This window comes from Dendrobates tinctorius, unplaced genomic scaffold (assembly GCF_039654945.1).
Source record: "Dendrobates tinctorius isolate UK_male_01 unplaced genomic scaffold, ASM3965494v1 ptg000115l, whole genome shotgun sequence".
Taxonomy (NCBI): Eukaryota; Metazoa; Chordata; class Amphibia; order Anura; family Dendrobatidae; genus Dendrobates; species Dendrobates tinctorius.
The window spans coordinates 16,140,001-16,212,089 of record NW_027361783.1 but is presented as its reverse complement, the minus strand read 5'-3'; the positions used below and the strand labels follow the sequence as shown (position 1 = coordinate 16,212,089).

The following is a 72,089-nucleotide window of genomic DNA, read 5'->3' as shown; positions in this document are numbered from 1 at the left end:
TTGGAGCTAATTTTCCATTCAAAAAGTCAAATGGTGCTCCTTCCCTCCTGGACCCTGCCGTGCACCAAAACAGTGGTTTATGACCACATATGAGGTATCGGTGTACTCAGGAGAAATTGTCCAACAAATTTTAGGATCCATTTTATCCTGTTGCCCATGTGAAAATGAATAAACTGAGGCTAAAAAAATTTTTTGTGAAAAAAAAGTACTTTTTTTTACGGATCAATTTGTGAAGCACCTGGGGGTTCAAAGTTATCATTATGCATCTAGATAAGTTCCTTGGGGGGTCTAGTTTCCAGAATGGCATCACTTGTGGGGGAGCTCCAATGTTTAGGCACACAGGGGCTCTCCAAACGCGACATGGCAACCGCTAAATATTCCAGCATATTTTCCATTCAAAAAGTCAAATGGTGCTCCTTCCCTTCTGAGCCCTGCCGTGCACCCAAACAGTGGTTTATGACCACATATGAGGTATCGGTGTACTCAGGAGAAATTGCCCAACAAGGATCCATTTTATTCTGCTGCCCATGTGAAAATGAAAAAATTGATGCTAAAAAAAATTTTTGTTGGTAAAATTAAAATGTCCATTTTTGCTTTCTATGTTGCTTTAGTTCCTGTGAAACACCTGAGGGGTTAATAATCTTCTTGAATATAGTTTTGAGTAGCTTGAGGGGTGCAGTTTTTAGAATGGTGCCACTTTTGGGTATTTTCTGCCATATAGACCCCTCAAAATGACTCCAAATGTGAGGTGGTCCCTAAAAGAAAAGGTTTTGTAAATTTTGTTGTAAAAATGAGAAATCACTGGTCAACTTTTAACCCTTGTAACTTCCTAACAAAAAAATTTTGTTTCCAAAATTGTGTTGATGTAAAGTAGACATGTGGGAAATGTTATTTAGTAACTATTTTGTGTCACATAACTCTCTGGTTTAACAGAATAAAAATTCAAAATTTGAAAATTGCAAAATTTTCTAAATTTTTGCCAAATTTCTGATTTTTTCACAAATAAACGAAAAAATTATCAACCTAAATTTACCACTAACAAGAAGCCCAATATGTCATGAAAAAACAATCTCAGAATTGCTAGGATCCGTTGAAGCGTTCCTGAGTTATTACCTCATAAAGGGACACTGGTCAGAATTGTAAAAAATGTTAAGGTCAAAATAGGCTTGGTCATGAAGGGGTTAAACCTCAGTATTTTTGTACATCAGATGTGTTGGAATTTTTAGGGTTTTTGCGTGATTGCAGACAGTGCCTTTTCTGTCCTGTCCTATCTAGTCAGTGTGGGCCCCATCATTTGCTCAGTCTATTTTCCGTCTGTGTCTGTGCTTCATCTTGTCTCACCGACAATATATGTTTGGGGGCTGTCTATTCCTTTGGGGATCTGCTCCGGGGCAGTTTAGATTTGACCTGTCTTTAGGCTTAGTTAGTCCTCCGGCTGTGATGAAGCATGTAGGGCATCATAGGAACGCTCCATGGCTAGTGCTAATTATGTTGCTAAGATTAGGGGTCTGCAATCCGCGCTTTCCTCCTCGGTGAATCATCCATAACAGGGCAGAATGGAGACACACATGAGCAGATTGGAGACGCATAGGGGCAGATTGGAGACATGGGGCAGAATGGGAGAAAAGGGGCAGAATGGGAGACAAGGGGCAGATTGGAGAAACACAGGTCTAGAATGGAGACACGGGGGCAGGATTGGAGACATGGGGCAGATTGGAGACATGGGGCAGAATGGAGACATGGGGGCAGATTGGAGATACACAGATCCAGAATGGAGACACGGGGGCAGGATTGGAGACATGGGGGAGATTGTAGACATGGGGCAGAATGGAAACATGGGGGCAGAATTGAGAAACGAGGGCAGGATTGGACACAGGTGCAGAATGGTGACATGAGGGCAAAATGGAGACATGAGGGCAGAATGGAGACAAAGGGCAGGATTGGAGACAAAGGGCAGGATTGGAGACAAGGGGATAGAATGGAGGAGACACGGGGGCAGAATGGAGACATGGGGCAGAATGGAGACATGGGGCAGAATGGAGACGCATAGGGGCAGATTGGAGACATGGGAGCAGAATGGAGACATGGGGGCAGAATGGAGACTTGGGGCAGAATGGAGACATGGGAGCAGAATGGAGACATGGGAGCAGAATGGAGACACGGGGGCAGGATTGGAGACAAGGGGCAGAATGGGAGACAAGGGGCAGAATGGGAGACAAGGGACAGTATGGGAGACAAGGGGTAGGATGGAGACAAGGGGCAGGATGGGAGACACGTGGACAGGATGGGAGACACACGGTGCAGGATCATGGTGCAGGTTGGATACAATGGAGACAAATGGGGCAGAATCATGGGACAGATGGGACAGGATGGGGAGATCATATGGGGCAGGATGGGACATCACATGGGGCACAATCGATAATCATGAGGGCAGGATGAGAGAACATATGGCTGGAGTCAGGAATCGGACACACGGGGGCCAGGATGGAGGATATTATTACCATAGGGGCTAATTAAGGGATATTATTACTGCAGTGATGTATTTAATTTTTTGAGGATACTGTTTTAAATGGGGGAAGCAGCCCTGTTACTGTGCAGAGCGACAGTATGTCGCCTTTTTTCTTCATCTGGTGTAGTTTAGAATTTTGAAAAAAATTTAGTAATGTGCTCTGCAAGCTATGCTCTAAATAACTGTGTTATTCCTGCAGAGACGAGCCCTGGCTGGAAGACGTGACGGTGGTCTGTGCTGGATGACAGATGACAAGCGAAGATGAAGGATTTCACCTAGAGATGTCACTGGTAAGTTAGTGCATTATCTGTACACTGACACTATACACTGTATACTATATACAGCGGTCCTGTGTACAATGTCACCAGTGATCACTGTATTACAATGTACACTGACACTATATATACAGAGCTCCTGTGTATAATGTCACCAGTAATCACTGTATTACCTGCACACAGACACTGCATACTAAGTACAGATCTCCTGTGTATAATGGCACTTATGGTGATATTAGCATTGCTTTTTTTTTATTAATGATCAGTGTTGTAGTATTCAGTCTCTATGTGGTAGTAATATGTTATCCGGCGGCAATGGTGTGGCGGTATTTGTTCCTTGCATGTGCTATTATTCGGTCACTATGTGGTGGCAATATGTGGTCTGGTCATGGTATGGTGGTATTTGTGCCTTGTATGTGCTATTATTTGGTCACCATGTGGTGGTAATATGTGGTCTGGTCATGGTGCGGTAGTTTTTGTCCCTTGTATGTGATATTATTCAGTCACTGTGGTGGTAATATGTGGTCTGGTCATGGTGTGGCAGTATTTGTCTATTGTATGTGGTATTATAGGTCACTATGTGGTGGTAATATGGTGTCTGGTCATGGTGCAATGGTATTTGTTCCATGTATGTGATATTATTGGTCATTTTAAAAATTGAAAAATAAATAAAAATATACCTAAATTGTATTGGATATTTTAACAAATGATTAATAAGATAGAGTTGAGTAGAGCTCGGCCAAAAGAGTCTACCTTGTCGTGGTGGCATCCTAAAAAATCTTTTGGCCAAAACAAAAGCTGCTGACTATATGTGTGATCTGGTGATTGGAACTGTTAATGTGTGATTGGTGAAAAGTGGAGTTTTCCAAGAGAGAGCGGTGGGACTGTGGACAGTTCAAGGGGTGGAGGCGGGGCTGGGATGGAGCCTGGCCAGAGTCTCAAGGGGGCCGTGAAAATTTTGACAGTATGGGGCTCCAAAATTCCTAGTGGCAGCCCTGGTTTCAGTCCATATGTCTCTCTGCCTTTTAGCAGCTCTTACATTGAGCTGCATAGATTGTAACTTTTTCTGATCATTTGGTTACTTTTTCAACTGTCTTTTTTGGGGACACACATTTCATAGTCTCTGATAGTGTACAGGTATCTGCACAGAGCAGTAGATATGGGCTGCATTTGTGTTTTGAGTGTGCTGTCACTACTATGCATCATTTAGTTGCAGGATGTAGTGTTCTTTGTCCTTTTGTACCATCACCACTAATCGTTCACCATTACTGAATTTTTAGTATCATGTCTTTTCATGTTTTTTGTATTTGTTCAATAAAATTGTTGATCTTGTACTAATCTTGGTATATTGTCTTAGTTGACTTTGGGGCTTCATACTCCATTTATTCTTATAGAATATATATATTATGAGAGTTGTCCCGTTTTCCTGTTGTATTCCAGCACTCATCCCATGTTAGGGGGTAAATAATTGTGCATTGGAAATGTCGGTTTTTGTTAAATTAAAAAAAATAGAGTGGGTTCCCCTGTATTTTTGCTAACCAGCAAGGCAAAACTCACAGCTGGGGGCTGCAACCCTCAGTTGTTAGTGTGACACTAGTCACTTCTCACACCCAATGGGTGAGACAGAGTGGTCAAGGAGTCCAAGGTCAGAAGCCTGGAGGGTACATCATAAACAGAAGGAAGAGACAAAAGCGTAGTCAGGTAACGTACCGAGGCCAGAGTACCGGGAGGTTAACAGATCAGAACTGAAGGGGTTAAAAAGGCAGATGGTCAGAACATAGTCCAAAGTCAGGCAACAGATCAAGCCAAGAGAACACAAGGCACAGGAGAGCACAGAGCACAAACCTCACAAGATGAATGTACATCTGGCAGTGTTCTGAGAGAAGCTGCTCAGTTAAGTAGGCATGGCCAGTACCAGGGATAGTGAACACCTGAGACAGCCGACGCCTCCCAGTCACAGATTAGCTAGTCGAATTATCAATCAACACACTGACAGCTCAGCATGCCCCTGTACCAGATTGGATGGCCATGCTCTCTATCAAAGTACTGACAGCTTCAGCACACCCCTGTACTGGATTGGGTGGCCGAGCTGTCAGTAACTGCATCTAAGACACACTGAGGGATGGAACCGTGACAGTCAGCTTCAGCAAGGCTAGTTATCAAGAATAGAGGAGTCCCCAAGCTGTTTTTTTTTTTTTAATTAATTAAATAATTAAAAAAATGGCTTGGGGTCCTCCCCCCTTTATGACACCAACCTTGCTAAAGAAGACAACTTGGGTCTGGTATTCTCAGGCTGGTAAGAAGCCATGGATATTGCCCCCCCAGCCTAAAAATAGCAGACTGCAGCTGCCCAGAAAAGGCACATCTATTAGATGTGACAATTCTTGCGCTTTGCCTGGGTCTTCCCACTTGACCTGTAGCGGTGGCAAGTGGGGTTAATATTTGTGTGGTTGATTTCATCTTTGTATTGTCAGGTGACATCAAGCCCACGGCTTAGTAATGGCGAGGCATATGTAAGACACCTATCCATTATTAATCCTATAGTTACATGGTAAATAAAGACACAGCTAGAATGAAGTCCTTTAATTGAAAAAATGACACAGACTCCTTTAATAATCTTAAATAAACCATACTTACGACCTTGCCTAATTCCACCGAAGCCCTCGATCTCCTGTAATAAAACTAAAATAAAAAAAAAACAATATACCATACCTGTCTGTCGTTCTGTCCCACGCAGTAATCCATGCCTGGGGGATTAACAGTTTTCAACATGGACAGTGCCAAGATGCGTTCATACAGGCTGAAAACCAATGGTGACTGAACTGCTTCAAGTGCAGCCTCAGTGACCAGTGGTGACGTCATTAAGGTCACGTCAGATCACTGAGGCTCCATTCCCAGCAAGGCTGAACTGTCATGACCTCAGTGACATCTCTGCTAGCGCTGAGTTTTTCTCACATTGCTAGCAGGGATCTCACTAAGGTCACCGCAGTTCAGCCCACCTGGGAACGGAGCCTCTGTGATGTCACCCACTAATCGTTCAGGCTGCGCTCACAGACGCTCAGTCACCAAAGGTTTTCAGCCTGGATGGCCGCATCTGGGCTCCATCCAGGTTGAAAACTCTTTATCCTCCAAACATGGATTACAGCATGGAAAAGAAAGATGGACAGGGATGGCATATTGTGTTTTTTTTATTTTACTTTTATTACAGGAGAACGAGGGCTTCACTGGAATTAGGCGTTTAAATAAAAATGGAAAACTGTGTTAAGTTTAATTTAAAAAAAAGGACTTTATTCTGGCTGTGCCATTATTTACCATACAATTATAGGATTAGTAATGGATCGGTGTCTTTTATATGCCTCTCCATTACTAAGCTGTGGGCTTGATGTCACCTGACAATACAAAGGTGACATAATCCCCACAAATATGAACCCCACTTGCCACCGCTACAGAGCAAGTGGGAAGGCTGCTATTTTTAGGCTGGGGGGCCAAAATCCATGGCCCTTTACGAGTCTGAGAATACCAGCCCCCAGCTGTCTGCTTTAGCCAGGTTTGTTGTGAAAAATGGGGGGACCCCATGCCATTTTTTAGATATTTAAATAATTTAAAAAACAGCATGGGGACCCCTCTATTCTTGATAATTAGCCTTGCTGAGGCTGACAGCTGAGTTGCAGCCCCCAGATGTGAGTTTTGTCTGGCTTGGCTGGTTAGCAAAATTACAGGGGAACCCACACCATTTTTTTAATATTATTTTTTTACAGCACAGCAGCGGCTGATGAATTATCCCATCCGCCACTCCTGCTTTCACTATAATTAGCGGCAGCAGCAGTCGGATGATGGGATCAGTAGTCCCATCAGCCGACACCAGTGACCAGAGGTAAGCTTTAGACCTCCGATCACACCTGAGCGCTCATACTGTCTTTTGACAGCGTGGGAACAGTGGCTCTCTGACCGGTGGGGATTATTTCACCGCCGATCAGAAGTGGTGTTTGCCACTCTGCCATGCATATGACAGCGCGACAAACACCAGGTGTTCAGGCAGCCGAACCCAAACAGTAACACGGACTTCCTCATGAAGTTCGTGTTCGGTGTCTGTGTCTGAACATTAGGTGTTCGGTACAGACGCCGAACTTTACTGTTAGGGTTCGCCCACCTCTAATAGTGAAACCAGAAGTTGTGAATAAGTAGGTTTCATTATAGTGGGCAATAATTTACAAAATAATTAACTACTGATTACAGTCTTCTACAGCCCAATTGGCTCAGAGACAAAAATAGTTGAACTTAACTAATTTTGTGGTGGTGAAAATGAATATGATGCTTAAATTTTCTGCTTGGCTCTAATTTCCAAGATCCAGAGGAGGTTGTAATTACTTTGACACCTTTCATGAAGGCTTAGAGAAAAACTGCCTATTTATTATTTCATCATCATTATTGCAATGTTAGTAGCTAGTCTATTACATCATCTATTTAGTCTATTGAACCTTCAGTATTCTATCATCTTAGGGTGACCAATCAAAAAAGGCAAACTCAGCTCCAATTATGTAATCCTAATTACAGTTTCATCACCTACTTTTAGAAATGCTATTAGTGTAAGGTAAATGAATACATCTACAAGTGGGAAAGAGAGCACAATGGGGGTATACCCTATGGAGAAAGAGTGGATAAGTGGTTACGCACACCTCGTAGAGTTGTAACAGGTACAACTCCTATGTAGGCATGAAGAAAAAACACTGCTGCTGCCTCACGGCTGGTGGATAAATCCTCTAGGAAATATTGGATCCAGTTGGATGAACACATAGGAGGCCTGTGCTGCCAGAGTAATTCAATTCTTCAGAAAAGATGATGAGAATATGTTTTTTATTCACAACCATTTCAATGACATACCGGCATGTTAATCAAGTATAAAAGTAGTCAATGAGATGTCAGCAGAAGTGAATGAATCTTTATGGAGCCACAGATTACTCTGTGCAGACAGAGACTGACACTATGCACAACAGGCAAGTTATTAACAACTACCTGTCTGTTAATTCTTAAGCTTGTAGTAAAAAAAAAATAATTAAATAGTCCTGGATAACCCCTTTAAATTTGGTAATTATTATTTTTATCATTTTTTATATACTGTATATACTCGAGTATAAGCCGACCCGAGTATAAGCCGACCCCCTAATTTTGCCACAAAAAACTGGGAAAACTTATTGATTCAAGTATAAGCCTAGGATGGAAAATGCAGCAGCTACTGGTAAATTTAAAAAAAAAAAAAAAATAGATACCAGTAAAAGTAAAATTAATTGAGACATCAGTAGGTTTTTTTTTTTTAATATCCATATTGAATCAGGAGCCCCATATAATGCTCCATACAGTTCATGATGGGCCCCATAAGATGTGTCATGCAAAATATGCCCTATATAATGCTGCACAAAGGTTAATAATGGCCCCATAAGATGCTCCATAGAATAATATGCCCCATATGCTGCTCCATAAAGGTTATGGCCCCATAAAATGCTCCATAGATCATGCCCCATAAGGTGCTCCATAGATTATGCCCCCATAAGATGCTCCATAAAATGCTCCATATATTATGCCCCATATGCTGCCTCCATAAGATGCTCCTTATATTATGCCCCCATATGCTGTCCCCATAAGATGCTCCTTATATTATTCCCCTATATGCTGCCTCCATAAGGTGCTCCATATATTATGCCCCCATATGCTGACCCCATAAGATGCTCCATATATTATTCCCCCATATTCTGCCCCCTTAAAATGCTCCATACCTAATTCCCCCATAAGCTGCCCCATAAGATGCTCCATATATTATGCCCCCATACGCTACCCCCATAAGATGCTTTATATATTATGCCCCCATATGCTGCTGATGCTGCAAATAAAAAAAAATGACATACTCACCTCTCCGTCGCTGGGGGCCAGGTGCCGGTGTCACTTCTGGCTCAGAACCCGGCACCTGAGCTATTCACCTGTCCCCGGTCCATTGCTGCTCGCCTCTGTCTGCCACGTCCTCTGTCAGTGACTAACCACATCACCGCGCCATCTGCTGCCTGAACATCACTGACCGAGGACGCGACAGACAGCGGCGAGCAGCGATGGACCGGGGACAGATAAATATCGGTGAATATCACATATACTTACCCCCTCCTGGTGCGGTCTCTGCAGCCCATCCTGGCATGGTCTCTGCAGCCCCTCCGCTTCTCCCACAGTCTCCCGTCCTTCCTTCAGCGGTCATGTGGTACTGAGCGTTAAAGACATAAATAGCGCATATTCATGACTTTAAAGAGCATTACCACGTGACCGCTGGAGGAAGGAAGGGACACCATGGGACAAGCAGGGGGGCTGCAGAGACACGCCAGGGGGGCCAGTATGATCTGACACCACCGCTCCCCCTCCCCTGCCAACAACCTGGCATATATGACTCGTGTATAAGCCAAGAGGGAAACTTTCAGCCCAAAAAATGGGCTGAAAATCTTGGCTTATACATGAGTATATACGGTAAATATTGCCCTGGAAATGTATGTATTTTTACAGTAATAAACATCTGAAAATATTTCCGAAGATTAAATGTACAGTATGTTAAGTGTTATGCAGAAAAAATTCTCATGTAAAGCAAGCATATTTTGCTGCAAATTTGCCATTAATATACACTGGAAAAATCCACTTTGGGAAATTATCGCTATTTGTGACCTTAACCTATTACTCTCATGTGTCAGATTAGAAACATTGGAAAACAATATGGTTCTTTGGGTGGATAGTGGCCCCTTGACTAGGTCACTCCACCTTTAATAGTCCTCTCATAAATAAATAAGGGAAAGCTGATATATTCAAACTGTGATTTTACTCATGCTGCTCACGGTAGTGAAAGAAATAAGAAAATCCATAAGGTAGCAGGTCAACTTTAAGATTTTCCTTTACTCTTCTCTTGTGTATAAAACACCTGCTACTGTTAGCTGCTGACATTTCAGTATCCTGAAGAGCAGCCATGTGGCATTTGATATGACATTTTATATAAAGCTATAAAAAAGGTGAAAAAGAGGTATGCAAACATAAAAAATGAAATGTCATAATTATTATTTAATGGAATTCTAAATGAACATTTTAATCCTTATATATGAATAACAGCTTCAGACCTCTAGCCAATAGAAATTGGGACTGAATTTACACAACAATTACTTTAAAGAGGTGGTTCAAAATACAAAATAATTTAACTTTTAATGCCATTTAATAGATAGCCCAATCTATTTTCTAATATATGTTAATTAAAAATTCCCTTGTTTTCCCTTACTACACTATCTAACTGATTTTTTTACGTCACTTGTGGGGTGGTGCTGGCATTGCAACATGTGTGCACTGACAGTGTGCTCTATTGCGGGCTCGTTATTACTAATCTGAGTCATCAAGAGAGCACTGTCATTGTGTACATCACACAGTGACAGAGCAGAGACTAGCCCAGCCCCTGAAACAAAGGCCACTAATGACATTTCATGTCAGCGAGGGGGCAGAGTCTGCAGCAGTGACCACAGCCTTACCACCTGATGGTGCCTCATTTGAATATCTCAACATGCACTGGGATTCTCAAACGAAGCGTCAAAAACAAAGTTGTAACAAATAAGAAAAACATTAAATAGACAGGCATCTAGGATAGAAATTTGTGTTTCGGACCACCCCATAACTTTGTAAGATACAGCAAATCTGCCCGTTAAGATTTTAATTGGTTATTGCATGCCCTTTATAACTTTATCTTTATTTGCAAAGTATATTAATTCTTGCTTTTTTAACATCAAGTAGTATAATTTAACAGCATAATTTTTATGTAGGTATAGTCATGAAGTCTAAATGGAGTATAAAATTGTATTCCTTAAATGGGTTGCTCAGGCTAAGAAGCAAAGCTTGCAGTCACTTTATGTTGAATCATTAATTTGTGTGATGCACACACTATCTTCATTCCCCTGTATTCTCAATGTGAATGGGCAGTCACATGACCATATACAGTCATATGTAAAAGTTTGGGCACCCCTATTAATATTAACCTTTTTTCTTTATAACAATTTTGGTTTTTGCAACAGGTATTTCAGTTTCATATATCTAATAACTGATGGACTCATTTATATTTCTGGATTCAAATGAGGTTTATTGTACTAACAGAAAATGTGCAATCTGCATTTAAACAAAATTTGACCGGTGCAAAAGTATGGGGACCCTTATCATTTTCTTGATTTGAACACTCCTAACTACTTTTTACTGACTTCCTGAAGCACTAAATTGGTTTTGTAACCTCATTGAGCTTTGAACTTCATAGCCAGGTGTATCAAATCATGAGAAAAGGTATTTAAGGTGGCCACTTGCAAGTAGTTCTCCTATTTGATTCTCCTATGAAGAGTGGCATCATTGGCTCCTCAAAGCAACTCTCAAATGATCTGAAAACAAAGATTATTCAACATAGCTTTTCAGGGGAAGGATACAAAAAGTTGTCTCAGAGATTTAACCAGTCAGTTTCCACTGTGAGGAACATAGTAAGGAAATGGAAGAACACAGGTACAGTTCTTGTTAAGCCCAGAAGTGGCAGGCCAGGAAAAATATCAGAAAGGCAGAGAAGAAGAATGGTGAGAACAGTCAAGGACAATCCACAGACCACCTCCAAAGACCTGCAGCATCATCTTGCTGCAGATGGTGTCACTGTGCATCGGTCAACAATACAGCGCATGCATAACGCCTTTTTGTATGACCAAACAACTCAATCTTTGTTTAATCAGTTCACAGGACCTTCTTCCAAAATGTAACTGGCTTGTCCAAATGTGCTTTTGCATACCTCAGACGACTCTGTTTGTGGCGTGCTTGCAGAAATGGCTTCTTTCGCATCACTCTCCCATACAGCTTCTCCTTGTGCAAAGTGCGCTGTATTGTTGACCGATGCACAGTGACACCATCTGCAGCAAGATGATGCTGCAGGTCTTTGGAGGTGGTCTGTGGATTGTCCTTGACTGTTCTCACCATTCTTCTTCTCTGCCTTTCTGATATTTTTCTTGGCCTGCCACTTCTGGGCTTAACAAGAACTGTACCTGTGTTCTTCCATTTCCTTACTATGTTCCTCACAGTGGAAACTGACAGGTTAAATCTCAGAGACAACTTTTTGTATCCTTCCCCTGAAAAGCTATGTTGAATAATCTTTGTTTTCAGATCATTTGAGAGTTGTTTTGAGGAGCCCATGATGCCACTCTTCATAGGAGAATCAAATAGGAGAACTACTTGCAATTGGCCACTTTAAATACCTTTTCTCATGATTTGATACACCTGGCTATGAAGTTCAAAGCTCAATGAGGTTACAAAACCAATTTAGTGCTTCAGGAAGTCAGTAAAAAGTAGTTAGGAGTGTTCAAATCAAGAAAATGATAAGGGTGCCCATACTTTTGCACCGGTCAAATTTTGTTTAAATGCAGATTGCACATTTTCTGTTAGTACAATAAACCTCATTTGAATCCAGAAATATAACTGAGTCCATCAGTTATTAGATATATGAAACTGAAATACCTGTTGCAAAAACCAAAATTGTTATAAAGAAAAAAGGTTAATATTAATAGGGGTGCCCAAATTTTTACATATGACTGTATATGCGACCAGCATCTTGTGCTTTTTTTTTAATGCTCCTCTAATGAGAGATGCTGGATGAGACTAGTCGGCATGCCACCGTAAGAATGCAAACTGAATACATATGAGTATGTGACCACCACTTGCACGGGGAATAGAGGACAATCATTACAGTGTGCATATCACAAAACAGTTTGCAGTCATATAAAGTTTAGTGGCAGCAGAGATGTCTTCTTAGGGTATAAGCACACGGCATAATTTAGATGTCAGCGTAGCCACTGAGTTTTTCCAGGTGAAGCCGCCTCAGGAAACCCTTAAGCTGGACAATCACTTTTATAGGACTCAGGACACCTATGTTAGTGACTGGTGTGGGCAGGCACTCATATATTTGGTTCTTACAAATTTACTAGTGTAAAAAGACCAATCAAAATTGAACCATAGAAGCCACATCAACTTTTATACTTTTATCAGGTCATAGTAACTTTTTACAGATATTACTGTAAGGATAACCAGTCAGCAGCTCTCTTAGACTGACATTTCTGCAAAATGTATATTTCTTACAATTTTGATACCAGACTTCTGTTATGATACTCAGAAGGAACCTAAATGAAAAGGAACTTTTAGATGAAGATAAATTACATTAACAATTCCACAGTACGGGATTTTAGTCTTTGGCTAAAAATAAAAGAATATTTAGAATTGAGAGTCCTAGTGGTTGATACCTTTTGAGGACTCTCAATTCTAAATATTCTTCTATCTACTGGCTAACACGGTACAAAAACATATATCTTTCCTGGCTAAAAATATATTTTTTTTCTCACATTGAAACAAGTTAAACATATACAAATACACAGAAAAGAACGTATGTACATACAAAAGTATCTCTGTCGGCTTACCCATACTTACTTGTCTACTCCTCCTGTACCTTATATCTAGTTCAATCCTATTGCACTTTTCCCCATCTCCTATAGGGTGTGAATCAAGAGTATGCAAAAAAGGGATATATATGGGTGATAGCCCCGCTATGAATACTGGGATGGAAGTGGTCTTAGTCCACTGAGAAAGAGAAGATATCTGATGGGTCCCGTGAAAATAAGCCCTTGCCTTCAGCAATCAGATTTTTGTGCCTGCTGAGAAAAAGTGGGACTACACTGTGATACCTACTAACTGTATACCTGAGTATTGAGGAGTGAAGAGACATGTGATGGTTTCTAACTGTTGGACCTTGGAGTTATACATGTCTGAATTGATAGACCAAATTTATACCATAGGTATTCCCTGTTTGGTTCATAAATGTAAAACTAGAACTAAATGAATTCCAAAACGTTCAATTAAATATATTTTTTTTGTTATATCATTTCACCGCAGCATGATGTAGGGGCTGAGACTTTGCTGTTGCTGTTTTACTAAAATCAGTGGTTTATAAGCAGGAAGTTATCACTAGAGGTGTCTCATACCAACTTGAGCAATTATTAAGTTGAGCTTTAATGTCTAGACTTTGTTTGCTACATGCATCAGTATGCTTTTGGCGCCCACATCACTGTCTTGGGTCCTCACTTGTCCAATTGGGAACATCCCACAAAATTTGCAATTTTGGAGATTCTCTGGCGTTATAAACACATTAAAACCTAGAAAATTACAAATTATTAAAAAAAAAATCAATGTTTAGGAAGTGATAGTTTATAACACTTTGACTATGCAAATAATTTCATCTGAGCTTATAAAGACAATATACAATAGAATAAACAATATATTTCTTTATTTTGATTGACGGTCATATGGAATATTAAGATACAGTATTTAGTGCAAATGATTGCTGACCTGCAGCACATAGGGGCTATTATTATCATAATCATTACTGATAATAATGATATTATTTGGCTTAGACTTAGTCTCTAAATCTTGCATACCCAAGTTTATCCATTTGTGCCCAGCATATGTCCTCAATCATTGCAATATCTTCTCTAGCCATTTTTAACTTCCACATGTTAATATTTGTAGGTGAAATTTCCCCTTCATGAGGGAGATAAAATAAGTTTGTTAAGCTTGCAAACATTATTTGATTTAAGTTTGCAGGAGAAAGAGGAATACCAAAAAAACTATATATTTTCTGAGTAGTTTCTTCAGGGAAATTTACAATGTCCTCAAATTTAATCAAAAGATAGCTTTTTGATTGTAAATCATTATTTATTCTAATCGCTGCGGCAGTATTGGCAAACCATACATGGGAAAGTTTTGTCAGAGCAAGTGATTTAGGATTAGTGAGCTCTTCTTTTAAGGAGTCAAATTCAGGAGCATAGCCAGCAACCGACGTACATTTTTCCTTTTCTTCATCTTTGTACATGGATGTCAAACGCTGCTCAACATTCTTCAAAGAGAACAGACTTGGACTGCTTTTATACAGCATTGAATAAACCCAAGCACGAGGGTCTCGTATGATAAATAATGCCCTTAGTTGAGGTCCGATAAGTTTTTCAATGAATGGAAGCTTTAAAGTCCAGCTACCACTGCTTAAACCAAGCACTGGTTGAGCTTTGGGAAACAATGTTAGGTGTTTGCGTAGTTGTCTAACATAGTCAGCATCTCTGTCATAATATCCTTTGTATCTAGTTCTTTGCTCAGAGAATGAGTCTTTTCTCTTATATCGTCTTTTTCTATCCCTGTTAACTGTGAAATGGTGAAAAAGCTTAGGCTTTATGGGTTCTCGTAAATCAATATTCTGTAAATGAAGTTTTGTGTTCTGAAGCAATGATTGAAGCCAACCTTGAATAAGTTGAAAATGTCCATCAGCCACGTCAGATCTAGTCCATTCACAAGGATCCACAAATGAATCAATTTTGTATTCTCCATCAGGAATTTCAATGTAAGCTGTAGGAACCTTGATATACACAAAATCTGAACTGTTGAAAAAGAGTTGCCTTAAAATGTCAGCTCCTGAACCAGGTATAGATGTAATTACTACAATAGGCAGATCAGACTGAATGCCACTTTTTTTAATACCATCTGTATCTTCTCCCTCACTATTCCACTTTGAACAAATTGGTTGAGTACACGCTGTCCACACATCTACTAACTCAAAAACCCACAGTGTGATGATCAATACTAGGATCCAACGCATCAACTTGCCAAAAGGAATATAGAATCTCCAATGAAATGCTAAAATTCCTAAGCTTGCACACAATATTAAACCTATAACCAAATTGACTTTGAGGCCAAAGTGAAATACATTCATACTAATTAATTTAGTTGCTTTCTCAATATGTTCAATACCCAGCCCAAATCGTACTACTCTGTTCACATCTTCTAACTTCGCATATCCCCCAAATCCAAGAAAACTAAATCTGACCTCTAGATCATTATATGCTGTTACTATAGACACTATATTTTCTGTATTATTAACTTTAACAGATATTTTAACACCATAGTTGTTATTGTCTAAGAATTTCAGATCAGACACATTAACATACGGTCCATTAAATATGTAAGCAATCCTGGATATTTTTTGGTTTAACGGAAAGGTAACATTTACAAATTGTGTCCAGCGCTTTTTGAATTCTGCTGTCTGCTCAGCTTCCTGAATCCTGCCTAATGGACTATTACCATTTGAATCTATCCAGACCATTTTGTAATGAGCATCCCATATATCCATCATAGCACCATTGAATTTATTAAGAAACCTAAATGGAACATACTTAAAATCGATATCTAGATTATGAAAAAAGGCACTGACTAGAGAGAGTGGGGAATCTTCATGCTTTTCAATATGATCAACTACAAGTAGTGTCTGCTGATTTATAAGCAGCAAACAACGATAAACACTTTTTAGCTTCATGGAAGACGAGTAGGCAGACACTGCTTCGCCACTTACAAATATTGTCTCCCCTTGCTGACTTGCTGTGATAACCTCGCCTGCTGCATCTCCAGATTCATTTGTTGTCCATTTTAGCCACTGTGAGCATTCACCAAGTTGACCTTCCCATGGCTTATTGCACTGACTTGTAGGGGAAGGCGCAAAAACTAAAATATTATTTAAATGACTTAGTTTTGGTCCATACAGAGCTTCTGAAACAAAGACTTGTCCATTAGGAGCAAATGTGAAAGAATTTTGATCAGGATGTTCATGACCAGGATTGAAACTTCTCCACCCATCTATCCAGGAATATGGCTGAAAATGAACAATATCATAGACTGCTCGGCCACCAAGTTTTCCAGATTTGAATGAAAGAAATGTGTTAGTTTGAGTATTAGGCAAACCAGCACCATACGTTACAACTCCCCAATTAGGAAAAACATACATTTTTGGTGAGCCATAATCAACTGGAGGATGGGAGGTAAGTTCAGGATTATACCACAAATATTCAGTGTGAAGTGTGCTCCATCTCTGAGCTGTGGATGGTACCATTGGCCCATCTTTTGGTCTATGTTTTCGGATTTGATTGGCCAACCAGTTTCCAGCTCCATTCTTCAAAATGAAGGTATCCAAAAACACCAATTGGCTTTCTGGTCCATAGAACCAATTGTAATTAGAATCTGCTATTCCAACAGTTCTCTGATAACCTGGCAACAAAGTAGAAAAGTAAAACCAGAAGTGCATTCTCAACCAGTTGTTGTCAAAATGATTCATACCAAAATGACGTTTTGCTAAAAAAACATATTGTGTAATTGATTTTGCTGTATAACTACCATAGGCAACTCCTTCATCAAGTGATCCATCAACAACGTGATTTAGAAGAAACATTGTTTTTTCCATCACATCAACGACAGTTTGTTTCCACACATTAGCTTGTTTTAAATTGTGCTCTCCCACAACTAGTGCTCCTGTAAGCAGCGCAAGCATATTAGTGGTTTGGTGGTTGTGGAGGAACTGTTTTCCCCATGCACGCACTCTGGAACATTCATACAATTCATTACTAGCAGTCTCAATTTTCTCCAAATACCTTTGTCTTCTATCACTGTCAAGAAACCGGTATAAAAAGTCAAAAGCTGTGGCAAAACCTGTCAAAGAGTGTGCAAGGGGCACCTCATCACCAGGTGCATTTTGAACCATCCAGTCTTTGTAATTGACCATTCTGTCCATATATTCCAGTGCAAAATTGAATGCAGCTTTATCATCTGGAAACAGCACACAATATAAAGCCAATGGTGGCAAATTATTCCCATAAATCTCATTCCATTTAGCTGCAAAGTCAGCATGCTTTAGAGGGGGCAAGAAGTAAGATGGATTAGCCAGCATCTTGTTAACTGCATTTCTAATCGCTCTAAATAAATGTAGATGAGTGGTGTGGGACTTTTGTCTCAGTCCTTGAACATCTGCACCATCAAAATATAATCTTGGATGTGTAAGAACATTTTTTTGCTTGAAACTAGCGGTAACCTGAAATAATCTGCTGTACGGAGTGATATCTACCTTCAGACCCATCCAATCATCAGTAAAATTTCTGCAACAGACGGGTGACAGAAAAATAAGGATCATTGAGAAAACGGAGTGTCCTACAACATTTAAAGCCATGTTCCATTTGGCTATAAAACAATTGCACACGTCTTATTATTTTCTTCTGATGTTTTAGATAACCTTTGGCCTCTTCGGATATTTGGATACTTGTTTTTAGAGTAGATTAGTAAGTTCATATGAGAGACTTTTTCACATTTAGGATATATTATTTACAAATTGCAATATCCATTTGATGGCTTTTTTTAGAGTAATGATTATGTTTGCAATACTGAAATACAATAAGGCATATACATTATGCAAGTTATAGTTTTTAGACTGTCTGCGATTGCTATGGATACTTTGCTATATGCCTGAACAGTACAATGGTAACATACTGGGTCTTTGTGAAGTTTATACATATTTGCTCACTTAAATAACTACTGAGCACAGCAGCCACTTTGCTTGGTGTTTTATGAGTCATGTCTTGATTGACTGCCAAAAAGCATACGTGAAAAGGGTTTTGTGCCATTAAATCATTTTCCTGTTGTCAGCAATTAAAAAGCCTAACACGGCAAAGAAAAGCCTTCATTTTGCGTTGTTATATTACTCAAATATTGTTCTTCTTTACTGTTTTTCTTTTGTTTCTTTTGCTGCAGAAGTAGAGATAATCTGGGAAATTCAACATCTGCCTTTTCAGTTATTTCAATTTCCTATCTTCAGCTGTGGAAGGCTTGGACATTCTAAGGAGAGAAACAAAATCTCATGAAATAATGCCAAAAATGAGCAAATGTGCAAGCTCTAAAAGAAAAATATTTCACTTTAGTGCAACAGATTTTATGACTCATTAATTCCCATACAAAAAATACATGTACTTCAATTTCTAGTAAGTCGTTTATTTTTTACTTTTTGCAAAAAAAAAACCATTAAGACTGTGTGCCCACGTTGCATTTTTTTAAGCATTTTTGAAGTGTTTGTGCCAGATCAGACGCTTCAGAAATGCTTAAAAGAAGCTTCCCATTCAATGTAATGCATTTTTGGCTTTTTGTGCCAATGCATGCATTTTTTTCCGCTCAGAAAACGCTTAGCAGCTAAAAACGCAGCATGCTCATTAATTTCCACATAGGTCTGCATTTTTAGCCATTTCCAATGTTCCCAGAAACCGCGCGGAAAAAAACGCATCAAAAACGCGCGTTTTTTGTGCAAAAATCGCGCAAAAAACACGCGGAAATAAAACGCGCGGTTTCTGGGAAGAAGTCCGGTTTTCTGAGCGTTTAAAAACGCTAACGTGGGCACATAGCCTTAAGGGAATCTGTCACTAGTACCAACCCTTCTAAGCTAGCAGAAGTGAAGTTTGTTTCATTACAAATACATTTGCAGCAGCAGTTCCCACACAGAGATTCAGCTTCCATCTCACAGGCAGTCAGTGTGGGGGAAGACAGCTGCAAATATTCTTGTTGTGTTTGTAATGATACAATGTTTAAAATGATTTCCTGTGGTGATGAAATCCATCTTGCAGTTCTTACGTAATCAGTGTAAGAAGTTTTCAGTTAATGATATTCTCGTACTCTGGTGCGGGACTGTAGGCAGAGTCATATCTTCCTGTTCTAAGCCAGAGAAACCAAGAAGAGACCTGCTGACACACCGCCCTGAAGCACAATCAGTCTGTTTCTATGATGAGGAACATATTTGTGCTTCAGGGCATCCAATGGGCAGGTCTTTCCTTGGTTTCTCTGGCTTAGAGCAGGAAGATAAGTCTCTGCCTACAGCCCTTCCCCAGAGCACAGGCATATCATTATCTGAAAACTTCTAACACTGATAACACAAGAGCCACAAGACGGATTTCTTTACTCCAGGTATCATTTTATTCAGTATAACAGCGGCAACATGACAATGTTTGTAGATTACTTAGTGAAATCCTGCTGACAGGTTCCCTTTAAACAGATTTCAGTTCTATCGAGGTTAAATAGCAGGGAGCAAACCTTAACAAAAGTTAACTCCTGATCTCCAAGACTAAAGGGTCCAACAAGTACTATAGAACAGTGAAGAAGAATTATTGCCCCATGTCGCCAGCAACAAAAATGGGGTGCCACCAGGCAACAGAAGCAGAGACAGGGAGGTTAGGCACTGATATAGACATCACATAAGGTACTGAATCTTTTTACCTGAAATTTCTGAATTTTTCCAGGGTGCCCATGTTTTAAGGCATTTGAAATGTGCATGTGAATCCCAAAAAGCACATTTCTTAATATATGAAGATGATTGCATTTATTGATCCACTCGGTCATTAGCTTGTTACCAGTAAAGGGGAATTTAGTAGAGTGCAGCTGCAAACACAGATAGCTAGCAGCTTGCATATGTCTCAAGAGAACTAGATCTCTATAACTGGGTCAACTAAATATATTTTAAGGGTTATGGGAACTCACTTATGACATAGTCAACAAAGTGTTCAGCTTATATCTGGCAACTGCTGGAGTGCATATCAGCTAATCACGTGCGGTACCTCAATTATATAGATTATTTATTGATTTGTCCCAGGCAGGATGTTGAGTCAGGCCGGCTAATCAAAGGAGGTGCTGTGGATGCTCACAGATAGGAGGCGGCTTGTAAGGCTCCCATTCAGCAGCCACTGAGAACTGACCAGGGCCAATTAACCAGCAAATTTATTTGATCATCTCTACCAGTGGCCACTGAATCTTATGTAGGGCAATATGTGAATAGAGAAGGATTGTGTCCAATAATCTACTGATGAATAATAAATTGCCTTTAAAATAACTTTCCAAAATGTCTAAACCTCCTGTAAAATCACTGAACTTAATGTTATTTATATTTGCACTTAAGTGAGTTGCCTAATATGAAATTCCAATAATTTAAAAAGTAAATTGAACTGAATAAAAATATATTTGATACATTTTATATATTGTAATTTTATTATACAAAAGTAAATCACACCTTATTTGCATTAAATAATTGGTGAATAAGAGCGTATAAGTTTCTGTTTGAAACCATTTATTTTTTCTAAATTACTGCTATGTTGTTAAGTCTCTAATTTGTATAAAATTAGTCAGGGGGTTGGTAATATCTATGTACTGAACCAAATATCTTAAATTCAGCACAAAGTCTTTCATAAATAAAACAACCATAAAATGTTCTGCCAAACTTTGCTTGGCAAAATATACTGTATAATTACTCTCTAGGTGCATGCATATTTCTTTTTTTTATGAGTTCTAGTGATTACTTTACCAAATGATGGACTCACACAAACCCATTATCTGATATATTTGGAAAATCATGGCATAATAGTCCATGATTGTTTTCATGAAAATGAACTACTTTAATAGCAAAAAAAGTCATAATTTTAAATATTTAAGGGGCAAAAGCAAACTGGTATGTTATCAAAATAAATCAAATTAATCATTTATTTGAGATATTCTTTTGGCTTTAGGTGTACTTGTAGAAGACTTAAAGGTATTGGTAAAAAAAAATACTGCACACATTAAAACTATCTTAGTTTAGTATTTACAAGAAATCCTATTAAAGGGATTGTCTAGTCTTCATATAAAAGTTTGCAGTTACTATATGTGACTGCAGCCTTCTGAGTCTTTACAGTGCATGCACCGCACACTGTCAGGATTCTACGGAGTCGCCGGTGAGAGCCATACTAGATGTGCTCGGCCTCTCTCAACTCATTTGTATTGCACACATACTTGCACTTACAAGACCACCTCATCATTCTGGCGACACTAGAGAATCATGACAGTGCATAGTGTGTGTACTGTAAGGATTCAGAAGTCTGCAATCACATAGAGCAGAAGACCAGACAACCACTTTAATATGACATGATATGAAAGGAAATACAAACATTTGCATTTTACATCAGAAATAATTTGCTGATTAACATTTTTACAAGTGGAAATGACTAGAGTGGGCTCTGCAAGAAACTTTATTTAAAGGGAATCTGTCAGCAGGATTTCATAAATAAAACTAGTTATATGTGCATGTAGTTCTTTCTAAAGGCCCCGTCACACACAGGGATCTCGCTACCGAGATCGCTGATTTTGTGATGCCACAGCGATCTCGCCAGCGAGATCTCTGTGTGTGATGGGGATCAGCGACCGGCCCCCCTGCCGTGTATCGCTGATCGTTCTCGATCGGCCTTGGCCATTTTTTGATCACTGGTCTCCCACTGGCCAGCACGCATCGCTGCGTGGGGTAGCGAGAGACCAGCGATCAGCGATGCTGGTTTCTAATGCAAACATCGGGTATCCAGGAGCCGCAGCTTCTGGATACCTGGTGTTTACCTTGGAAACTGGCGTGCACGCTGGTCCTGATCGCTGGAGGGGCTGTCTATGTGACAGCTCACCAGCGATCAGCCTAACGATGTCCCAGTGATCCCATACATGTCAGATTGTTGGTGGGATCACTGAGACATCGCTATGTGTAATGGGGCCTTAAGCCAAGTCCAGCAATACCTTTACATGGACAATCCAATCTTCCCTTACTTAGAAATCAGCATTTCAATTTATATGCAAATGAGGCTAAAGGACTTTGGTAGATCTGAAGCTCCTGTAAGGGTCCCATTTCACTTAGGGTACCGTTACACCTAGCGATGCACCAGCGATCCCGACTAGTGATATGACACGGTCAGGATCGCTGGTACATCGCTGGGTGGTCGCTAGTGAGCTGCTACTCAGGCAGATCTCACCAGCGACATCGCTGGGGACGGGGATCGCTACTTACCTGTCAGACACGGCGATCCTGCGTCCTCCCGCCCGGCTCCACGCGTCGCTCGTCATCACAGCAGGAAGCGCCGCAGGAAGCTGACGACGAGAAATGGTCCAGCAGCTTCTCGCGCGATCAGCGATTACCAGCGGGGGAGCCGGTCGGAGGTAAGTATCACATGCAGCGATATCGCTAGCAATATCGCTGTAACATCACAAAATCGGTGACTTTGCAGCGATATTGCTAGCGATATCGCAGTGTGTAACGGGGGCTTTAGCAATGCACCAGCGATCCCGACAATGATATGACCAGGTAGGGATCGCTAGTGCGTTGCTAAATGATCGCTAGTAAGCTACCAAACAGGCAGATCTCTTCAGCGATGCAGCAACGATCCAGCAATCAAACACAGCGATGCATGCTGGCCAGGGGGACGCCAACGATGAAAAAATGTCCCAGGACATTCCTGCACGATCAGCGATATCCAGCAGGGGGACCGGTCGCTGCTGCATGTCACATGTAGCGAGATCACAGGTGAGATCGCTGTTGCGTCACAAAATCGGTGACACATTAGCGATCTCGCTATGTGAGACGTGGCCTTAACTCCGGCTCTATTCTGAAATGGTTGTCACAGTGTTAAGGGATCATCCTTTATCCCATTTGCAAATGGAAATATGAGAAGCAATGGAATGAAACTGAAAGGGAGAAGATACAGATTAAACAACAGAAAAATATTTTTGACAGTAAGGGAGATCAATGAGTGGAACAGGCTGCCATGAGAGGTGGTGAGTTCTCCTCCAATCTTCAAACAGAGGCTGGACAGACATCTGTCTAAGATGGTTTAGAGAATCCTGCATTGAGCAGGGGGTTGGACCCGATGACCCTGGAGGTCCCTTCCAACGCTAACATTCTATGATTCTAGGATTCCTCACCCAGCTACACTTCCTCACGCTTAACTGATGGCTCCTTTATTTGAAGTCATACAGCACAGAGGATGTCAGTCAAGCAGAAGGAGGCAGTGCTGGATGGGGAATAATTTGGAGTGACACAGACTTCAGATCTTCCATAGATCTTTAATCTCATATACATATCAATTCAAACGCTGAGTAACAGATAAATGAACTGGTCATGTAATGGTATTGCTGGAATAGTTTTTGTAAGAGCTCCATGCACATACAAATAGCTTTGGGATTGAAATCTTGCTGACAGATTCCCTTTAAGTGGAAAACATGGTAAGCTAGCTACACAAATATACATTCTAGATCAGATTCATACGTTATCAATATCCTTAAAAATTTTCAACTGCCATGTTAAACACATGGGAGCAGTAAGGTCAATGCTGTGCACCCTTGAGCAAATTATTGTCGGCATCTCTCAGTGTCTCTGGTGCAAAAATTAAGATTGTAAGCTCCCATGAGTGGGTATTTATTGTGCCTGTACTATCTACATACAATGCGTGTTGCTACTATAAAAATAAATAAACCCTTTTTATAATTTAAAAAAAATTAAGTGACATCAAAAACGAATCGATTTCAAGAAGGTATTCTACAAACTCATTTCTCTGTAATAAATGCTAAAAAGTTGCAACTAAATTAATCACATTGAGTCACATTGGAGTATAAGTGTGGGGAACAATCCCATTCTCTGTGCCACTAATGTCAAAAATCTTTTATATTGCAGTATAACATAAATGGAATAAGTCTATTGTTTTAACCATATTAGAGTTGGAGACCGAGACCAAATAATGGGGCTTCCCAAAGCACGTTTTCGTACGCATGGTTTCCTTAGGCAGAAAATAATGTTTCGGTCTGGTGAGTTTAAATATACACTATTTAAACTCACCAGAGTGAAATATTATTTATTTCACGTGACCCTGTCTCACGTTGGTGAAGAGCACCAGGAATATTGCTCTAATGCATGTGCTTGTTTCACAGGAAGAAAATCCGGCCCCACTCCCAGCAGTTAATAGTCACTGTTAGAGGTGAGCAGATCGCTTAAAATTTGAATTTGTGGGTTTCACCAAATTGTCCCTTAAAATTTTGTTTGTGTTCAATAAATACACTACGAATCGCATTACTGGAAAGTTTCTAACCGCTCAGAAAACACATGTATAACTTAATTTTAATAAGAGGAGAGCGCGAGAATGATCACTGATAACCAAGGTAATGTCAACCACTGAACAAGGTATAATATTCCTCTTGCTCTCATAGAGATTCACTTAGAATCACCGATTTCAGGAAACTCATCTAGATGTTGATCTTCCGTGGATAGTCCTGCTTATTTCTATTCACTGTGTGTGCCCAGAATTGTGGTAACACATGATAGCCCGCCTGTGCACTGAGCACATAGTAAGGCACAGCACTGCTCGGATCCAAAGAGAATGTTGTTGCCAACAAAGTGGTTTAAAAGACAAAGTACACTAGTGAGTGAGGGTTAAAGTGATGATTAAAACATACTTAACAATGAAGCTCTCCCATTCCCCACAGTGATATTAACTGTACATAATGTTAAATGACTAGTGAATGAAGTGACTCGTGATTAAAAATATCAACTCAGTGTATGTGCAATAAATATGTTTCATACATTTGTTAATCTAATCTACTTTAAAAAAAATATGCATAACCCAATTTATGATGCCTGATTTGGGCAGAATTCTTTCTTTTTCCAGGTTCAAAAACTAGGTCATTACATAATTTATTATATCATGGGGATGTGGAAACCACAAAAATTTACGACCAATGGATCCAAGTATCAAAAATATACATGCTTTATTAGGGAAAATACACAAAACAGGAAACATGGTGAACATGTGCACAGAAAAAGCAAAGTGCTGCAATGCTAGAGGACACGTGACCAAACCCTGACCATGTATACATATACATAAGTATGTGAATAAATAGGGTAAGTACCACCTTCACAGAGGATCTACTGTAACTAGCCTAACAGCCCTCGGATATACAGGGAGATTACAGAAAACCCCTCTATATTGCTAATATACATCCGTGCAAATTAACAGATGTCTATACTGTGACCAAGTCACAAATGTACCTAAACAGAATTATACAGGCAATGTGTTGTCCTGAGAGGCCGAGGCTTAATGTCCACCCCTAAATATAACATATGATCCGCCCACCCACATAGGAGTGAACGGTACCGGAGCAGAACATTACCTCTGGAGAGGGAAATTCAGGATGGCCGGGCGGTCCACACGTCACCCCGACGCGCGTTTCGGAGAGGATCTCCTTCGTCAGGAGACATTACGTAATTTATTATATGAATAATATTGAGTAAATTGAATTCACTGTTTTAAGTAATTTTAATCAGATGTTTTAAAAATATAGATAACTTTTGGCAAAATATGGACAGAAAATGTTTGTTATAAAAGGGACAAAACACACATTTGGGTGCATACATTTAAGAGTTATCTGTCTGACTGTGGGTTAGAATGGATGCCATTGAGGCATATTGGGACCCATTGTAATAAAACATGATATTTTGCGGTGGCAAACTATATTGTGCCTTCTTATACAGTTAAAGAAGTCTCTGTTCCCTGCATAAATCATCCCACTCTTCAATTACTGACCCAACTGCTCCTCTCCTTTCCCCTTTGCCTGGGACTTTGCTGTGATTGTACAATTGTAGTTCTAATGATGACTCATGCAGGGTAAAGAGACTTCTTATTTCTACAAAGAGTGTGGAAGGGTTCAGCTAGTCTGTTTTTAATAATGTTATGGTATAAATCCAATGGAAAAGGAAAAATGTGTCCTCTCCAACCCAGTCTTCATGCTTTTATAACACCATATATAACAGTTATACTACAATAACACTTAGAAAATATGTTTCTATTTTTTAAGGCTTGGGCTCTGTATTCAATTTTCGTCATGCACTGGAGTAATGCTTCACATGACTGAGTGTACCTCCCAACATCAACACTTATACACAGTACCCAAATTTACACAAAGCTTGGGTATTGTTCTGGTCTTAGCCCTTTGATTTTAATTGAAAAACAATTAAATATTTCAAAGAAAATCTAGAACTGGCACAAGAGCTTCTTACTTGTGGTTTTAAAAAGAAACAGATGCGTTTATGCATTGTAACAACCCTGCTGGCATCACGGCATGGCCTCCCATCCCCAGCGCACCAACTTACTTTCTCCTTCAAACCATGCTGTGAAATCTGTCTGTTGCCAGCCCTGAGCTCCATGTGCTATGCCTCTTGTTTTCCTGCTTGCTCTCCATGTTTCCTGACTGTGTGTATAGGGGGGCGGCGCCTGAACTCTCTGGTTCTTATGCGGTCTGGGTGCACCTGTGTAATCTGTCCCTGACCAACCACCTGGAGCCCTTGACTATTTAGTTTCGCCACTCCCACTGAAACATTGCCTGAGCAATGTCTATACTCAGTTAGTATTCCGCTGCTGAGCTAGCCAGGCCCTGTTCTGTTTGTCTCCTTCTCTGGAGGATTCTCTAGTCTTGCTTTGTACCCTGTCTGCCTGCCGGGAGGCTGAATATCCTGGCCCCTGAGTCTTTGTCCCTGTGCCTCTGTCTGAACTCAGTCTTACCTCTGTCTGTCAGTCTCCTTGTTTGTGGTTCCTTCCCTGCCGTGTCTTTCCTTGTGTCCTCTTTATCTGTGCATCTGCACGGCTCCCTAGCCGCTCTGTCTGCACGGCTCCCTAGCCGCTCTGTCTGCACGGCTCCCTAGCCGCTCTGTCTGCACGGCTCCCTAGCCACTCTGTCTGCACGGCTCCCTAGCCGCTCTGTCTGCACGGCTCCCTAGCCGCTCTGTCTGCACGGCTCCCTAGCCGCTCTGCCTGCTCCGCACTCCTGCGGCTCTGCCTGCTCCACACTCCTGCGGCTCTGCCTGCTCCGCACTCCTGCGGCTCTGCCTGCTCCGCACTCCTGCGGCTCTGCCTGCTCCGCACTCCTGCGGCTCTGCCTGCCTACATCTCCTGTGTGAACAGGTCCAAACCTGTTCTCTCATATACCACACCTTCCTGCTTATATCCATACCTGCATCTCCTGTGTGAACAGGTCCAAACCTGTTCTCTCATATACCACAACTTCCTGCCTAGATCCATACCTGCATCTCCTGTGTGAACAGGTCCAAACCGGTTCTCTCATATACCACTCCTGCTTGCCCTGTGTCTCCAAGCCGTGTCCGCTTGCCCAGTGTCTCCAAGCCGTGTCCAGTGTCTCCAAGCCGTGCCCGCTTGCCCAGTGTCTCCAAGCCGTGCCCGTTTGCCCAGTGTCTCCAAGCCGTGTCTCCAAGCTGTGCCTGCCTGCCAGTGTACCAAGCCGTGCCTGCTTGCCCAGTGTCTCAGCCTGCTTGTCACTCGCACCTGTCCAGGTGTCCTGTTCCCGAGTGGGATCAGCAGCCACAGCCAGACACCACCCTGGAGTGGCACCCGGCAGCTACCTGCCGCACAAGCCTGACCTCACCATCAGAGGCTCCAGTGAAGACCAAGGTAGCTGTCGCAGTCACGCCCCTTCCAGGGTAGTCTGGTCTGTGGCACAGTGGGGCCACAACCCCCGGCTCGCGCCATTCAGCCAAGGCGCGAGCGTGACAGTTTGCTCAGGCCATGGTCCCCGCTGAGTCCCATGTCTTTCCGCTTGCGGAGCATGATGAACTTTCTCCCTGCCAGTATGAGCAACCAGAGGAATTTGTTCCGTCCTGCGTGGTACCGATCGTGGAGTCCTCTGAACCAATCATCATCTCCAATGCTCTCTACAATCAGCTCCTGGCCTATGAAGAGCACAACCCAGCAGACCCGCCTAGGTTCTATGGGGACCCTAAAGAGTGCCAAGGGTTCCTGAAGAGATGCCTGCACTACATCCTGCAGAATGCAGCTTGTTTCCCCTCTGATCGGGTCAAGGTTGGATACATCATGTCCTACCCAGCTGGTGATGCCTTGATGTGGATCTGTCCCCTTTGGGAAGCAGGGGATCCTGTCGTCATGAGCCTGGGGGCCTTCCTGGTGGCCTTCCGTAAAGTGTTCGACATGCCTCGTCCAGCTGCTCTTGAAAAGTCTTCCCCTCCAAGCTTCCAGAGACAAGAGGAACCTGTGGGTGAATCGTCTCAACCTCCTATGACTGTCCAGCCATCACCCGTTCCACAGTCTGCCGATGCGGCCACCCATGCAAGATCCGAGAGGTCTAAGAAGAAGAAGCGGGCCAAGTTGCAGCCGGAATCTGGCCTCTGCCCTGTGAAGCTCGTACTCCAGAACCCTGGGCCAGTAGGAGAGGCTGCCCCTGGTGAGAGTCCTCCCTCTCCATTAAAGCCTATGACTGTTTCGTTGCCTTCTGGGAGCTTTGGGGTGTTCGAGCCACCAGCCACACAGAGTCGGTGTGTGGTCTCCATTCTTCAGCTCCAGAACCCGGCATGGGCATCATCTAAAGGTGGCCGAGCCCTCTTTGAGAATAGTCTAGTCCTGCAAGGACAACTACAGCTCCAGGTCGGAGCTTTATACACGAAGAAGTTCATCTTCCACCTGCTGACTGGTATGCCCATGGGTCATTGTGATCCAGAGATTCTAGCACCCATTTATGTCTGGAAACCTAGCAGGGCACCGTGCTTGAAACAATCAAGTGACAAGAGGTGTCTGGTTCCCTTGCGTCGCATTCAGTCAAGGTCGTCCTCTTCGCCTGGTTTGCTAGTCGCCGAGTCAAGGTGTGAGGGTGCCTCTGAAGAGGGGGAGGCGGTCTCAGTCTCCTCACACATCCCCAGCGACTATACCAGTGTTCTGCTCCCAAGAGCACCCCTGCCTCTTGATTGTCTTCCCCAGGATAAAGGGCTGAAGATGGATCCAGAGTGTATGCCTTCAGCTCCCCTGTGGCCTAGGGGTGAGGGTCCCAAGACAGAGCTTCTCTCATCCTCTAACCAGAAGGATGTGGTTCAGTTTTTTCAGGGTAACAGGCTGAAGTGGCTCCCTGTATGTATGCCTCCAGCTTCCATTTGGCAGGTGGGTGAAGAGGTTGGAACAGTGGCCTACGTATCTCCGTTCCTCACCAATCGGGAGGAGGAGGTCCAATTTTTCTGGCATGTTGGGCTGAAGTTAGACTCAGTGAGGGTGTCTGCTGTTTCTAGTTGGCCGGCTGATGTAGGGGTCAAGTCTGAGGCTTCCAGGTCCCTGCTTTCTTCCACTCTGGAGGAAGAGATCCAAGTCCTTATACCCTCGGTGTTGGAAGCTGACTCCATCGGGCACCAAGAAGCTTGGCACCCTGGGATTCCTGATGGCACACATATTCCACCCTACGTGAAGGATGTCGTGTCAACCTGGACTGTGTGTGGTCCCATACTCCTTCTTCAGGTCATTCTGGCAGGCTTGAGGAAGAGGGGCCGTAAAGGGGGGGGTACTGTAACAACCCTGCTGGCATCACGGCATGGCCTCCCATCCCCAGCGCACCAACTTACTTTCTCCTTCAAACCATGCTGTGAAATCTGTCTGTTGCCAGCCCTGAGCTCCATGTGCTATGCCTCTTGTTTTCCTGCTTGCTCTCCATGTTTCCTGACTGTGTGTATAGGGGGGCGGCGCCTGAACTCTCTGGTTCTTATGCGGTCTGGGTGCACCTGTGTAATCTGTCCCTGACCAACCACCTGGAGCCCTTGACTATTTAGTTTCGCCACTCCCACTGAAACATTGCTTGAGCAATGTCTATACTCAGTTAGTATTCCGCTGCTGAGCTAGCCAGGCCCTGTTCTGTTTGTCTCCTTCTCTGGAGGATTCTCTAGTCTTGCTTTGTACCCTGTCTGCCTGCCGGGAGGCTGAATATCCTGGCCCCTGAGTCTTTGTCCCTGTGCCTCTGTCTGAACTCAGTCTTACCTCTGTCTGTCAGTCTCCTTGTTTGTGGTTCCTTCCCTGCCGTGTCTTTCCTTGTGTCCTCTTTATCTGTGCATCTGCACGGCTCCCTAGCTGCTCTGTCTGCACGGCTCCCTAGCCGCTCTGTCTGCACGGCTCCCTAGCCGCTCTGTCTGCACGGCTCCCTAGCCGCTCTGTCTGCACGGCTCCCTAGCCGCTCTGTCTGCACGGCTCCCTAGCCGCTCTGCCTGCTCCGCACTCCTGCGGCTCTGCCTGCTCCGCACTCCTGCGGCTCTGCCTGCTCCGCACTCCTGCGGCTCTGCCTGCTCCGCACTCCTGCGGCTCTGCCTGCCTACATCTCCTGTGTGAACAGGTCCAAACCTGTTCTCTCATATACCACACCTTCCTGCTTATATCCATACCTGCATCTCCTGTGTGAACAGGTCCAAACCTGTTCTCTCATATACCACAACTTCCTGCCTAGATCCATACCTGCATCTCCTGTGTGAACAGGTCCAAACCGGTTCTCTCATATACCACTCCTGCTTGCCCTGTGTCTCCAAGCCGTGTCCGCTTGCCCAGTGTCTCCAAGCCGTGTCCAGTGTCTCCAAGCCGTGCCCGCTTGCCCAGTGTCTCCAAGCCGTGCCCGTTTGCCCAGTGTCTCCAAGCCGTGTCTCCAAGCTGTGCCTGCCTGCCAGTGTACCAAGCCGTGCCTGCTTGCCCAGTGTCTCAGCCTGCTTGTCACTCGCACCTGTCCAGGTGTCCTGTTCCCGAGTGGGATCAGCAGCCACAGCCAGACACCACCCTGGAGTGGCACCCGGCAGCTACCTGCCGCACAAGCCTGACCTCACCATCAGAGGCTCCAGTGAAGACCAAGGTAGCTGTCGCAGTCACGCCCCTTCCAGGGTAGTCTGGTCTGTGGCACAGTGGGGCCACAACCCCCGGCTCGCGCCATTCAGCCAAGGCGCGAGCGTGACATGCATGCATCTATCATTATTTACATCCTACCAAAATATCATGAACAGATCCAGTATATACATTGTGACCATCTGTTCTGTAATCATTTTATTTTTTACTTTGTTGCTCTGTAACGGTATAGAATCTGATAGCTGTAGAATAATTCAGTATTCTGCCTTTTTGAAATCACATGGCAGAGGAATTTAATGTATACAATAAATGGAAACTGGATTCCATCTTGTACTTCAATTAAGACCATGAAAATGAAAATCAAATTAACAACAACTGTTGTGATGACTAATGTGCGCACCAGGGAGCGCAAAACTGCTCAGTAAATTCATTGCCTCAGGATCGTAGACCAGATCCATGGATGCTAAAGATCAACTGTTTTTGAAATGTTACGTAATATTGAAAAAATAATTACACGTATATTCAGTTCATAATGGGATTTGCAGACTAAAAAAATAAGCATAACCTAGACTAAAAACAAGTAAGGCGATTAAGCACAGATTTTACATCATAAAATTGGCATGAAAGCTTTGAAAAGTCAAATTTATTTTTTTGCGCGATGAGGAATTGCAAAAAGATTTGTGACTTCTGGCTTTAACCCAACTTTGAATCTCTATCTCTCATCCATTTAATCAGGGATTAGTGATGAGCAAGTATGCTCGTTACTTGAGTTTTCCGAGCATGCTCGGGTGTTCTCTCAGTATTTTGGGTGTGCTCGGAAATTTAGTCTGTGTCGCCACAGCTGCATGATTTGTTGCTCCTAGACAGACAGCCTGAATACATGTTGGGATTGCCTATTTGTTAGGGAATCTTTAAATGTATTCAGGCTGTCTAGCAGCTGCAAATCTTGCAGCTGCGGTGAGACAAACTAAATCTCCGAGCATGTCCAAAATACTCGGAGAACACCCGAGCACGCTCGGAAATCTCGTCACTATCAGGCATGACTTTAGGTCATGAATGGAGATTTGATCCAGCTCACAGGACTCCAAAATTCTGGTAAAACGTCAACTTCTTTATTCCAATTGGTTAAAAACAATAATATCTTGCAAAGGATAGTAGTGGAACTATGTCCGTGGTAAGGGAATACAGGGAAAAATTAATAGTACCAGATGCGTTTCGAGTCTGACACACATTCTTAAACTTGGCATGAATGTGAAATGAGGACTTTCGGTCATCCTATCGATCATCTTTCACCGGGCAGTTCTATCCTAAATCATAGTTCTATCATAAATATTTATGCACCTGTGCCGCTGCCATTTTACTTGGGTCCGCTGGACCCTGTATTAGTGCAGATGCATTTAGGCCTGTCTGGTTTGTATCTGAATTTTTTGGAGGATTTTTTCCTCTTTTTGCGGTTTTCATGTTAAAGACTGTAAATCTCCTCATGCCGACTTGGCACTTTCTAAAAGGAGAAACATTCCCACTTGGACCCAAAAAGAGAGGACATTAGGCCCCATCACACATAGTGACTCACCAGCGATCCCAACAACGATATCAACTTGTCAGGATCGCTGGTGAGTCGCTACATGATCGCTGGTGAGCTGTCAAGCAGACAGCTTCACTAGTGATCAGCACCAGCGACGCCGAGCGACCGGCATCACTGTGCACGTTAGTTACCAGTGCCTGATGCAGTGAGCTGGTAACTAAGGTACACATCGGATTTCAAAGCAGTGCGCGTCTCTTTAGAAACCCGATGTGTACTTTGGTTACCAGCTCCCTGCATCAGCGCACTGGTAACTAAGGTACACATCCGGTTTCTAAGTGATGCATGCTGCTTAGAAACCCGATGTTTACCTTAGTTACCAGTGCGCTGATCGCTGGTCTCCCGCCTGTCACACGCAGCGATGCGTGCTGGCCAGTGGGAGACCAGCGATCAAAGAAATGTCCAGGGCTTTCCAACAACGATCAGCTATGTGTGACGGGGGCTTTACTCACAATATAAAAGAAATGCCCAAAATTATTTATCTAGCTGATTTAGTACTGAACATGGGACCACACAACTAAAATGGTGGAACAGAAAGAATATCTCAACAGTTTGATAAATATCACTCTGGTCATGTAGTACCGAAGAAGCTCTTTTTAGAACTGACTGCTGTTAAATGGGGTGACCTTTACAAGAAAGGAAACGTTAAAAAGGTATAATTGCACCTTTTTTTTACATGGCTTGCTGTAAAAAAAAGTAGTGAAAAGGTCTGCATGTACCAATGCATCATTACTTCAGTTATGGAAATTGGGAAGAACGTATTTCCTTTTTAAAAGGATTGGTGCATCCCTCTCTGATAAAAAAACTACTGTCAAACATTATAGTTAGATTTCAGTTAAATATATAACTTACAAATTTAATTATCGGATTCAAAATATATATATTCACTATTATAATATGCACTAATATAGAATTCATGTGAACAAGTCCTTATACAGTTGTGCTCAAAAGTTTACATACTCCGGCAGAATTTTTGCTTTCTTGGCCTTATTTCAGAGAATATGAATGATAACACCAAAACTTTGTCTCCATGAATGGTTAGTGGTTGGATGAAGCCATTTATTGTCAAACTACTGTGTTTTCTCCTTTTAAATCATAATGACAACTCAAAACTTCCAAATCACCCTGATCAAAAGTTCACATACCCTGGTAATTTTGGCTGGATAACATGCACAGAAGTTGACACAAATGGGTTTGAATGGCTACTAAAGGTAACATCCTCACCTGTGACCTGTTTGTTTGTGACCAGTTGCTTTATTTTTTATACTTCCTTGAATTTGGCTTGTCTATGAAATACATGCTTTAATGCCTTCCCACAGCAGAAATGCACTGAAAATGCATATGCGTTTTTTAATTGTGGATTTTCCACAACTAATGGAATTCTATGTGGAGAATCCACATGTAGTACACACAAGAGAAACTGACATGTTGCGGATTTAAAACATGCACCGCAGGTGAATTTACACTGCTGAAAAAAAACCCGGTGGGCATGAGATGTGTGCAGTAGCTTGCAAAAGTATTCATCCCTTTGGCTTTTTATCTATTTTGTTACATTTGTAATCAGATTTCTGTGTGATGCATCTGCACTAAATAGTCTAAGTTGGTGAAGTGAAGAGAGAAAAATATAGATATAAATTAAATTTATGGTATCAAATAACTAAAAATTGCCATGTGTAGATGTATTTAGCCCTTTTGCGATGAAGCTCTTAAAAATTTCTGGTGCAAGCAATTACCTTCATAAGTCACATAGTAAAAGGAAGTACAACTGTGTGCAATCTAAAGGCGCCTTTACATTTAGCAATGCACCAGCGATCCGACCCGGTCAGGATCGCTGGTGCATCGCTAAATGATCGCTAGTGAGCTTTCATACAGAAAGACCTCACAGCGATATAGCAGCGACGCAGCGCACGATACTCACCTTTCACACACAGCGATCCTGACGTCCTCCCGCCCGCCTCCACGCGTCGCTCGTCATCACAGCAGGAAGCTCAGCAGGAAGCTGACAACGAGAAATGGAGCTGGACATTCTCTCGCGATCAGCGATGGACAGCGGGGGAGCCGGTCGGAGGTAAGTATCACACATAGCGATATCGCTGCTGCGTCACCAAATCGGTGATGTTATAGCGATATCACTAGCGATGTCGCTATGTGTAAAACCCCCTTAAGTGTCACACGGTCTGTCAGTATATGCATTAAGCAAGAGGCACCACTAACCAAACAACAATATAAAGATCAAAGCGATCTCCAAACAAGTCAGGGACAAAGTTATTGAGAAGTACAAGTCAGGGTTGGGTTATAACCCAATCTCTGATGATCCCCCTGAGCACCATCGAATCCATTTTCATCAAATGGAAAGAACATGGTACCACAACAAACCTGCCAATAGAGATACGCCCACCGAAACTCTCAGCCTGGTCAAGAAGAGCATTAATCAGAGAGGTAGCAAAGAGACCAAAGGTAAAAGTAGGCTGTACAAAATAATGACTTTAGAGGAGTGAATAGTTATACACACTTAAGTTTTCAGTTATTTTGTCCTACTAGTTGATTGCTTCACAATAAGAACAAAACCAAACGTTCACAGTGTGTTCTTTACATGAACTGATGCAAACCCTAAAAAAGCAGTGACATTTCAGGTTGTGAGGCGGCAAAACACCAAAAATACTAAGGGGGTGAATAATTTTGTAAGCCACTGTAAATCCCACACACTTTGTTGCAACGAAAATACACTGTCAAAAACGCACCCAAAACTCATTGTGGGAGCAAAGCCTGGATGCTTATGATTTCTATGTTTAGACAAGTAAATTACATAACTGTGCTATGTAAAATACTGTATGTCCTGTTTCACCCAAGTTAAGACCTCAAAAGAAAAAATAAAGTGTACAAAAGTGAGAACAAAAACAGGTAAAGCGGAAAATATAATGTTCTACCTCCCTTCCCCCAAACAAAATACAAAAAATCTGAAAAAGAGCAAAAAAATAAAGCAAAAAAAGAAAAAAATTATAATAAAAAATAATGTAAAAAGATTAATAAAACCGTTCATAAATTGGCTTCCTATTGACAGAGCAAAATCTTGAACGCTTTTTAATTTATGCTGCCTTCCAATTTAGCCCTTGGTATAAGGATCAGCTTTCAATTAAGCAATGCAATAATTTGATACATTCATCTAACATAGTAGTACTAATACTAAAAGATTTAAATCGTATTCATTCAAAAAATGAAGGACATTAGCACTTACATTTTAGCTCTTGAATCCAGTGCTCCTCGCTCATGCGTCAGATGTCAGCTCAGCGGAGCACAGCCGTAAACTGGTTACCAGCATGTGTAAGCCTTTATGACTTGTAACACAATAGTCAAAGTCAGAAGATAGGGCTTTTATAACGCCCAGTATGAAATAGGAGAAAGGTTGACAATTCTAACAAGCCAATAATGAATGTTTTATCATTACCCACTCTCTACCAGGAAGATCAGTAAGAAAAGCAATGGATACTCGTAAAACATGTTTATGGGAGCATAGTGGAAACTGTCACAACACGTTTGTCTAGTTAGGTTTCTTTGCTAACAAAAGAAAATCAATACAAAGTATACCGTAGATTTTTATTTTTTTTTAAACTTAATAAGGCAATTTCAGGTTAAGTATATGCCTATTAAATTGGACCTGTCACCAGATTTCACAACCCGTACTTCATACATAATTAAATATATCTCTTAGTCCTGGCGTACTTACATTGAAAATCCCATTCAGGATGGTTACAAACACTATTTAAAGATACTGCAAGTTAATATTAGAAATTAGAATTTTATAAAGGGACGTCAAGTCAACACCATGGGCTACCACTCTAGCCTGTCACTGAGTTCAGCGGCTCGTACAGTGAGCTCAGAGTAGCGTGCTTTTAACCACTCAGCATGAGCACTGAGGTTAGTGACCGGATAGAGCGGTGCCACACTCTGTGGATGTGATATCATCTCTAGTGATTAGTGTATCACATGAGATCCGAATTTGCTGGCTTTGCCGAATTTTCCCCAAAATTTGATTCGCGGTGAACGTTGAATGTTCTTTATCATAAATATGTGTAAGGTGTTAAAAATAAAAAAAATAATAATATCTCATCGCTCACCCCGGCAGTCACTCCACTGCTCATTGCCAGTTTTTCAGTTTTCTTTCTGCTCTGCCTTCATACACTACATCTCTGTCCTTTTCACTATAAGGACTCATACTCACTTGCAAGAGACTCAAACGGTTCTCGTCTGAGTCTCTCGCATGAAAACCTGGCACTGCCACCGGCACTGGGAGCGCAGTGTGCAGCTGCATAGAAATACATGTAGCCGCACGCTCCGGTCCGAGTGCCTGCATCAGAGCCAGATTTTCATGTGAGAGACTCGCACGAGAATCGTGCGAGTCTCTCGCAAGTGAGTATGAGCCCTAAGACAGGATTTTCAGCCTGGTCAAGTGCGTTAGAATAACTCTAATCCCCACTGTATCATCGTAATGAGGGGAAAAAAGAAGAGATCCCAAAAATATACTAAAAACAATGAATTTTATTGTGATAGTTTAAATACAAAACTGAAAGAGTTAAAAAAAGCACAATGCTGTCCAAGGGACATAACATTTGTTATGCACCTTTTTGCTCAGTGTTCCTTGGACAGCATTGTGCTTTTTTAACTCTTTCAGTTTTGTATTTTAAACTACCACAATAAAATTCATTGTTTTTAGTATATTTTTGGGATCTCTTCTTTTTTCCCTCATTACTATGATATAGTGGGGATTAGTGTTATTCTGATTATTGTTGAAGCACTCGGTGAGAATTGGACATCCCTTGTGGTAACTACTGGTCAAGCACATTGCAAGGTCACAGAACACTTCATGACATCACAATGTCACAACATTAAGCCTTTTTCACATATCTGTTTTCTATATCCTTATGCAGTCCATTTGGATCACAAATTCGAACGCAGACACCCATTGTGTTCAATGGTGGTGTGTACAAGTCAGGCTTTTTACGTGGACCATGTGTCTGTGGGATAAGCAAGCAGACATGTCCTTTTTTCACGCACCATAGAAGAAATACGTGCTGTACTTGTGCACATTGATGACACACAGATGACATACTGCTGCCTGGGAAAAGCAGTACAATTAGCACTGATCCCAGGCGTTGGGTGCTGAATGAGCTCTCATAATTGCTGGCTGATCTCCTTGTGACCAGCAAGATGAGGCCACACTGATGGGAGTTGGAGTCAGCACCTGGTCTCTGTGTATAGCATGTATTAAATCATTAAAAAAAACAGTGTATGGTCCACCTTCATTTTCCTAACCAGCAGAGGGAAAATCGACAGCTGGGGGCTGATGTTAATATTCAGGGAAGGGGCCAATAACCATGAAGGTCCCCAGGCCGTTAATAACAGCTCAGAGCTGTTTGCCTAGCCTTTACTGGTTATTACAGGGCTAAGCAGATAGCTGCAGGCTGATATTAATAGCCTAGTAAGGTACCATGGATATTGGCACCCTCCCAGACTAAGAACATCAGCCCTTGGAGGTCCCAGAAATGGTGTATCCATTAGATACGTCAATTCTAGTGCTTAACCTCCACTCTTCCCACTTGTCCTGTTGAGGTGGCAAGTGGGGTAATAATTGTGGGATTTACTAAGTTGTGGGGTTACTAATGGATAGGTGCCTATCAGACACCCCCAATATTACATATGACTATGTGGTTAGTAAAGATATAAACAGAAATAAATCCTTTAATTGAAATAAACACTTCCTGATCCTCTTTTACCCATTTAGTCACCAAAAAATAAAAATAAAAAAGTAAAATTATACTCATTTTTCCACCAATAATCTATTAATGCCCATCTCCCTTGACGAACTGGATGGTTTGGTGAACGATCACAACAGTGAATCGACCTGTCATTACTCCAGCCAGAACACACTAAGCTGAGCCTGAGAATGTGACTATGCGTGACCGACGGTGACGTCATTAAGGTTACCACCGGTCACACGCAGCCTTGTTCTCATTCTCTACTTAGTGTAATACTGCTGGCATGGTGAGAGGTTGCATCACTAATGTTACCACTTGCCAAACCATTCGGATTGTCATAGGATGTGGGCATTAATGGATTATCAGTGGAAAGGTGATTATAGCTTTCCTTTTTTATTTTGAGTGAATACATGGGTAATAAATGCTCATTTTGAGCATAATGAAAGTCACTGGGAAACTCGATCATTTTTCCAGCAGACCCTACCTGGATGTCTGGGGGGGGGGGCAGAAAATTGCAGAAGTGGATGGAAACACTGCTGAAAAGGGATCAGCATGGGGAATACCCCCGGACACATGGCTGACTCTCAGGTAACTGCTGGGAACAATGTTGTCAGAGTATTACGTAACTTTTATGAACTGACAATAAAAAATTCAAAAACAAAGGTAAAATGGATTCTAGAGGAAAAAAGGTTAGGAAATATTCTTTCCTATATAATGACTTGTATATAGAACATTTCTCACCATATATCCCTGTCATTTTCAGCAATAAATAAGTTAAAAAATTAAATAGGGTCCCCCTGTATTTAATAACCAGCTAAGACAAAGTAGACAGCTGAGGGCTCATATTATCAGACTGGTAAGGTCCATGGTTAGGTTATCGTATCCATATCAGCCCACAGATGCCACATAACTGGCACATCACATTAGATGGGCTCTATCACAGCTCTTCCAGATTACCTTGGTGCAGTGACAATCAGAGAAGTTACATTTGGGGTTGAGGGCAGCTGTTTTTGTCAAAAATCACAGCTGGCACCAACCACTGGGTTTTAGTAATGGACAGGTGTCTTTCAGCGAAGTTCACAGCCACTGGGTTTCCTGACAGCTCTGAGGCCCAGAGAACTTAAGAGAGCCTTTAGGGGAGACTTTAAGGGTACTGGAGTTCCCAGCTGCTGTTGTACCTGGAAGCTGTGAACTCCTGTAACCTTTGCCCAACAGCTGGGAATTCCAGTAACCTTAAACTCTTCCAGCTGTGTGTATATGCGTTTATACAGCTTTTTTTACTTGCATTTTTGTACAGCAATGAATGCTGTTTAAATCTATCTTAAAAAAGGAAAAAAGGCTTAGCTATAGAGATAGATAAAGTGATGGATAGATAATAGAAAGATTAGATAGATAGATAGATAGATAGATAGATAGATAGATAGATAGATAGATAGATAGATAGAGATAGAGAAAAAGCCTGCAGCTATCCAACAGCTTTCTAGGAATAAACAAATACATACAATTTAAAAAATGGTGTGGGTCCACCATTAATTATCAGCTAAGGCAGAGCAGGCAGCTGCAGGCTGATATTATCTGCCTGGGAAAGGCCATGGTTATTGGCCCCTTCCCAGCCTAAAAATACTAGCCTTCAGCTGCCCCAGAACTGGCACATCACATTAGATGTGCCAATTCTGGTGCCCTGTCTCATATCTTCCCAATTGCTCTGGAGCAGTGGCAATAGAAATAATGTGATTAGGGGTTGATGTCAGCAGCTGGTGCTGACACCAAGCACTGGGGTTAGTAATGTAGACGTGTAAGTTAGAAACCCCATTACTAACCCTATAAGCAAAAATCAATGAACATGAACACACACAGAAAAGTCCTTCATGTTAATAGAAGAAAATCCTTACACCGTCTTTCACCAATTTATTTCTCCAAAAAAATCTCACTTCAATCTGCCATTGTCCAATAGATCCGCGGTAATTCACATTGATGTCCCATGACGAGTCTCGTCTAAAATTCCAGCATAAGGAGCCGGGTGGGGCTTCATAGGCTGTTACGAAAGGACACACTGACAGATCTGACATTACCGCTCGGCTTAGCGTGAGAACCAGCAGTGACTGGTACAGCATATCAAGTTTCATTCTGGGAACAAGGCTTCATATGCTGCAGACATCAGAGTGGAGATCTAATAAATGAGTACACGGGGGCAATTATTGGGGAATGTTTTTTTTTTAATAAAGGACTTTTATGTGTGTTTATTTGCTTTTTAACAGCTCATGTGCCATTTAAGCAGATGTAAATGTTTGATGAATATTTACTGCTTTCCTCACCCTTCTCTCGGCGCTGAGAACATTCATTTTATCCTCTAGTTTCAGACGTCAGTGAGCAGAGCATCGAGTCCCCAGGTTTTAGATAGACCCGATGATGCGATTCCGTCTGCCAATCACAGCAATGCCAGTAGCCAACATGGATATTGCATTGCTGTATATGACAGGTACTCCCAGCATGTTGACTGTCTAAAAGCCACAAAACATGTGGGACAGGGGCTCAAGCATTGCGCTGGTGCACTCCCTATACTCTTGGTTCATGCATCTAATGTCAGTTCAGTGTTGCGTAGCCATAAGCTGGTTACCAGCACACGCGTGAGCCTCTATGACTTGTTACATAGTAGTCAAGGTCAGAAGATACTGTCTACTTTAACAGACTATTATGAAAAATGTAGAAGGTTCACATTTCTAACAAGTCAGTAACGCACGATTTAGCATTATCCACTCCCTACTGGATCAACCCTTCGGAAAAGAATATGATACTCATAAAACATGTTTGCTTTTGGAGCATCACTATGTTTATTTAAAGTAGAAAGCTGCTAAAGGATACCAATAGAAAGCATGTACTGATTTTATTTCTTTAATTTTTTTTTTACTTGACAAGGCAAAGTCAAGTGTAATAAGTGTCTTTGTCAGAAAAGGATTTGTCTCTAGATATTCACAGCATAAACTTGATGTGGGCTTTGTCCTTAGAAATTGTGCCATAGATTTTGTTGAAAAATGATGAAAGAGCAAAATGCCTTTCTAGTTTATAATATGTTAAAAAATGGTATCGGTGTGATCAGTGTTTTCCACCAGTGTGTCATCCATTTGTCGCTCTTTACCATCAGTCTGTCATTAGTGCTTTTCTGGTATGGATAATGAAAGAAAGAAATTCTAAAGCTTCTTCTAGACTTTGCAATGGACTGTACACGGAGTCCATGTGTGTGCTGCACGTGTTTTTTCACCGACCCATAGTCTTGTATTAGGCCTTGTCATCCATTCTTCTGGAAAAAGTGGACATGTTTGCATGCGTTTTACACGGTGACAAGGTTCGTGTTAAAACATGGACATGTGCATAGCACCATAGGTTATACCGGCCACATGTGGTATCCGTGAAAAAAATGGATATCGCACATACTGGAATTGCGTAAAGAAGTTAGTTATTGCCGTGACTTTACTTTATATTACAAAATCGTGCGGCCAAGTTCAATATAAAATCTAAGGCCACGTGCACATGGTGAGTATTTGGTGAGTTTTTAACCTCAGTATTTATAAGCTAAAACCTGAAGTGGGTGAGAAATATAGACTTGGTGGCGTGTTTCTATTCTACTTTTCTTACAATTGTTCCTCTCCTGGTTTTGGCTTACAAACATTGAGGTGGACACGTGGCCTAAAACTTCTTATTAATTCTCTGCCATCTGTGGCATGTTCTCTGGGATATACACGCCATTATCTGTGTAACTATCTGTCTAGCAAAACATATGTTGAAGCAGCACTGAGACAGTAAATTGATTCTCAAATTCCAGGACACTGATATAATGTCTTTCCAGTATTAGCGGAAAAATAAAAGCACTCAAAGATTGAAAAATGAGGGTAATTTACTCTATCTATCCCATATCTATCTATCTATCTATCTATCTATCTATCTATCTATCTATCTATCATCTATCTATCTATCTACCTATCTCTATATCCATCTATTATCTATCTATCCCCTATCTATCTATCCCATATCTATCTATCTCTCTATCTATCTATCTATCTATCTATCTCTATATCCATCTATTATCTATCTATCTATCTATCCCATATCTATCTATCTGTCTATCATATATCTATCTATCTATCATCTATCTATGTATCTATCTATGTATCTATCTATCTATCTATCTATCTAGCTATCATCTATCTATCATCTATGTACAGTATGTATGTATCGATCTATCCCATATCTATCTATCCATCTATTATCTATCTATCTATCTATCTATCTATCTATCTATCATCTATCTATGTATCTATCTATCATCAATGTATCTAGCTATCTATCATCTATCTATTATCTATCATCTATCTATCTATCTATCATATATCTATCTATCTATCCATCTATTATCTATCTATCCCATATCTATCTATCTGTCTATCTATCAATCTATTATCTAACTATCTATCTATCATCTATCTATGTATCTATCTATCTATCTATCTATCATCAATGTATCTATCTATCTATCATCTATCCATCATCTATCTATAATCTATGTATGTATGTATCTATCTATCTATCTATCTATCCCCTATCTATCTATCTATCTATCTATCTATCTATCATCTATCATTAATGTATCTATCTATCTATCATCTATGTATGCATGTATCTATCTATCTATCTATCCCATATCTATCTATCTATCTATCTATCTAAATGAATAAAATGCAGCAGCACAGAAATTGAACAAAGAAAATCAGGTGCAAAACCCCCAAAGCAAATACCAAACCTTAGTAATAGGAGTCCAAAAGAATCAGAGGCAGCACACCATTCATGATGAAAAATGGAGCTATTTAATAAGCCCCAAGAGGTGACGTTTCGGTCCTAACAGCATGGACCTTTTTGAAAAAGGTCCATGCTGTTAGGACCGAAATGTCACTTCTTTGGGCTTATTAAATAGCTCCATTTTTCATCATGAATGGTGTGCTGCCTCTGATTCTTTTGGACTCCTATCTATCTATCTACAGTGGATATAAAAAGTCTACATACCCCTTGAAATGCCAGTTATTTGTCATGTAAACAAACGGAACATGCCACCAATAGTGATGAGAGAGTATACTCATTACTCGAGAATTCCTGAGCATGCTCGGGTGATCTCCAAGTATTTGGCTGTGCTCGGAGATTTAGTTTCTGTCACCATAGCTGCGTGACTTGCAGCTGCTAGACAGCCTGTATACATGCGGGGATTTCCTAACAAACAGGCATTCCTCACATGTACAGTATTCAGGCTGTCTAGCAGACCCAAATCAGGCTGCTACAGAAACGAAATCTCTGAACACATCCAAATACTCGGAGCTCACCCGAGCATGGTCGGGAAATCTCGAGTAATGAGAATACTCGCTCATCACTAATCACCAGTTTTGCGAAATAGCAGCTAAAAATATCACCTTATTCAGTGTCTGCTATGCATTCCCCAAATCCTTATAGGACCCCCTGACACCTGTTGTATACTTCTGAAAACCTTTTTCAATTTCTCCAGCACTGTATGGTACGCTTCTCAGTCTGGTCCTATCGCGCCTGATCAGAAATATTGCATTTCATATCTGCAACTGTGGGCAAATCCAAAAAACAGAAGTGTGCATGAGCTGGCAAACGTAGTTCCGGTACATGAGCTGGAAGAACGTGAGTCGGTGCATGACACTTCTGTTTTTGGGCTTTGCCCGAAGTTGAGTAAAACACACTGTGCAGGTGCAAACGCAACATTTCTGAGAAGTCGCATGGCACAATAGGCGCCATCCATGAAGTAGGAGGGTGTGTTACAGCAGATGGGAGTGTTGCAGCGGTCTGAAACCACGCCCATTGGACCGGACTAAGAAGATTACTATACAGCGCGGGAGAAATTTAAAAGATTTTTTGAGAGTATACAAGGGGAGTCAGGGGGTTATATAAGGATTTAGGGAATGCATAGCAGACACTGAATAAGGTGATCTTTTTAGCTGCTATGTCACACAACTGGTGACAGGTTCCCTTTAATGTCAACTATAATTTGTGCAATTCAATTGAAAAGTAAACTGACATCTTTTCAGGTGGAAAATGTAAGAACTAAAATAATGTGGTTGTATAAATATGGACACCCTTAAACTAATACTTCATTGAAAGACCCTTTAAATTTATTACAACATTCAGACTTTTTGTGTAGGAGTCTATCAGCATGGCGTATGTAGAATTGCCAATATTTACCCACTCTTCCTTGCAGTAGCACTCAAAATAAATCTGTCACAATGTGAGGGCATCTCCTGTGTACAGTGCCCTCTTAAAGAGAACTTGTTATGTGAAAACTGCTATTAACCTGCAGATATGGAGTTAACCTGCAGGTTAATAGCGTTATGAACCTGCCTGGCTACTGTACTTAGACTTCCACTGCCACGAGGAAATAAACTTTATTCCTCTGAGTAGCATTTGTGTTTCAGTCATAGGGGTGGCACCAGCACGGGATTAGTCACCACTCTGTGTATAGAGAGCTGCATCTGTAATCACGCCCCCTGCCCTGACTGACAGCAGTGTGGTTACTAATCTAGAGCAGGTGGCACCCTTATGACTGAAGCCCAGCACAACCATAAAGTTAATTTACTCCCGGCAGTGGGGGGTATAAGTGCCGGCGACAGGCTGGTTCAAAAATCTATTAATCTGCAGATTATTCCTTTATTTGAAGGTTAATAGTGTTACTTCACGTGATAGGCTGCCTTTAAAGAGGTTTTCCCAAGAACAACATACATTTTTATTAATAGATCTTAGAATAAAAATAAATTCCACAATTGGATGTGTTAAAAAATGTTCTTGTCTTGAGATAAACTTATAAATGTGTTACTGTGTAATGGCTGTGTCCGACTATGCAGGGATATAGTCAGATATACCACAGCTTCTGAACAGAGGAGGAAGCAAAAGTGTATACAGACATTACAGCATGGGATCACAGCTGATTCTTTCTGTGAGGTAAAACACATTTTTAAACAGGCAGTGAAATATTTTTCCTTACAGAAACCAGCAGCTGTGATCCCGTGCTGTCCTGCCTGTATGCTCTTTTGCAACCTCCCCTTCCCAGGAGCTGTGGTATGATCAGACCATGTTCATGGAAGGTCAGGCACAGCCATTACCAGTATATAGCAGGGGAACATATATAAGACTTTCTTAGCACAGGAACCCTTTTTTAACACATCATATTGTGAAATTTATTTTTTTTCCAAGATCGATTGATTAATGTGTACTTTTTCGTGGGACAACCCATTTAAGGTTTCCCAAAGATTTCCAATTGGACTCAGGTCTGGGCTCTGGCTGGACCACACCAAAGCTTTGATTTTATTATGGCAAAGCCATTCTCTTGTTGATTTGAAGGTATGGTTAAGGTCACTTGTCATACTGAAAGGTGTGAAATTCCACCTTGACTAATGTCTCAGTTTCAGCTGCCAAAAACAGCCCAAAAGCCTTACTGTGTGCATGGTGTTCTTTTTGGTGATACACAGTATTCACTTTGCGACAATCATGCTTTTGGAATTATGGCCGAAAAGTTCAAATTTGGTTGTCTTGACATCACATATTTTCCCATATGCTTTTGTCAGACTAAATGTATTATGCAACCATATTATTTTAGTTTTGTTATTTTTCCATTCACCGTCAAAATGATTTCAGTTTGGTTCTCAATGGATTTGTATAAATTATGGGCGAAATTAAAGGTGAAGGAAGTTCTGACATTACTGCTCTTGGTATAATTTTTATACATGACAAAAAAAATTGCATTTTAACAGTGTAGACATAGATAGATAGATAGATAGATAGATAGATAGATAGATAGATAGATAGATAGATAGATAGATAGGAGTTTGTATTTTCTCCCTGTGTTTGCGTGGGTTTCCTCCGGGTACTTCGGGTACTCCGGTTTCCTCCCACACTCCAAAGACATACTGATAGGGAATATAGATTGTGAGCCCCATCGGGGACAGTGATGAAAATGTGTGCAAACTGTAAAGCGCTGCGAAATATGTTAGCGCTATATAAAAATAAAAGATTATTATTTATAGATTATTATAGATAGATAGATTTAATATCCATTCTATCTATCTGTTTGAGTGTCTCATGTTCCTGGAAACAAAAGGTGCAATTCATTGTCTATTTGAGTACTTTTTCTAGCTTTTGGTGTTTTTTGCCTCTTTTACTTTTGCAGCTTATACTTTTAATTTGCACTTTTTTAAAAAATATTTTATATGTGTTCACCTGATTTTGTTTTTTTTTAATGTTCATAATTTTGGATGGATTCTTGGCTTTCCAGATGTTTAACACTGATTCATAAACTGCGACTTTTAAAAGTCACAAAATGTTGGTTCAAATGTAATCCAGTCCCCCTGGAGTGGTCTTATATGTGCCTGAAATTTTGACACTTTCAGATCAACTATACAGAATTGCAGATTTATTCAGAGGGAACACTGTAAAGTTATAGCTTTATAGCAAGCTTCAAACAAGAAATAAGTACAATAAATTTCACTTGGTCAAAAGTAAATTAATTATATAGTAACCATGAGATCTAAATTAAACTATTGTCAAAAGCATTATATATATGTCTGATTTTTTTTCTTTTGTGTATAACATCTGCTGCTCACTTGGAGTATAATATTAGCTTTCTAACCTACACTTATTACTATAGTTTCTTCCCAATGGGTAAATTGTTATGAAAATGACAGCACGGATTAAAACAGAATCTGTCTAGAATGTATGTTGTGCCAATCATAACAGAACAGACTACCTAGTAGACCAAAACACAAAAATATATGGAACTGATTAGATATTATCTCAGAAAAAAATCAGAAGAAAACACTCTATGACCCCAGAGGCAAGTCTTTTATTCCTGACCCTGGAGCCTCTCCCCCCATCTCTTTTTGTCTCCCCTCCTCCCCACTCCTCCACTAGACACAAATGATTGAAAGCTGCTAATGTATATTCCTGCATACACTGACAGCCATCAGTCATTACTGACAGAAGCAGGATGAGACGGCGAGATGACGAGACACAAAATACTGCTTAATCATAACTCTGACTCTACTGAGCCTATGCTTCACAGATATAATCCAAAACCCATAGAGATATGTTAGATGGACTAGACATGATAATACACTAACAATATGAAGGCAAAAAGGTAACATATTTTTTAATGTAGCAAAAAAAATGGATTCATATTTATAATTATGGATTTTTACATTTTTAGCAAAACTAAATGAAACTGATCCCCTAAAGTTTACCCTTACAAGTCTGCTGAACTGAATGAGCCAGCGGGGAGCTTACATTTTATAATTCCTGTTTATACATCTTGTGTCCAAGGAATGTTATGGATAAACACAAGGACTATATTACTGAAGTAATTAAGACAGACTCAATGTATTAACAGTAGGCATCGGCACATTAAAGGGAGTCTGGCATCTCAAAATCAGAATTAAATCTAACCACATGATCTAATAGGGGACTTATCTCCTATAAAAATGTTCCTCTGGTTTGATAAACATTGTCTTTGATATGCATAAAAAGCAGTTTATCTGGTACACAGCAGGGGTTCTTTAATGCACCCTCTGCATGGCCAGAAATGCTTAGTGCAATATTTTGGCAGAAGGTGGCTAGACTTAAAAAAAAAATCTAATGGATAACACTGTTATATGTATGGGTGTGTGAGCTCCTTTTTCTGTTGTCATTTACATAATCAATATGTGGTGCCCCTGAGGCTCGGTCGCCACAGAGGTACTGCACCTCCTCCTGAGGTGTGGTGCCCCGCCATCCAGGTGAGTTGGAGGCTCCTAACCACGCTCCAACACTCGCATCCCACGCAACACAGTAGTTCAGCAAAGCTACATTGTGGCTCCCTGCTTGGAGTGTAGAAGAGCACCTTTGGTGGCTCCCTGCTTGGAACACGAAACGTGCTGGGAGGCGGGTGGAGTTGAGAATACATAAAAGAGCGGGAATGTTTAGGATTACAAGTCAGTCAGTCAGTCAGTCAGTAGGAGAGAGTGAGGAAAGAAGATCCCTGGGAGAGGGATGGAGGAAGGAGGTGCTGCAGCAGACCTCAGTGACCTGGGTCTGCTGGCACGGGAAAGGAAAGAAGGAGAAAGACATTGAACTGAAACCTGATCTTCTAGGAGAAGGAGAGTTTAGTACGGAACGAAGGAGTAAAAGGGAACAGAGGACGTGGGTTAGGCGAGAACCCTGCCTAGAAGTTCTAAGCGCAAGGCCGGGGCCCGATCTCCGAGGTTGTATGGATGCTAATGGTCCTGCAGACACTGGTGGTGTAGTGGGCTGTAAATAGACTACTCCCATCTAAGACTTGGGGGCACAACAGCAACATTGATAGTGAGCCGGGATTCAAGAGACGGAGTCCCCGAAGCAGGCTACAGCCGTACAAGTAGAGTTCTTGGGAACATCTGTCAGGAGGCACTCCAGTGTAACTCAGTTCTGGGAGTACTTCACACCAAAGACGCTATATGAGGAGACGTTCAGAAAGGTACATGTTGGCGGAGCGTTGGAAGGGAGCATTACATCTGGCCTGGAGGTTGACTGAGTCTCTGACCCGGAGGACACAGTACAGAGGCAGGCACCTGTGTGTACTACAGACTGTGAGTAAAGCTTTGGAACTACAAGCTCTGGTGTCCTCCACTGATTCTTGCGCCAACACACCCAGCACTGCTACACCTGGGTACCAGCTACTACCCCGCTTGTGCCTCTCTTATACCCCTACATCTACACTGCCCTGGGACTACAGCTCCACCTGTGGGGAGCGTCACCATCTTGGCTGCACCACACCACCAGTCCCAGAGAATCTGCATGCAGCGTCGGCTTAACATCTCCCTTGCCGAACACCACAGGTGGCGTCACGAACTATTCATCAATTCTATTTCATTGTTCTTTCACCCCCCTTTTGCAATGGAGCCTCTGGGCCACAGCTTCCGTGACAACTCCCATTGAGAACAACGGGCCCGGTGCCGAGTACCCCCACAGCCCTGGGAGGGCGATCCAAATACATTATGTTGATCATGCGAGAAACATCCTTCATCCAACTTGATATTTTTCTGAGATGCAAATTGAACTAATGCCGCTATGGCTGCCATAATCATCATTCCCCAGTTTGGGTTGCTCCGCGCCTCGTACCAACTCATCCTTGGCCATTCCAGTATCTTATGGTGCTTGCAATCTTAAGGCCACATGTGCACGTTCAGTATTTGGTCAGTTTTTTACCTCAGTATTTGTAAACCAAAACCAGGAGTGGATGATAAATGTAGAAGTGGTGACGTGTTTCTACTATATTTTTCCTGATTGTTCTTCTCCTGATTTTGGCTTAGAAATACTGAGGTAAAATACTGTCCAAATACTGAACGTGTCAATGTGGCCCTAATACTGTTTAGTGGCTAGCTTAGTCTTCCATACTCCACTGCCGGCATAACCTTAGAAGTTTGCATGGTAACCTGACAGTACTGAAATTGGGTCACTGCACCACCGGATAATTGTGACCTAATTGCCCCATTACCCTTAGTAATGCCCCTTAGTATCTCCACCCACTACAATACTCCTTCCATGATATCAACATAGCATGATACCCCCAGATACACTATTATGCACCAACTATGCAGAGCAAGGAGCTAAATGTTACCAGCTCCAACATTGTATTCAACTATATTTGTGTCCTGCTGATGCAGATACCACTGAAATTGTGACCCCAAACAGGGAGCAGGATCATTCAGCACCAGGTCCCCCAGCTCACAGGCCCATTGCCAGCACACCACTTGTGTGTTTTAGCTACCAGTTATCACCCACTTCAGCTAATTTAAAGCAAACCTGTCAGCAGGATTTTTTGCTAAGTAACCTGTCAGGATGGCAGTGTTATACTGATTAAAATGATATTTGGGGTGAAGAAATTCATCTTGTGGTTCTTGTGTAATTAGTGTTAGAAGTTTGCAGCTAATAATATGCTTGTGCTCCGGGGCAGGACATTAAGCAGAATCTTATCTTCCTGCTCTCTCCTGCTCTAAGCCAGAGAAACCAAGAAGAGACCAGCCCACAGTCCCACCCCCATGATGAGAAACATGTTTGTGCTTTGGGGTGAGACTGTGGGCAGGTCTCTTCTTGGTTTCTCTTGCTTAGAGCAGTAAGATAAGACTCTGCTTACAGTCCCGCCCTGGAGCACAAGCATAAAATTAGCTGCAAACTTCTAACACTAAATACACAAGAACCACAAGATGAATTTCTTCACCCCAGGTATCATGTTAATCAGCATAACACTGCCAACCTGAGAGTGTATGTAGGACACTTAACAAAATCCTGCTGACAAGTTCACATTAAGGTTTTAAATGACTAATTAGCATGTTAATGTCAAGTATGTTGCTTCCATTTACATGAAATGCAATTTTAGCCTGACTCCCAAGTCCACAATTCTGAGCCAAATACAGAAAGAAAAATTGTATATATGATTATATATATATATATATACATTACATGCTTCCCTCCATGTCCCACCTTCCAAACTGAGGACCGCCATAGTGAATTCACTAAGCACCCAGGACACAGTGACATAGGGGATGTTGGGACCATTAGATGTGTTCCCTACATATGACATGTCATTACATCGTGTTGTAGCCATAACTGGTAGAAGTTCTGGGACATGAAGATAAGTACACCCCAAATGTTTCATTTTTTTTCTTAACTTTTTATCCATTGAGAAGTTTTTTTTCATAACCCTAAAAAATAAAGTCAAACATCACCAAACGACGCTCTGCTGTGTTACATACTTTTCAGGCTTTGCAATTTCCAACTGACAATTAGTTCTCTTTATCTGAAAGGGGTTGTTTTAGTGACAAGCATCTAGACTTCTGCTACCTCCCTTCAAGTGATACAAAACCTACAAAAGATAAAATGAAAAAAACCCTGCTATAATTAAATAAGTAAAAAGCAAAAGTGCATTTAACTCAAACCAAGCTCAATTTTTGTGTTTTCTCCCTTCAAGTGAACAGGACAGTCACAGAAATGTCTGCAACAAACATGCCTTGTGTGAATATCCCCTTCCAGACGTCTGCCTCATACGGGAAACATTCTGGATACGCTGTAACCTCTGGAATTGATTATGGATTGCATTACTCGGGATAAACTTTTCGCAATCTCGGCAAATAATAGCTCAAACATTATGTAGACAAAAATGTCCTCGACGCTGGGTGCTGGCTGACTGTATTTAATTTATAACGCAAAGTCTTACCAAATTCTTGAGATGAATCAACCTGGAGAAGAAGTCTTAGATCAAGGATATACTCACCACACCAAGGCAGAGTAGAGGCATCGGGAAGGACGCATCTGCCTCATGGCTGAAGATGTGATGGATAAAGGGCAATAAAAATAAGATGTAATAGAATATTTTGCATCCTCTTCTGTAAGCAAAACACAGAGACAGCAATGAAACTTCAGCTCTGGATTGCCACCATCTAGGTATTTAGGTCTATGCTGCCTCGTTAATGTGTGGAAGCCGCAAGCAATGCAAGAATAATAATCTATAGTCAAAAGTCTGGAGAGGACGTAAGAATGGGATTTCTCATGAGCAGGGAGATGCTTTCTTGTAGGACTGCAGCAGCAGACTGTGTGCATTCCTTCCCAGCCCAGCTAAGATGATCCTACCATCCCTATGCATCAGGATCCAGCGCTGAGACGTCAGCACAGGCGATCAGCATTCACCAGGGGGCACAGACACATAACAAGGCGCCCAGATCCAAGAAAAGGGAATAAATAGATGATTCTGGAGAGCAGCAAAGGGTGAAGCTCCAATGTGATGGGGGTGGGTGGAGCAGAGCAGACAGCTCACTTACTGCCTGATGTCCCCTGGATCCTAGTGCAGAGCTTTGTACGAAAGGGAAAAACAAGCCAGAGGTTTTCTGCAGGCAGCAGGCATGAAGAAGGCAGGAGATTGCCATAGAGCTGCATCCAATCATTCTGCTGGAGCTATCGGATTGTTCAGATGTTATAAAAGGGCAGATATTTCAACGCCGTTATTGTAGAAGAAAAAAGAAAATGTGAATATTATTAATATACAAGAAAGCACAATAAAGAAATATGAGTAATGGCTGTGAGTCAATGGCTCTTTGTTGTGACTTTTTAGGCAATCGTGACACTGTGCTTGTGCCCTTAGCCAACGGAATGCGTCAGGACAGCGCTTATCCTGACGGACTGTATGGTTGCCCACTGGCGGACACAGAAAGAAAGGGGCCCCTGTGCAAGAACAATATTCGGGCCCTTTAAAGTCTAAAGCTCATCTTATTATTACTATTATCATCATGAAAAATGTCACCTGCTTTGATGGTGGATATGGGCTCCCGGTTGCACAAAAAGCATGTCCACCCATGACATCACCATAAGAGACCATGCATCGGACGGCGGCTAAAAGCATGTTTTTCGATTTTAACTGTATTTCCCCTGAAGCCCATGGCTTTCAGTAGTAGAGGCTTGCCGGAGTGGCTACATTCACCGCTCAGTGTACTGTGAGTGGCTGCAATGCATCAGTGAAAAGATGACTGTCTGTCAAATTGTCGGCGTGCAAGTACAGCCGTCACTGTAACGTTATGAGCAGTGACTGTAGCAGTGACGGTACCCTTCTATGACTGAAAGGCGACCATGCATCTTTCTATCACTATTTATCTGCAAATTAACCCTATCTCTAGATAAATAACGTTAGTCAACGTGACAGGTTACCTTTAATTGTATCGGAAAGCGCAGCATACCGTGCCTATACAGTGGGCAACTGCAAAGATACTATGCAGAATACATTTGTTTTTTACAATGGGTTCCTATAGTGACTGTGCACAGTGTTGAGCACTTTCCTCCTGTGTATATATGCTCAATTATGGGCACAGGTGCAGTGTGAACAAAGCCTTACTCTATTGTTACACAGGGAAAACTATATACTGCAGTGTGGACGACAGACAGCATAACACAAACTCACCAGTGCCACAGACCCCAAAAGAGCCAACATTCAGTGGACACCTGAACTTTACTCACAGTACAGTACCTGATTTTGATAAGCTTTTACCACATTTGGATATGTTCACACTCCTTGAGAACATGATAATGGATTTCTATTCACATTAACACATTCTAGAAAAAAAACAGCAGCACAGGGCTTTCATAATTTTAGAGTCTTCAGCATGCTCATTCTTCCACACCAATAAAAGTTGCTTTTCACACACCAACTTCAGTGTATATATGTATATACAGCAGGAGAGATAAGTATTGAACACATCACCAATTTTCATTTTCTAAGTAAATATATTTCTAAAGGTGCTATTGACATGAAATTGTCACCAGATATCAGTAACAATCCATCCAATTCACACAGGCAAATAAATCAAACCATAGATGTCCATAAATTAAGTTATGTCATGTGTCCATAAATTAAGTTATGTCATGTGTAATAATGAGAAATGACTAACAAAAAAAGTATTGATCACGCTTATTAAAATTTAATTACCCCTTCATACAAAAGCCTTTGTTGCTTATAACAGCTCCAAGACGCCTCCTGTATGGAGAAACTAGTCGCACGCATTGTTCAAGTGTGGTTTTGGCCCATTCTTCCACACAAATACTCTTGAAATCCTGAGGCTATGTGCCCACGTTAGCGTTTTTAAACGCTCAGGAAACTGATTCCCTTCCCAGAAAACACACGTCTTTTTTCTGCGCGTTTCTTGCGCGTTTTTGATGTGTTTTTTGACGCGCGTTTTCTGGGAATATTGGGGAAGGCTAAAAACGCTCAGCAATGCGGAAAGTAATGAGCATGCTGCGTTTTTAGCCGCTAAGCGATTCCTGAGCGTTTAAAAACGCATGCATTGGCACAAAAAAGCCAAAAACGCATGCAAATTAATTCGAAGCATCTTTTAAGCGTTTCTGCAGCGTTTGAGCCGGCGGAAACGCTTAAAAAATGCAACGTGGGCACACAGCCTAAAGGTTCTGTCGGATATGAATTCTGAGCTTTAATTTCTTCCATAAATTTTCTATTCAGGACAGGTGATTGGCTGGATCATTGTAGCAGCTTTATTTTCTTTTTCTGAAACCAATTGAGAGCTTACTTGGCTGTGTGTTTGGGAACATTTGCCCATTTATCCTTCCTTCAATCATATGAGGTTTGCCAGTGCCCTATGCTGAAAAAGAGCCCCTCATCATCACTGTTGGTGTGGTGGCTTTGGGGTGATATCATATGCACTGCCAGTATTTTACAGCCCTATCTAAATGTTGTAGAGCAAACTTTAAACACAGTTGAACATGCTTTTTGTTTAAAAATGGAGTATTGCGTCATGAGCATGCATACAGGCCATGGAGGTTGAGAGCATTACTAATTGTTTTCTTTGAAACAATTGTACCTGCTGATTCAGGTCTTTCTGTAGCTCTACACGGGTGGTCCTTGGCTCTTGGACAACTCTTCTGATAATTCATTTCACTCCTCTGTCTGAAATCTTGTGGAGAGCACCTGGTCATGGCCAGTTTATGAGGAAATTATGACCTTTCCACTTTTGGATTATGGCCGCAACAGTGCTCCCTGGATTTTTCAGTATTTTAGAAATTATTTTTTAACCAATGCTGTCAGTATATTTTGCAAACAGAAGGTTGCAATTGTCTTGAGTCAGATCACTGATTTTACTCATCATGAGATGTTTTGCAAAGTCAAAAGTTTACATACACTAATATTACTATGCCTTTAAACAATTCTTGACTGCCCATATGAAAATGTCATGTGTTTGGGAGCTTCTGGTAGTCTTTTGGCAACATCTCAGTTAATTAGAGACACACCTGTGGATGTATTTTAATGTACACCTGAGACACACTGCTTCTGTGTATAGCATCATGGGAAAGTCTAAAGAAAGCAGCCAAAATATCAAGGAGAGAATTGTGGACTTGCACAAGTCTGGCTCATCCTTGGGTACAATTTCAAGATACCTGAAGGTGACTCGTTCATCTATACAAACTGCAAACTGCGGTACTTCTCAGTGCTTCAGTTGGACCATTTGCCCCCGGACATTCCAGCAATGTCTGTTCCGAGTTTATGGCTGATGTTCTCTTGCTGCTGAAGAGCCCGTGCTCCTGGTGCCCTCAGACCTTCAGCTACTGCTCTTTCTCCATGTACCATATTTTCCGGCGTATAAGGTGACTTTTTAACCACTGAAAATCTTCTTAAAAGTCGGAGGTCGTCTTATACGCCGGGGGTCGTCTTATACGCCAAGTGCATATTGTGGGGGAGTGGTCCCAATGATGAAGGGAGGGTGTAAGTGGAGTTATCATCCACTTTTTACCTCATTGGTGGCAGCGGTGCTGTGGCTTCTCCTTCAGCAGTGTGGCGGTTCTGTGCTGGGGGTCGACACAGCTCCTCTTTGTCCAGCGTGGGGGGGCGCTGTGCTGGGGGGCAGCTGCGGTGGTTCCCTGTCCAGTGTCGGGGCTCTACCGTCATTTCCCCAAAGCCCGGAGGCCCAGGCAGCTCCATTGCTGCGATGCGGTGGCCTCCAGGAAAATGGCCGCCGGAGCCCACGCATGCTCAGATTCAGATCTCATCCCGAGATCTCAGGAGACGAGATCTGAATCAGCATGCACGGGCTCCGGCGGCCATTTTCCCGGAGGCCACCGCATCGCAGCAATGGAGCTGCCTGTGTTTAAACTTCAGTCACAGTGATGACGCTGCAATGGTTTGAGTCATCATTCTGTGTCTATAGAACAGTGACAGTTACCACACCCTTTTCACTGACTGACGGAAGCTCAGCATTATGGGGATCTGTCAGGTAATGTCAGCAGTGTAGTTACAGTCACTGCTAAATCCTGTTCATGATGCCAGCTGGGGCGCCCTGGTACTGGTACCAGGCCCGTCGACTTCAATGGGGGATGGTGTCACGGCGGCGGTGACCTGGTCCGTGGCCCTGGGGCATCCATTAAATAAAATAAAGGGGGGAAAGTTGTTTGTGATGTTGTTAGATGTGATAAAAATGAAGATAAAGTTTATAGATGATTAAATACGTGACGCCACCTGTGGTATTCTGGTCAGAGGTGACCAGCGCTGCGGTGTTGTTCCCCTGAGACTGTTGGTGTGTCGCAGCTGAGGTGAAAATAGCTCTCCACAGATAGAGCAATAGTCCCAGAGCAAAGATAATTGATTAATAGTTAAGATGGCTGTGTACGTTGGGGTGCAGAGAAATGAGAGAAGGACGCAGAGAGGTGCAGTTTCTTTACCTTTTACTGGTAATTGGTTGCAAATGGGAGTACCACATACAGGTGATCGGATAAGTCTGGCTCGCCTGGAGGCATTCAGAGGATCCAGGTGTGGGTTTTGGACCTTCCTTCTGCACTTTGTGTGTGGGTCTCCGCTGTTTATAACTATGCTGCGACCCTCAATTGCGTGATGATTTCACTAACCTGTACGGCTGTCAGCGAGAGCCTATTCCACGGGTACCATCCTTTTCACTGTCAGCCCTGGGCTCCTTATCTGCTGCTGTGCCCTCAGGTGTTCAATGTCGCGCAGGAATTTACAATCCCCTGATTCGGCTATCAGGGCGTTCAGCTCCTGTCAGCCTAGGACTCTGGCGTCCTCTTTATCTCTATTAGCGCTTCACTCTGGGGGCTGCTATATGCAGTTTTAGCTTCCCCAAAGCCTCTTCTCTCTGCTATCATCCTTCCCCTCCTGTCAGATCAGCTCCCTGTCTTGAATTAACTGGATCTTCCAGAAAGATCTCTTTACCTCACGTTTAACTGTCTTGTCATTTCCTCACAGCTCACAGCTCCTCTCGTTTCCATGACAATTCCCTCAGCTCACTTCTAGCTGACTCACCAACCCTCTCTGCTGGCCAGAATTTATAAGGCAGCTCCCTTTTCTGACCTGCAGCAGGAATTGTGATTTAATCTATGTTACCTGGCATGGGGGCCCCCCTTCTGCCTCCAAGCATGACTTCACCTCTTAGAGGGAGGCAATGTCACTGTGACAACCGGACTCTGGGGTGTCACACTCCCCCCACCCAGTTAAGTTCAGTACTCCTGGACTGAGAAAACATAACAAGAATTGTTAACAACAACAATTAATGAAAATCTATAAAGTCTTAAAAATTTAAAAATTATCAAAAACCAAACAAGAAAAAGAAACAATAGCACAATTACTGCAGCGACCAGTCCTTACGCTGCTGTCCAGGAATTGTCTTTGTGCTTGTACCTGGAGTTTGGTTGGTGGGAACCGCCTTAACCCACTTTGTGTGGGCGTGGCTACAGGGCACTCTGTAGATGGGCCTGCTTTTCAGCCACGCCGGCGGCTTATTTTCAAGGCTTTTTTGGAGTAACTATTTACAAATAAAAGTTCTGACCACACATAGTCCTGTGGCCCAATTGTCCTTTAACTGGTTATTACAAATACTTTAAAAAAGTTCATACAGTAAGTCTCTGTAGGCTTCATGCTTAACGGTTACAACTATACATTCTTATTACTTTATTTACATTATGTAATCTCTATAAAGGGCAGGGATCTGACCTCTAGTACTACGAGTGAATCTACGCAGTATAGGTATTTCTGATGACCTGAACTGTTCTCCGATGTCTTCTGTTAGTGCACTAGTCACTACGCTATAAGTAGACTTGTGTAAGATTGGTATTTTAGACTGCCTTCTCGTTACTCCTAGACTCACCATGAGATTGTCAGATTCGCTGTTAGCAGGGGACAGATTTATGCATTCCACTGCAGATGTAGTATCTGTTACTGGAGCCATTTCATTATGAGTCTCTACTCCATATGGTGGGTGCAGTAGGCTGATGAAAGGTTAGGACTGGCACTACTATTGCCTGATTTACTTGTGTCCATGTCCGAGGAAATTCTCCCAGTATAGTTTGAATCTTTTCTTCACCTCTACTGTGGGCTGTGGAGTGTCTCGGACTTCCTTCTTGTCCTTCAATTGATCAGGGCACATCTTTAGATGATCTTTTGAGACTGCTTCTAAGGTTTCTCCTCCATCTTTGCTGATGATACATACTTTGGTGTTATTAAAGTCTGAAGGTATCACGGTGTATGGCTCTGCCTCCCACTGATCATCTAGTTTGTGAACACATCTCTTTCTTTTGAGTACTTGTTCTCCTGGTGCCAAGGGAACTGCAGGGGCATGTTGATTGTAATTTCTTTACTGCCTCTGTCTTGCTTGGGACAAACTTTTCTCCACACATTCTTGTACTTTGCGGTATTGTTGCTGCCACTCTGTATCCCAGTCTGCATCTGGTGATGTTGTCTCTGGTGTTAAGACTCCCATGTCCAAATCAATGGGTAACTTGCCAGGTCTCGCTCTCATCAAGTAGGCCAGAGTGAAATTTGTGGAGTTTACCGGTATATGATTATATAGATCTACCAGATCTTGCAACTTCTCTGGCCACTGGTTTCGTTCTTCCAGAGGTAAGGTCTTCAATAAGTCAATGACCACCTGGTTCATCTTCTCACACATGCCATTTGTCTGTGGATGGTATGGCGTCGTTCTGATTTTCTTGCAACCGTACATGTTACAGAACTCCTGGAATACTTCTGCCTCAAAGGCTGGACCTTGATCAGTGAGCACTTGTTCAGGGTATCCGTGCGGTCGACAAAAGTGTTGCTGAAATGCCTTGGCTGCTGTCTTCACTGTTTGGTCTTTAACAGGTACGACTACCAAGAACGTTGAGTAATGGTCCACGATGGTCAAAGCATAAGTGTAGCCATTCCTACTGGGAGTTAACTTCACGTAATCCAAGGCTACCAGTTCAAGCGGCTGTTTTGTGTTGATCGACTGTAATGGGGCTCGCTGGCTGTTTCGGTCTTTTCTGCGCAGGTTGCCGCATTCTCGGCACCACTTCTCAATGGAACTCCTCATGCCAACCCAGTAGAATCTTTCACGAAGTAGGACCTCCAACTTCTTCCAACCGAAGTGTCCTGCTCCATTGTGGTACGCCTCTAAGACCATTGGTGCATCCTTCTTCGGGACTTCCACCTGCCAGACCAGTTCGTGTGTGCGCGAGTTGATGTTCCTCTCACTCAGTTTACCCTCGTAGATTAACAGCTTGCCACTCTCCTTCCATAGCTGCTGTGCTTCCTGTGGGTCACCTGGACCAGGGTGTGCATCAGCTTGTGCCAGCCAGTCCTTTACTAGGCGAACAGCTGGGTCACTATCTTGTGTCTCTGCCCACTCATGATGGGGTAATGGATTCAACGTTACCTCTCGTACGACAAAGCGCTTATTCCTCTCTCCTTGAGAGCGCTGGGCTGCAATTGGACGGTGGAAGGCTGGTAACTCGATTTATTTGAGTTCTTTTGGATCTTCTCCCCCATCTGGTGAATTGGGCATCCTGGACAACGCATCTGCATTAGCGTTCTTATGTCCTGCTCGATACTTGATGATGAACTTGTAGTTGGACAGCCGGGCCATCCATCGCTGCTCAAGTGCCCCGAGCTTTACCGTTTCAAGGTGGGTTAGCAGATTATTGTCCGTGTAAATGGTGAACTTGGCTGGAGCCAAGTAGTGCTTGAAGCGCTCTGTTACCGCCCAGACTATGGTGAGGAACTCCAGTTTAAAGGAACTGTAGTTGTCGGGGTAACTCTCAGTGGGACGAAGCTTCCTGCTGGCGTAGGCAATCACTCTCTCTCTGCCTTTCTGCACTTGTGACAGCACTGCTCCCAATCCCACGTTGCTGGTGTCAGTGTAAAGTACAAACGGTTGGTCATAGTCAGGGTAAGCCAGGACCTCATCTCCCGTGAGGGCTAGTTTCAACTTGGTGAAGGACTCTTCTATCCTTTTGTTCCTCTCGAATGGAAGATTTTTGCTCTTGGCCTTCTTGGATTGGCCCACTAGAAGATCTTGCAGAGGTGCTGCTATCTTGGTGAAGTCCTTGATAAATCTTCGGTAGTAGCCTACTAACCCAAGAAATTGCCTCAGTTCATGAATAGTGCTGGGTCTTTGCCAGTCTCGGATAACGGTGACTTTGTCAGGATCGGGTGCCACACCATTTGCACTCACCACATGGCCTAGGTACTGCACCTTGGGTTTCAAAAGGTGACATTTGGATGGTTTTATTTTCAAGCTAAACTTTGACAGGGCTTCGAATACCTCGACCAAGTGCTTCAAATGGTCTTCATAGGTTTTGGAGAAGACGATGATGTCATCCTGGTACAGCAGAACGGTTTCAAAGTTTTTATGTCCAAGGCAGCATTCCATTAACCGCTGAAATGTTCCTGGCGCATTGCTGAGCCCGAACGGCATGTAGTTAAGCTCGCAGAGGCCCATTGGTGTTATAAGCGCTGTCTTCTCTTTGTCTGCCTCCGCCACCAGAACCTGCCAATACCCACTGGTGAGATCTAAGGTAGAGAAATAATTAGCAGTTCTCAGTGCGGCTTGTGATTCCTCAATTCTAGGCAATGGGTAAGCATCCTTATGTGTAATGCTGTTAATCTGCCTGTAGTCTACACACATTCTCATAGTACCATCTTTCTTTTTAACAAGGACTAATGGAGCTGCCCAGGGGCTACAACTATCTCTGACTACCCCAGCCTCCTTCATCTCCCGTAACATACTCTTGGCACATTGATAGTGTGCTGGGGGTACAGGCCGGTGCCTCTCTTTAATGGGTGGATGATCTCTGGTGGGGATATAATGTAGACCCCTTTTGCCTGCCGAAAGTCTAGAGGATGCTTGCTGAAGACCCGTTCAAATTCTCGAGCCACCCGGTAAGCCCCATGTTTTTGGTGTGAAGGGGTGGAGTGAGTGCCTACGTGTAGCTGCTGACACCAATACTCCTGCTGCCCTTCGGAGCTATTCTCTTCCACCTTGTCAGATGGAAGCAAGGTGTCTAGTGCCTCTATTGCATTGCTACTGACAGTGAACAACTTAGCAAGGGTGGAGTACCGGGGTAAATGGACCTCTCTCTCCCCACAATTTAAGATGCCTATTGATACTCTCCTCTTGCAGGCATCAACTACCCCTCGGGCTGTCAGGATAGTGGGCCTACTATCAGAGTACATGGGTTCTACCAGGGCTTGGTAATCTTGACCCCTGAGGCTTACTGCTGCCCGACACCAAATTTGTAAGGCATCAGATTTCTGACTCTGCACAACAGGAATCCAGAGCCATACATCCTGCAGTCTCCCATTCCCCTCCAACCACTCAGGGTCCTGCTTAGCAATCTCGCCGATCCAGGCGACCTGCTCAGACCCGTTCTGTGAGTCTGGATGTTGCTGCCACCTCTGGTGCAGCAATGGTTGCACAACCTGCTGTGCAGGGAACCGCTCCAGAGGCTAAGTCCTCTCGCTGTGCTACTGGGCATGCCCGCAAGCTGACCTCTCAGTGGAGAGCAGGGGTCACATGCTCAGGTCCTGCGTCGGATCTGATTGGTTCTTCCTAAAGTACTGGAGGTCCCGGAAGCGCATGGCAATAAAAAGCCCGCATGGCGGCTCGGCCATGTGCTAGTGTAGACTTATCTGCTTTGTGTGTATGGTGACGGATGCATGTGCTGGTGACTGACTCATTGGAAACCCCTACCCTCTGATAATACGAATGGTGACAGAGTGTTGGTTTTAGTCAGCGCCAGGTAGTGGCTAGCTATGTGCCACTGTGCTCACCGCGCCTAGCACTAGCGTCCGACAGTGTCCGGCTTTCCGGTACTGTCATTAAGCGGCAGCAGTTCCTGCCGCACTGCGCTTAGCAGCTCCTTTTGGTGTTCGCGGCTGCGACGCCACACGCTGGTTGGCTCTTTGTAGACAACAGGCCCCAGCGTTTATACTTAATTTCTTTAGGGCTTCTCTGTGCCAATTAACAGAGTCTGACTTAGCACTTGGGTGACTCTAACCTGAAGTGCAGTACTCCGCCATTCAGCTAGTCTGCCGTTACCCAGCAGCGTTTTTTACATCTACCACACGGTGGACCCTGGGCGGCGAACGCACCTCCTATTATTTATATTTGGTGCGTTCCGCCGTCCCTAACAAAATTAACATTTCACTCCTGGGAGGTACTGCAATGGGGAAAGGATCACTTACTCTGACATTGCCGACTTCTCCATCAGACAGCTCTACCTGTTGGCTCTGCATCAGGGCTCTGATCTCCTTTTGCAGAACCTGTTGCTGACTAGAGCTGGCATTCATGGCTACCTGTTGTAACAAAGCTATAATTTCTCCAAGACAATTTTCAATTACATTAGTGCCTAAAGTGATCATAGGATGGCATTCTCGTTTGTCAATATCTACTATAATCAAACCTTGTGATTGCAATTCTACTCGGCCAATCTTGATGGTCACCGCTTTATACCCCATCTGAGGCAAGGGCTGACCATTGCCGGCAAAAATGGCAAGGTCTTTATCTGGGCTATGAGTAATGTCTGAATCTGCCCAGTACTGCATATGGCATCGTTGTCACCTGGGAGCCGATGTCTAGTAAAGTGTTCATCGGAAAACCGTCAATCACAACAGGCAGGACAGGTCGTCCTCCTACGTACTTGTCTCGACAATTTGGTGGGCCTTGTCGTCTTACTCCTGGGGTTTGGCCCTTTGCCCCAGGGGTTGCTTGTTTAAATGACAGGATCTTGCTAGGTGTCCCGCCTTGTTGCAGCGGCAATGGATGGGCTGTCCGTCCTCGTCGTAACGATCGCTGTCTCTCCCTCTGGTCGGTGGGATCCTCATCTGCTGTCGCCACGGAACATCATCTGGACTGGAGGCTAGCTGGATCTTCTTCTTTGGAGTCACTTGCAGGGACTGCACAGTTTTTGTGAGTGTAGCCAAACTTTGGGTTAGTTTCTTTACTTGGAGATATAAGTCTGCAGTAGAATCATCATCTTGGGATGGCTTGTCAGTCTCAATAGGGGTCTTTGGAAAGGATGCTGTGAAAAATGAGGATGAATGAACTCATGGAGATCAACATCCAACACTGCGGAGACACCATCACAAGTTTCTCAATGCAGTGATTCTAGAGCAATGCCCCCATCCCTTATGGGAAATATGTAAAAACATGCAAAACACAAGCCGCGGAGACACCATCACATGTTTCTCAACGCAAGCAATGACTAGCCAGGTCTTTACCCGTTAAGGAACAACCACAGGAAGGGCAGTCTCCAATGAAGGAAACCACCTATGCCACAACATGGTATCCATCCACAGACAGCTGTTTCGGGGTACTGCCCCTCATCAGTGTGGAGTAGGAAACTGGCCAGTAGGAGCAATGCCTAGTAGATGACTGTAAATGAAAAAGTCCAAAGGAATGGAAAAAAAAACGGGCTTCTTAAAACCGCGCTGACCATAAACACACCTTCCGCAGCAGAGGTAACAGAAAAAATCCTTTAATGAGCCTATGCGCTTCGTGGCTTAAACCAGCCACTTTATCAGGGCATAGGCTCATTAAAGGATTTTTCTGTTTGGAAAGGATGCTGTCTCCTGCTGGTATGTAATTGCAGGATGCTTAGAGGACTCTGTGCTGCTAGGATTCGGTTCATGTAGCACCCATATGGCTCTATCCTTAAAGTGTGCAAAGTCCAATTCAGGATTTTGTAGGGCCATTATGCGCAGCTGTGTCCTTTGGTTGTTAGACTGGAGTTCCTCTATGAACTGCTTTGTTAGTAATCTATCTTCATCTTGCATGCTCTCAGGGTCAACCTGCTTTACGGCCCATAGTGCCTCCTGAAGATTAAGGGCATAGTCCCATATACTGTCCTGCACTCTCTGTTTGCACCCAAAGAATCTCATTTTTATCTCTGTTGCAGTGCGGGTATCAAAAGTGTTCTTCAGTCTGGCCAAGATTTGTTGGACAGTCCCTCTATCAGTGTCCGGCCAGGACTTTACATCCCTCTGGGCCACACCAGTTAACTGGCCAATGAGGATACTGACTTTTTGGCTCTCTAACAGGGGGTACACTATTAATAAACTACATAGTCTTTCCTTAAAATCGCTTAGGGTGTATGACTCCCCTGTATACTGTGGTAACCAGGCTGCTCCTGGTATATATGGCATTGATAACAGCATTATGGAGGCTGCGGCTGCATCCGCCGCTGAATCTCCACCCAAGTTGGGCATTCTTCTTCCTGTTTTTCACTTGCTCACAATAGAGCGCAACTCCAGCTTCACTGGCATGCCCCTCTCTGCTCGCACGCACTGTGTGACGCAGTTATGGCGGTTATTTGAAAGCTCAGTTAAGTCTTTAGCACACAATTTAATAAAGTCTATGGCGCACAGTACCCAGGTTTGCCAGGCTTCTTTACCCAGCTGTGCTAGGGTTGCTAAATCCTGTTCGTGACGCCAGTTGGAGCGTGGCGCAGGGCCATGGGGTACTCGGTAACGGGCCCGTCGACTTCAATGGGGGACGGTGTCACGGCGGCGGTGACCTGGTCCGTGGCCCTGGGGCATCCATGAAATAAAATAAAGGGGGGAAAGTTGTTTGCGATGTTGTTAGATGTGATAAAAATGAAGATAAAGTTTATAGATGATTAAATACGTGACGCCACCTGTGGTATTCTGGTCAGAGGTGACCAGCGCTGCGGTGTTGTTCCCCTGAGACTGTTGGTGTGTCGCAGCTGAGGTGAAAATAGCTCTCCACAGATAGAGCAATAGTCCCAGAGCAAAGATAATTGATTAATAGTTAAGATGGCTGTGTACGTTGGGGTGCAGAGAAATGAGAGAAGGACGCAGAGAGGTGCAGTTTCTTTACCTTTTACTGGTAATTGGTTGCAGAGTACCACATACAGGTGATGGCTTGAATCTGGCTCGCCTGGAGGCATTCAGGGGATCCACCCTGCCAGGTGTGGATTTTGGACCTTCCTTCTGTGCTTTGTGTGTGGGTCTCCGCTGTTTATAACTATGCTGCGACCCTCAATTGCGTGATGATTTAACTAAAATGTACGGCTGTCAGCATGAGCCTATTCCACGGGTACCGTCCTTTTCACCGTCAGCCCCGGGCTCCTTATCTGCTGCCGTGCCCTCAGGTGTTCAATGTCGCACAGGAATTTACAATCCCCTGGACTTTCAGATTCGGCTATCAGGGCATACAGCTCATGTCAGCCTAGGACTCTGGCATCCTCTTTCTCTCTATTAGCGCTTTACTCTGGGTCTGCTATACGTAGTTTTAGCTTCCCCAAAGCCTCTTCTCTCTGCTATCAACCTTTCCCTCCTGTCAGATCAGCTCCCTGTCTTGAACTGACTGGTTCTTCCAGAAAGATCGCTTTACCTCACATTTAACTATCTTGTCATTTCCTCACAGCTCCTCTCGTTTCCATGACAACTCCCTCAGCTCACTTCTAGCTGACTCACCAACCCCCTCTGCTGGCCAGAATTTATAAGGCAGCTCCCTTTTCTAACCTGCAGCAGGAATTGTGATTTAATCTATGTTACCTGGCATGGGGGCCCCCCTTCTGCCTCCAAGCATGAATTCACCTCTTAGAGGGAGGCAATGTCATTGTGACAACCGGACTCTGGGGTATCACATTTTCTCTGCACAGAAAGGTGACTGAACCCATGCTTGCGACACCCCTATGACTGAATGTCTATCGCTGCCAGGGGTAAATAAAGTTCATTTCTTGCAAGGGTCTAAGTGCCAGCGCCAGGCAGGTTCAGTATGCTATTAACCTCATATCTGCAGATTAATTACTTTTTTTCAAGAGACAGGTGGGGAAATAAAATGTATAATTATGTACTAAATGGAAAAAACCACTGGTTAAAACCGTCACTGAAAAGTACTTGAGTGCATGGATATACAGAACAGTCAACTTTACTGACCAGTGCAATGTCAGGCACCTGCTGCCAAAGTAAATAAAATCCTAGATAAAAGAGGAATAGATGTCATGACAAACACATTGTTTTACCTCTATAAAAGTTACTTGTGCAGACACACCTTGAATACTGTGTACAATTTTGGGTTCCAAAGTATAAGAAGGACATAGCTGAACTAGAGTAGAGCAACCAAGGTTATTAAAGCCATGGGTGGACTGTAATACTACTGTAAGACAGTGAGATTAAACTTGGGGTTATTTACTTTGGAAAACTCAAGGCTTAGGGGCGATATTATTATAATGTACAAATTTATGAGGGGACAGTACAGAGATCTTTTTTAATGATCTTTTTTAGGCCTTCAACAATGACAAGGGCCTAACCTCTACATTAAAAGGAAATAAGGTTTAGTTATCATCACAGAAGGCGATTCTTTACAGAAATACCTGTGAGATTAAGGAATTCTCTGCCCCAACATGTTGTAATGGTTGATTCACTAAAAAAGTTCAAAGAGGGCCTGAATGCGTTTCTTAAAAGATATAATATCACAGGTTATGGATACTAGATTCTATGACATTATGCATTCATAGACACCAAACATGTCTAGGTTCTTTTTTATTTAAGTGGTGAAAAAAAATTCCAAAGTTTCTAAAAACAAAAAAAAAAAAAAATCGCCATTTTCCGAGACCGATAGCGTCTCTATTTTTCGTGATCATGGGTGGGTGACGAAATGACTTTTTTATTGATACCATTTTGGTATAGATACGATCTTTTGATCATCTGTTATTGCATTTTAATGCAGTGTTGCAGGGACCAAAAAAATGTAGTTTTGCCATTTTGATTTTTTCGTGTTACGCCGTTTACCGATTGGATTAATTCTCTTTATATCTTGATAGATTCGGTGATTATGAATGATGCATATTTTCTTGTATTATTATCGTGTTATTTGAATGGGGCGAATTGGAGGTGACTTGAACTTTTATATATTTTTTTTAAATATTTTTTAAAACTTTTTTTTACATTTTACTTGCTTCAGCAGTCTTCAGCCCTGCTCTGTGAAGCTAAAATGTTCACTTGCTATGAGCGCCGATTGCTAGGTGGCGCTAATAACTATCTGGCAATGACAACCACAGGGTTCTGCTAAAGACCCCGGGTTGTCATGCCAACCCATCGGCAACCCGCGGTCATGTGACACAGGCACCAATGGATGAGATAGTGTGTTACTAATGGTAATGTTTGAGACTGTGGTCCCTGCTCTCTTCAGGTCATTGATCAGGTCCTCCCATGAAGTTATTTGCTGCTTTCTGACCTTTCCCCAAATCATTCTTAGCCCACAAGATGAGATCTTGCATGGAGCCCCAGACAGAGGAAAATTGACAGTGATCTTGTGCTTTTTCTGTCTTCTAAATTTTGCCAACAGTTGTTTCCTCCTCACCAAGCTGCTTGCCTCTTGTCCTGTAGCCCATCCCATCCTTATGCAGGTCTACTATTTTGAGCCTGATGTCCTCAGACAGCTCTTTGGTCTTGGCCATGGTGGAAAGGTTGGAGTGTGATTGATATTGTTTGGACAGGTGTCTTTTATACAGGTAATGTGTTTAAACAGGTGCAATAAATACAGGTACTGAGTGCAGAGTAGGAGGGCTTCTTAAAGAAAAACTAACAGGCTGTGAGAAACAGAATTCTGACTGGTTGGTAGATGGTCAGATACTTACTTCAGTCAATAAAATGCAATTTAATTATTTAAAAAATCATACAATGTGATTTTCTGTTTTTTTATTTTTAGATTTTGTCTCTCACATTTGAAGCCTGCAATAAAAATTACAGACCTCTCCATTCTTTGTAAGTTTGAAAACTTGCAAATTTGGCAGTGTATCAAATACTTATTTTCCCCAATATATATAAGCCATGGCGAAAAGTGTTGGCACCCTTGAAATTGTTCCAGAAAATGAAGTATTTCTCCAAGAATTATTTCAATTACACTTGCTTTGATGTACACATGTTTACCGTATTTTTTAGATTATAAGACGCACATTTTTCCCCCAAACTTGGGAGGGAAATGGGGGTGCGTCTTATAATGCGGACATACCTTACCGGCCACGGTGGAGCAGGGTCCCGGAGTCGCAAGGGAGGCAAGAGTGGAGCGCTGCTGCAGGCCAAAGGCTGGGATGAGGGGGTGTTCCGATGTGCGCCGCAGCAGGTGTTCGGTGGTGCAGGGGCTCTGCCGACATTTTGCGAAAGCCCAGAGCCCCCATATTGACATTGTTTACTGTGCGGTGGACTCAGGGAAAATGGATGTCGGGGCATGCGCAGATGGACATTTCAGCACCAAGATCTCGGGAGATCTCCATCTGCGCATGCGCGGCCCCCGGAAGACATTTTCTCAGAGTCCACCGCACAGTAAACCATGTCAATGTGGGGGGACTTTATTTAATTTTGGAAAAGTGCCAACAATTTTGTCCTGTGCTTTTCCAATACACACAAAGGAAATAAACATGTGTATAGCAAGACGCGTAATTACAATAATTTTGTGAGAGAAATACTTTCAGCAATGACTGTATGTACTGTATATATATATATATATTTACTGTATATATCAACATATATATGTACAGTATATACTGTATATACAGTAAATGTACATATACATGTATAGTGATTATATATTCATCGTTTGTGAACAAGAAAAAACACAGAAGGGAGACTAGACGCAAACAGTTAGTAAAGTAAGGAACAACATATCATTTTTGCAATAAATATTAGAGTTAGCCAGCCGCATGCTGTGATACTGTGGCAGCAGCTCTGAATAAAATAAAGAGGTAACAGGTTTGACCAGAGAAAATGACTATAGAAGCCTCTATCCCAGGTTATTTTCCCCAATGACAACTTCCAATATTTTATAGACAATTGCTTAATTAAATGACTCCGTGCATCCCATTTCAGGAATTGTCCCACGTCACTAATACAGAAAATAACACAATGCAACTGAGAAATATAAATAAAGTGCAATATGATATAAACTGCTGGAAGAAATCGATACACCACCGGAGTTCTGTTGACAACGTGTAAATGAATATCATCAGGTTACTGTTCTGCCTGCTGTTGTCACTGAAATTAGACACATCAGACACAGACTGGAGAAAATGATCAGGCAACAATTTGAAATACCAAGACTCTCCATGCTGTATCTAGGCTTTGTTTAGATGCGGAGACTATTTGAAAACTTTACTGTTACACTATATATCTCAGAAATGTGTCAGTGTATTCATGTCTCTTCAGTGGTTTACATGTGCAGTGGCACATGCACTATAATGGCAGATGATTTGCCGGCTAAACTGAGTGCGTTGGCAGCAATAAGGGTTTATGTATGGAGTATTTCTGACTACCTTTTTTCGATTAGCACAGCTGCTGCAAGAAAAAATTTTCATTCATAATTGTCCACTTACATGAAAGAATTATTGTTCCATTTAGTGCAGGTGCTAGGAGAAGCTGCCATTCGTAATTTGTAACTATATGGTAAAAAAGTGCCAGAGTGCAGCCAGATGTGGTTGGGCTAAAGTTGGCCATTATTGATGTACCATGTCTTGCCAGATGGAGTACACACCTTCCTGTTTCCCGCTTGCTTTAATTTAGTTTTATGCACATCTGCTTCTCTGTCATTCGTACGGTTATTATTTTACATTCTTGTCTGTTTCACCTAAATACATTCATAAACATTGAAATGATAACACCAAGAAGGAAAAGTCGTGGAAATTTGAAAATCACAGGATTTATAGACGTGTTAATGATACATAAATTCTAAAAAAAAATGTTAACAAAATTTTCAAGACATCTCAATTTATTTATTATTAAAGGGAATCTGTCACCTCATTTTGGCGGGCTCTGTAAATGCCTTGTGTTCGGTCCAATGGGCGGTGTTTCGTCTCCTTTCCTCCACCCCTCCTTGGCTGCTGTCCGCAATAATTCCGGGAAATTCAGTAGTTGTCCTCTATAGTACGCACGTGCGCAATGGAATTTTGACTCGCGCACGCGCAGTATGCTTTGCCCAACTGCGGACAAAGCCAAAAAGCATTAGTGCTCATGCACGGGTGAACTATGTCCCAGAACACAGCATCTTTAAACTACCATGAGGTCTCATCTACTTTACTTGACCTGTAAATACAGTGGATTTTTCAGTGTAAATGCAGAAAATGTAGCAGGGACACAGCCTAATGTGGTAGATAAGAGGGATTATGTAAACTGGATATCCCTTAATAAATTTCATTTTTATCAATTTATTTGAGGCCATATTAGGATGGTTTCACATTGGCATTTCACAGACCTGCATCGGTCTGCACATGGCCACCGCTAATCTCCACCCCCTGCTACGCCTCCTCTGGTTAGCTCCGCCTATGGGCGTATGACGCTGCATGCGACCTACGTCCCCTATCTTTAGCACTGGGGACGCAGGCCGTGCGCAGGTATGCATTTGCCGGCGCATGCGTCCTTTTGACGGTGCGCCGAGCACACCAAAATGCAACAGGTTGCGTTTGGTGCTGGTCGGCGCACCATCAAAAGGACACATGCGCTGGCAAACGCATACCTGCGCACGGCCTGCATCCCCAGTGCTAAAGATAGGGGACGCAGGTTGCATGCAGCGTCATGCGCCCATAGGCAGAGCTAAACGGAGGAGGCGTGGCAGGGGGCGGAGCTTAACTGTGGCTGTGCGCAGACCGATGCAGGTCTGTGAAATGCCAATGTGAAACCAGCCTTAGATCATTATGCAGTTTTAGGCACTGTTGTTACAAATTTTAATGATAAAAATACAGATATAGATATCTGACATCACCTTACATATTCATGAGCTCAATATGCAACATACATTTGTAATAAAGAAACAGCATAACATAGCACATAGCAACACATTTATCATTCTGTACATTATCTTACACTTTATGATAGGGTTAATTGTCATTGTATTCTTTCTACTAGTAACATGAATAGTTCACAGGAAACTTACTATCACAGTCCTTTTTCTTGTCTGTCCAACACATTCTTAATATTCTGTTCCTGGAATTGGAATGTCAGTAATAATACTCAAACAACAGTGGTAAATCTGGATGGTAAATTCAGGTTTAACACAAAATTACATAGAAATCAGTTGCCATATTGATCTTTCCCATACCTGTTTTTTTAATGTGCATCATAACTTGGAGCCAATACAAAAATTTGAGTATGCTTGCACTTTACTGTCCTTTATCATTTTATAAGACCCGATTGCGCTTTTGCTTCTCAGCTTTTTCCTACATGTGGCAAGTTTTGTCTTAGGGTCGACATTGACTGCTAGGGTGGCCAGCTCTAGTAGATGACTCTATGGGGACAGACTTTTTCTTCTTTGAAAAGACATAGCTTGCATATGATTTATTAAAATTAATCTCCATTTGTTCTAGCTTAGTGCTTTCCTCAAGGAGAAACAATATACCTTCATCAAAGGCTTCTCACCAAGTCAACCAATAAAATACCCTAAAAAACTCAGAAACAAGTGGCAGCAGATGGAAATATTTTCCTTTTTCAAAAGATTCGCAAAATGTCTAAAGTCACGTTGCAAGGCTTCATAAGGGGAAGAAATCTAACTGGTATAAGTAAGTAATTATGGTGAAATAATTAGTATGTCTAGTCACTTTCTGTCAGCACTAGATAAATGCCTGTTTTGATCATATTTAACTAAAGTGTCTAAACAAGGTTCTCAGGATTTTTCATTCTTACCGAACTGTTCTAACATCAGTATGTAGAAAATGTTCTTTTTATTTCTTCTCAACCTAAAA

At 42.4% G+C, this 72,089-nt stretch overlaps 1 protein-coding gene across 2 annotated transcripts; it reads right to left on the bottom strand.

The window, feature by feature from the left end:
• Window positions 1-14,111: 14,111 nt before the first annotated feature.
• On the bottom strand, window positions 14,112-52,427 carry DSEL (dermatan sulfate epimerase like). Of its 2 annotated transcripts, XM_073590020.1 has the most exons (3): window positions 51,853-52,427; window positions 51,335-51,444; window positions 14,112-18,546 (listed from the first exon to the last, which is right to left on the bottom strand). In XM_073590020.1, the coding sequence occupies exon 3, from the start codon at window positions 17,882-17,884 to the stop codon at window positions 14,264-14,266; it is 3,621 nt and encodes a 1,206-aa protein (XP_073446121.1). In that variant the 5' UTR covers window positions 17,885-18,546; window positions 51,335-51,444; window positions 51,853-52,427; the 3' UTR covers window positions 14,112-14,263. The 2 variants fall into 2 exon arrangements, with proteins under 2 accessions (XP_073446121.1, XP_073446120.1); XM_073590019.1 differs by lacking the exon at window positions 51,335-51,444.
• Between the last annotated feature and the right edge of the window lie 19,662 nt (window positions 52,428-72,089).

What these genes read in the sequence shown, in the direction of transcription:
- DSEL (XM_073590020.1), bottom strand. Translation starts at nt 17,884, where the DNA reads ATGGCTTTAAATGTTGTAGGACACTCCGTTTTCTCAATGATCCTTATT.